This window comes from Alligator mississippiensis, chromosome 4, assembly GCF_030867095.1.
Source record: "Alligator mississippiensis isolate rAllMis1 chromosome 4, rAllMis1, whole genome shotgun sequence".
Classification (NCBI taxonomy): domain Eukaryota; kingdom Metazoa; phylum Chordata; order Crocodylia; family Alligatoridae; genus Alligator; species Alligator mississippiensis.
In genome coordinates, this window is record NC_081827.1 from 42,425,149 (window position 1) to 42,497,237 (window position 72,089).

Here is a 72,089-nt window from a genome sequence, read left to right on the forward strand (position 1 = left end):
TGTCTTCATGGTAAATTCCATAGCAGTATAACTGAATAATATTCAGAAAGAGATTTGCTGTTAAAAGTAGACAAATTAAAATATCAAGCAACCAATGATACTCATACTGTGTGACCATCCTTATATGTATCCATTAGGGCTGTGCGAAGTTTCAGACCCTGATTCGATTCAGCAGAGATTCATCCCAATTCAATGACTGAATCTCCAAATCTGAATTGAATCAGAGGACCCTTGAATCTCTCCGAATCGAATCGGAACCCTCTGAAACAATCTGGAGAGATTCAGAAAGATTTGGCGATTCGGGCATAGACACAGCTTTAAATGTTTTTTCTACCTACATCGAGGTAGCAGGTGGATCATGAATGCTGCAATACTGTGGCACATGGAGTGTCCCACAGAAGCACAGCGGACTCCCCAGCGTGCCTGGCAGCAGACTCGGAAGTGGACCAGAAGCACTTCTGGTCTACTTCTGGGTCCGCTGCAGATTGCGCAGGGGGGCCCCCCCATGTTCCCTCCAGCTCGGCAGCTGGTGCCTCCTGGGTCTGGGGAGGCACCCACGGTTCCCCCATGGTTGACTGCCAAGCTGGGGGGGGGGGGCACACGGGGCCCCTCCAGCGCACTCCCCAGTGGAACCAGAAGTGGACCAGAAGTACTTCTGGTCCACTTCCGGGTTCACTTCTGAGCAAGCCCCACCACACTCCTGTGGGATGCTCCATCCGCCCCACCATTGCAGCATTCACAAGCCGTGCCTGGTACTTAGAGGTATGTAGAAAAAACGTTTAAAGCTGTGCCTATGGCCGAATTGCTGATTCTATGAATCAGCATTGAATCTTCAGATTCGGATTCAGCCAAATCGAATTGGGGACAGTGATCTGAATCAATGAATTGAATCACTGTCTCTGATTCAGGCCAAATCCGAATTGAATAGGGCCCATTTTGTATACCCCTGGTAACCATGGCATTTCTTTTCTAGACAAGCAGAATTTTTGGCTTTAAATTTTATTCTGGGATGTGTGGAATGTGCTCTGATTATTATTAAAATCCTTTTCAGAATTCATCCATTGACAGGAGAGTGGAAGTCATTCCCCTTTCTCTGACAGGTCAGGATCACCTGCCCACTTAACTGAAAGAAATGGAAAGACTCATGCTGACTTACTACTGAACCAAACCCATACAACTCATTCTTTCATTGGGTACTGCCAGATAAGCTCTGGAAAAAAACATCAGAATACTCACAATACTTCTGAAAGACATTTTTGTTATTTGAAGGTATTAAATTGTTCCAAATTATAAAGGTTTTGTTTGTTTTTATCAAAGAAAATGTATAGATTCCCCACTTCTACACTCATCCTTTTGGGGGGAAAAAAACCTCAGCTCCATGGCACTTCTCATAAGCTAACTGGGGAAATCTTTTGAGCTGTGCCCATATTATACTATTGGCATCACATCAATGAATGATTAAATTGATGTGACATCTTATAAAGAAAGCTGAGAACTAGTCATGGGATAAGGATCTGTCATCTCTTTCATTAGCAGATGATATTCTAGATAGAAAATCTATAAGATTTGGGTGGTGATACTTCTAAATCATCCTGTTCTACCATCTGCTCCTTATCCTAAGTCACTATTTCAAATCTGGATGAGCTTTAAAGAAAACAAAAGCTGTCACCTTCTGATACCAGTCTAGTTGAAATTCAGTGATATCTTTAGTTCAGTAGACTCATGCACAGATCACAAAAACTGTCATAATTCACACATACAAATTGTCTCAGCACAAAGGCCAAGGATTGAATGGACAGGAGACTCACCTACTCTCTCTCACCCAGAGCTCTTGTCAGCTGAAAGATGAGGAACATTGGCAAAGTCTGTAGGACAGCTTACACTGCTGCTGCCTCTCTTGTATTGTATTTTCTGTATAGCATAATTCAATTCCCAGTACTGTTCAATCTGATACATTCCGTAAGTGTCCTATTCAATATCTTTAAAAAATAGCAAATAAAAATTTATTTAAGACATGAAAAATACACAAAGTCTTCCCATTCAAAAACAAAACAAGGCTTTATTGGCAAAACAATCTGTAATGGAAAAGACAGACTTTTCAGGTATCTATCAGGACCAGGAAGTGCAGGGGCATCTAAGAATCTCTCTGTAAAGCATGATATTGCTCTCCAGTGGGTAGGTGAAATCTCAGCATGCCAGAAAAGCCCCTCTGGGGATGTCTGCTACCTTTTCAGGGGCACTTTCTGGCCCTTCCATGCTGCCCAAAAGATGCCCAAGAAACAAGCTAACTGTGGTGGTGGTGTTGTCAATTTTCCTTTGTAAAGTGCCATGCCCTTTTCATGGTGCTTTAGTAATATTCAGTTGTAATAAAAAATATATTCATCTTTAGAATAGCTTTTGAGGAAGAAAGGTATAAATCTCCTCACCTGACACATGTAATTTTAATTTCAGATAGGACAAAAATCGTGAAACGATGCTTACTACAGGAAAAAATCCTGAGTATACAAAATGATTTTTCTTAAATCTCTGGCATCTGCTATCATATGCTTCTGTGCTCCTTTCCTTTACTAGGAAAGTCACCATCCTATCCTCCCACTGCGAAGTCAAGAGAGATAGAGCCTGCTTGGCCAAACAGAAGAAGAATTATTCTGTGTTACTGAGATACAAAGGCTACACAGATCATTTTGAAATATGAATACACTATGTAAATCTCCATCAAACTGTGAAGAAGAGAGATAAATATATCTCAGCAAACCATACTACTCACTGCTTTTGCTAGGGAATTTTACAGGGGTACAGAAGACTATGAATATTATTATGTATCAGAGACTGTATCTATGGTCTTCTATCATGTATTGATTGTCATTGTCAATGTATGTTTGTATTTAGTTGAAACTATCTACTGTCTGCACTTCAAACATAAGACAGGGGAGACCTCCCGTGGACAGCACAGACCCTCAAGGTATGTAAGTACCAAAAGTTTGGCACCAATTTTTTTCAGGACTTGGACTGATACTTTGCTGAACTGATATTCAGATCCAGTAATGGCATCGTGCTTTAATGACATGTTACTGCTTGCAAGTAACGTTCTAGTTACATGTTCAACTGTTAAATCACTAGCTAACTTGTTGAACGCTTTCGTATTTTAAGCACTGTGCCCACATTGAAGACTTTCTATACAGCATCAGAAACAGCTACTGAGCACTGGAGGCTTCTGGGTCCTCCTACCTAAGCTATCTTGCCATGCATTCTGTCTAAATACAGAAAATGTGTTCCAACTAATTTCCATGTTTCCTGTCTACTGCTTCTTTCCGCTTCTTAAGGCCAACAAGTTCAAATGCTGCAGGATAAAACATATGGGTTATGCTACTGCCAACAGCACCAGAATCTCTTCATGGGAGAATTAATCAATGGTTTCTTTCTCCCATGCTGGCAACATTCTGCAGTGCTGCATCTGAGGAAGACAGATTAAGAAAAAAGACTTGTTCAGTGCCCAGGACTTCTGAAGGTAACTTGCCCATGTGAGGCACAAAGCCTCCATGAATTCAGCAGTACATGTAAGGGACAGAGGCACAATTCTGTCAGTTCAGCACTAGAGCTGGGTAAACATTTCCTGAAGGGAACTATATGCATCAAAAGATGCTATTTTGTCAGAATCAGAACAGTATATTTTGGCTGACCCCAAATGATTACTTTCCTGAAATAAAAACAAATTTCAAAATGTGATCATGTTCCACACTTTCGACAATTCTGAATGTTGACCAACTCATCCCTCATTCTCCCTGCTCCATTTCAGAGTCAAAGAGCATCCTGATGTCTGCTCCTGCACCTAGTTCTTGCCATTTCTATGAAGGCTGCACAGGGCATAAAGAAAGAAGTCTTGATATGCAGTCTTACATTTCTCAGCTATAGAGAAGTTGATTGCAGTCTAGTTCATACAGTTCTAGTCCAGGGTTGGGCAAAATATGGCCCGCAGGCTGGATCCGGTCTGCTAGGCCATTCTATCTGGCCCGCAGGGCCACTAAAATTTTTTTTTTTAATTAATATTTCTCTGTCCTTGGTTCCTGTCAAAAATGACAGGAACCAGGGGCAGTAGGACCCAGCAGGGCCCATCCAGCCCTGCCCAGCCAGAAGCCTCAGCAGGGGATCATGTGGCTCCTTCAGCATGGGAAACTCAGGTAAGAAGGGCGTGGGGGTGGGAGGGCAGGGGACAAGCTGGTGCTGAGTGAGGGGGGGAAAAGTGGTCCCTCCCCTGCCCCACACTCCCTGCTGCAGCCACTTGCAGCCTGCACAGGGCTGTCCTGAGGAGGCACAGGCAGCCCCACATGGATAGCAAGGAGCTGCAGTACAAGGTGCCGGCCACCAGGCAGGGGAGGGGCTGCTTTTCTCCGCACTCAGCACCAGTTCATTCTCTGCTGGTGAGCGGGGGGGGGGCTGTGCACAGCCTCCCGCCTGTACTGTGCGGCTGGGGGGGGCGGTACGGGGAGTGAGTGGGAGCCAGGAGGAGCATGGGGCCCACACCGGTGTCCTGAGGCCTATGGTGTGGGGGCCCAGTGTTGCCCTGTGGGGTCTGGCCAACGCTCAGGATTTCAACATCATGCTGTTAGACAGGAGGGCGTGGTATACAGTTGCACATGCACGCGCACACACACACACAAAAATCAGTTAAGCACACAAACACACACACTCCAGGTGCATACACCCCCACCAGGCACACGCATGCACACACTATCAACTCAGGCACATATACATCCAAAATTACCAGCCTAGGCAAATGAACACCTATCACCAATTCAAGCACCTACACACTATACACACCAAAAGTTAGACAAAAATCAACTGTCCATACCCAATACACATACACAGAACACTAATTCATATATCACGCACACAATGTCATATCTATATCTAGAGAGAGAAAGTGTAAGGAGTGAAAGTTGCCAGAACCAGGATTAGAACCAGTAGACTACAGAGAAGCTGGCTGAAAAACTGAGGCTTGGGGTTACTTAAAGGTCAAGTGGCCCCAGGGTTACTTAGGGTTACTGGTGCAAGGGGAAAAAGCCTGGTGGCAAGGAGGAGACAGCTGGGAGCTAGGGATTGGAAAAACTGAGGCAGAAAGCTGGGAGCTTGGGGCTGATAAGTGGTGGCAATGAGGAAACAGTCAGGAAACAGACAAAAACCCAACTCAGGGTTTCAAAATAACAGGTTTATTAAACAGACAACACACTACACAGCCCCATGAAGTTATTGGTTCACACATGCACAAGCACTCACAATGGCAGCAGGAGAAAGAGACTCAGTGGAAGGGTTGGAGTCCAGGTAGGGAAGAGAAACAGAGTCCAAGTCCTTGGTTGAAGAGGGGTTGGGGGTGATAGCTACCTATTCAGGCTGGAAGCAGGTCCTTGATGGCCAGTCAGGGTCTTTCTCCAGAGGAGGGTCGCTGGTAGGGCCTCTGGGTGGATAGGTAGTGTGGCATGGTGCTGGTCCAGATGGAGAGGATGTCCCACTGAGTCTCTCTTCATTGCCGTCTTTTATACACACAGACTACCCATGAGCCTAGTGGCAGGGGCGTGCCCAGGCAAGAGAGTCAGCCTCTGGTGTACTGAGCATGTGCACTCCTAGGTAAGTACATGCAGTTTCAGGTGTCTGTGATGGTGAGTTGACTGATTTCTACAGCAGTCTTGGTCTTTCAAATCCTGAGCCAGAGAGGGTAAATGCAGGGTGATGGTTGGGTCTTGAAGTTGATGGTTCGGTCATTCAGAGGGAGCTATTTTTAGACCTAATGCCATTGTCTCTCAAGCACCTTTGTTCATCCCCATTCATTGAGGAACCAATTTACATAAGAGGGGTAGGTATGAGTCACACAGTTACAACAGAGTTACAATAGGGTATGCCCAGGCAAGGGACACAAGATGGAGACTTGACAAACAAAATGGAAACTTGACATGACTTATTCTAACTTACATATGTAGGCCTAAATCATATAGTATCAGTAAAACTGTAATATAGAACAGTAAAAGTCAATATAAACATAATAATTATACAATATAAAACAGTGGATAATAGCTATAACAGGACACTTATTTGAAAAGAAGGAGAAAAAAATTAACAAAACAAAAAACAACTTGCTACCAAAATAAAATGCTGAAGCTTATCCTATGTCTTAGCTCACTTATACTTATCTATAGGAAATAGAGAGGGAGAGAAAAAAAAGTAAGAAATTGTTAGGGGAAGGGGAGGAAATGTTTTTTTTTTAAAAAAAAAAAACAACAACAGGGGGTTTTGCTACACTGGAGCAGGGCAGCAAGGCTAGAGGGTCCCGGCTGGCATAGACTCTATGGAGCTGGGCCAGCTCTCCCCTCTCCCTGCTGGTGTAGCCCGGCCCAGCTCCACAGACCCCTGCCAGCCTGTGCCCCACTCTGGGCCCCACCAGCACTGGTCCTGGGACATTGGTCCCAAGATTGTAACCAGGGGTGGGGCACCTGTCAAGGGGCAGGGCTACCCATGCGGCCCTTGACAGCTTGCCAAAACTGGCTAAGTGGCCCTCCACCCAAAATAATTGCCCGCCCCTATTCTAGTCCCTGTATTATGATTTAATAGACATTAGGGCTGGAAGGGACTGAGTCCAGCAGCATACCTACAGGCTGGGGAACTCCCTTCTTGTCAGTGCAGAGACAGAAAAGGAGAGGCTATGGGACCTGAACCTGTTCAGTCTCCACAAGAGAAGGCTGAGGGGGGATCTAGTGGCCTGTTACAAACTAGTCAGGGAGGACCAGCAGGCATTGGGAGAGTCCCTGTTCCCTCAAGCACTACCAGGAGTGACTAGTAATAACAGTCACAAGCTGGCAGAGGGTAGATTCAGACTAGACATCAAGAGGCGCTACTTCACAGTCAGGGCAGCTAGGATCTGGAACCATCTTCCAAGAGAAGTGGTGCTGGCTCCTACCCTGGGGGTCTTTAAGAGGAGGCTGGATGAACACCTTGCTGGGGTCATTTGACCCCAGTACTTTTTCCTGCCTTGGCAGGGGGTCAGACTTGATGATATGCTCAGGTCCCTTCTGACCCTACCAATTATGAGGCCAGCCCCCTGCCCCAGGGGCAAGAAGTCAGCTAGGGTCATAGGATCGCAACAAGATAAACATCCAAATTTTTCTCGAAGGTGTTCAAAGTAGGTGCTTGAACCACCCCCGATGGCAGGCTATTGCAGTCCTTGGGGACTCAGACTGTAAAGAAGTTCTTCCTTATGTTCAGCCTGAATCAGTCGCAGCAGAGTTTGTGACCATTCAATCTTGTCATCCCTTGGGGCACTCTGGTGAACAGACATTCCCCCAGATCCTGATGAATACCCCTGATAAACTTATAGGTGGCCACTAGATCGTCCCCGAGCCTGCATTTTTCCAGGCTGAAGAGTCCCATAGCTCTCAGCCTCTCATCACAAGGTCTGTTTTCCTGACTTCTGATCATGCATGTGACTCTTCTCTGAACTCTCTCAAGCTTTTCCACATCCTTCCTGAATTCTGGAGCCCAAAACTGGATGCAGTACTCCAGCTGCAGCCTCACCAAGGCCAAGTACAACAGGAGAATGATGTCCTGTGATTTGCTTGAGAAGCATGTATGGATGCAAGCCAGCGTTTTGCTCACTCTACTAGCTGCAGCATCACACTGAAGGCTCATGTTCATCTTGTGGTCAATCATGACCCCCCACCTCAGTCCCTTTCATCCATAGTGCTAGCCAGCATAGCACTGCCGAGCCTATAAGGATGCTGCAGGTTTTTCTTCCCAAACTGGGAAGAAATCTTTCACTCCTTACTCTTCCTCTCTCCCCTTAACCTTCCCCCAGGTATCCCAAGTACCCCAAACACACACATACATACTGTTCCATCCAAGTTAGGAACTCACCTGTGTGTGTGTGTAGGTGGGTGGTTTGTGTGTGAACTGGTGACTAGATATCTATGTCTAGGACACAGATTAACATTTCAGTGTTAAAACACTATCAGGTTCTCATCCGCCCATTTCCTAAGCCTGTCAAGGTCAGCCTGGATCACCCTCCTGTCCTCACGTGTGGATGATACCAAACTTTGGGGTAAAGCATCAGCAAATTTGGCCAGTCTGCTTCTGATCTGATACCAATGTCCACATCATTAATGAAGATATTGAACAATATAGGCCCAAGGACAGAGCCTTGAGGGACCCCACTGGTCACAAGGCACCATGACAATTGACTTCCATCAACCACCACCCTCTGGGTCCAACTACAGAGCCAATTCCCCACCCAGCGGATCATGGTGAACCCAAGGCCACAGTTAGCCAGTTTTGCCAAGAGGTGATTATGGGATACCAGATCAAAGACTCTTTTGAAGTCAAGGTATACAACATTCCAAAATCCTGTGTTTAGGCTCCACTGGCTATATCTACCACAGTCCCCTGCTAATGTTTTTTCTTATAGTTCTAAAGCTGATTCTGTATGCTACCTAGAAACCTGAGCTTACTGAAGTCAATGTGAATAAAGCAACATTTCTATTTCACGAAAGTAACCTGGATCCTAGCTGAGCATAATATATCCAGTGCTTCTGTTCTTCTTGTAAAATATATTGTTTACTCCTCTGTGCTGACATCTAAAAGCAGAAAGAATTTTCTTTCTTCGATAGGAAAATACTTGGTTTCAGCTAGGGGAAGAAATTTTTAACAATACCTATTATTCCTGTCTGAAAATACATTTTATATTGTTCCTTCCATGTACTCTTTGGGTAATTCAGTCTCACCGTGAACATCCCTTCCTTGACCTCTTTGTTGAAAGTGCCAAAAAAAATACCAGTTGTGTCAGTGTTTTTTTTTTTATAATTTGGGCATATGTCCAATTGGAACTGGAATGAGAAAGCCATTTTCTTTTTTATGTACACTATCAATCACCTAGATCATGATAGCTTCCAGTATTGACCAGACTTCTGCAAGACGCAGTAGTTTCAGTTAACATAGTTTAATTTCAAGTGTTTTACTTGGTTTTGGTTTGCTCAGATCTTGTCTCATAAGTTTACTCTGTCTTTTGGTTCATGCAAATCCAAGTACTCAAAGCTCTGATCAACTCACCAAATACTAATTACTTTTGACTTAAAAGGCATGTAGAACTCCCAAGTAGTTCTCCATGAGTATATCACTTAAATGTACCTGAGAACTTCAAACCTGTGACTTAAAGCCTGGGGTTGGTTTTGTATCTAATAAACATATTGAATTCAGGCCAGATCATTCTTTATTCTGTCACTTTTCCATTTACTCAAATGTCACTCTACTTTAAAACAATATAATGAGTATTAGATTTTTTATATAAGGTTGAAATCATGTGGGATCTGACATAGGTCAAATTATCTGACTATTATATTACCCATATAGCCAATTCCCTACAACTCTCCCATTTCCACACAAAGACAGGAGTTTGTCATTTATATCACCTAGGTCTCTTCTACTACAGACCCCTTTTAGCCTCCTCATTGGGGGTGGGTGAGAATCTATAGGGCTCCTGAAGCTAAATTGGAGGAACAGGGAGTCCCTTCAGTATTGCTGTGGCTCCCTGGACTCTTTGGCTTAGAGCTTATGATTCTCCTCACCCTGATGAAGTGATTTACTGATTGCAGTACTATCATGGTATGCCTAAGTAAATTAATTAAAAAAGTAAATCTAAAATGATTTCAATGGATTTATTGCCTACAGAGCTCCTTCCATTCATAATACTGTAGGTGGTGGTAATCCAGGCCTCAGTCCTTAAGGCTGACCCATGGAAGGTTATATCAGATAAACTAAAGTCCATTTTTGCCCATTGTTCTGGCCATTGTGAAAGAGTAGTTTAACCGTTACAATATTTAATTCACAGCTTGACTCAAGAAAAGCTTTCATTCAGATATCTAATACATAGCTCACTTCAATTTATTTTTAATTACACTAGAATTCCCCTAACAACTGATCTATACCATTTGAACCAAACTTTTTGCTTTTTCAAAGCATTAATATTAGATGCCAATGCAGCCAGTAGTATGAAAACCTGAACTAAAAAAACAGAACAAAAAACTCACTTCTTTCGCATGTTGCCTACAGTGATCACCAAACCAATATTCTTTGTTATGCTTCATTCATTTTGCCTGTATTGAGATTGGGAAGAGGCTTCTACCTTTTTAGTTTCTACCTTGAAATCAATAGCTGAGGGTTTTTCTCGTCTTTAAGATTCTGAACATCCAGATATTTCTTCTCAGGTATTGTAATGATTATGTGCTTAAATTAAAAAACTGTGGTGTTACAAGGACAGATTACAAGGCACCTTGTGAAAAGAGAGACTAGAGCCAATAGCACTGGAATTAATTACACAGATTCATTATTCATTTTTATTGTTTCTAATTTTAGTGAATAATGTTAAATATATTTAATGATACAGATTATATTCAAGAACATATTTTCAAAAAGATGGAATAAAGTAGATATTCTAGAATTTCTATAACAAATCTTGTCAACATCAGTTATGCATGAGATGTGTAAAAGGTTTAGTATTCTTGATATTAATACTCTGACAGTAAAACTGGATACTGCCTCAGTATGCAAGCTTTATCTGAAACCAAAATGTAATATTAAAAATAATAAATACTTTAAAACTAAAGATTTTTGTAGTGAACTAGTTATGAACTGTAGATATATAGTAAAGTACTTTGTTAGGGCATTAAATAAGAATTAAACGTTGCATTATTACTAGGCTAGAGCTCCACTGATTTCAGCTGGGACTATGTCAGTTTCCAATAGCTGGAAATCTGAACCTTTAGACTCTCCTACAGTTTCACAGAGTTTACTGTGATAAAGGACAATTAGATAGTTTAATCTGACATCTGTCTATCATAGGTGTTTAAATTTCCCTGTATAATCTGTATGCTGAGGCCAATGACTTGCATGTTAACTGAAACATAAACATAATTTACCTTTATCTAAAGCATATCTTCCTGATAAACATCTCATCTCGATCTGAAGATGTCAAGAGATAGAGAATCTACTACCTCTTAATAATTCATTCCATGCCTTTTATCATCTTTGGGTGTGTTTTTTTGTTGTTGTGGTGGTTTATTTTTAAGTTGTGCCTAATTCTCATTTAAGTTTGCTTGGCTTCAGCTTTCAACCACTAGTTCCTACTAGGCCTCTCTCATCTTACTTATATACTTACTTACTTATATGCTTAAAAAGTCACAACTCAAATCTCTCTCTTTTTTTTCCATTTGATAACATACACGGACTGAGCTCTCAGTATCCCCTGCTCTCAGTATCCCTTAGCAGTATCTCTTGCTAAGGCATTTTCTGTAGCTGGCTGATAATTTTTGTGGGTCTTTTGCAAAACCTCTCCAATTTTTCAACATCCTTTTTAAAATACGAGTAGCAGAAGTGTACATGATATTCTAGTATAAACCTAACCAATGCCATGGATATATTATACATACTTGTACACATATATTCATTCTGGCTGCTTGCAGATGTTTAAAAAAAATACCAATGCACTTTACCAGAAAAAGCAGTGCATTACTTCAACCTGGCTCTGCAATGTCTTTAAAGATCACTCAGCTATTAAAGTGCTAAAGAAGCTCCACTAAAGCACCCTATCTTTCCAGGTGTTGAGTGAGCTGGGTAACACACTGCCTCTTCTGGGCATGTGTGGGGCATGGTGTGGGAATGCACAGAGTTTAAAGCAAAGCACCATTTTAATTTTTTTTTTTTTTTACATCTGCAAGCACCATTATAATTATGCATAAAATGAACATATGTATACAAATATATATAGAATATATCCATGGAATTTGTTATACATTATACTTGGACATAAAATGTAAAATTCCCTCTCTCCTACTTCACAGTTTGTAAAACTTGGATATATATTGGCCCTTTTGGTCACATTACTGCACTGGGTGCTCATGTTGAACTACTATTCCAGTAAATCCTTTTCAGAGTTACTGCTTTCAAGGATTCAGTTCTTGATTCTATATTGTGGCTCACATTCCTTCTTCCTAGTTGTATAACTGCATTGAGTTACATTTAAAAAATGTTTGTTTTTTTTAAATGCAGTTTATCAAACAAGTAAATTACTCTGGATTACTTCCCTACACTCATTCATGATTGTTATCATTACCATCACCTTGACAAAGGTTGCTACCCTAACATTTTATCAGAAACTATTATTTGATTTATTTCCAGATAATTTCTGAATATGTTGAATTGCACTGGGCTTTGCATTGGAATCCTTGCTGAAAGCAACTGGAGTTCTGATAGAATCCCTTTCTGTTGGATGAATAGGGCATATTTTCTCTAGATTGGCAGCGCAAACAGGCGTGCTCTGTAAGGGCGCGCTGGTGTTTTTGTAAGGCGGGCATGAGGTAGCAGCCCAGAGGGGCACATCCAGCAAGCGAGAACAGTAGACGCAGCTCTGCAGACATTGTGCAGATGCAAAGCGCCACTGCCAGGGACCTCGCCCTGGTGCTGCTGCCTGCCATACTCTTCTGAGGCCTCCACCCAGACGGAGCTCATGGCAGGGTCGGCGGCCTCTTGTCCCCTTATCGGGGGGGGGGGGGCCCTCGGTGGTCTCCCTGCCTGTCCCTCCTGTGCCTGGCTTGGGGCCCTGGAGGAGCAGGTAAGGGAGATCCAGGCTGAGGTGAGCAGGCTGAGGGGAATCAGGGATGCAGAGGATGAAATTGATGCCCATCTCTGTTCTCTGCAGGCCCGGTTGCCCACTGTACAGCCCCCACAGTAGATGCATCCAACGCAGGAGTGGCAGAAGGTGTCCAGATCCAGAGCTGCTCAGCCTAGAGTGGTGCAAGCTCCCCAGGTACACCTGGGGAACAGGTTTGAGGCCCTGGCAGTTGTGACAGAGGAAGACAGAGCAAATGCCTCTGGCGGGGACAATGCCACTCCCCACGCGACATGGAATGGGCAGAGATCGAACACCAGCAGGAAGAAACGCCAGGTCCTCGTCATCGGAGACTTCATCCTATGAGGGCTGGAAGGTCCCATCTGCCGGCCTGACCCCACAATGCAGGAGGTCTGCTTCATGCCTGGGGCTCGGGTTCGGGACATCACGGAGAGGATCCCAGCCTACATCCGACCTGCAGACCAGTACCCCATGGTTGTCATCCACGTGGGAACAAATAACGTGGCCAGGGTAAACCCTAACCACATTATGAAGAACTTCAAGGCCCTGGGGGCTAAGCTTAAGGAGACGGGGGTGCAGGTGGTATTCTCCTCACTTCTTCCGGTGAATAGGCGGGGACGGCGACACGAGGCCTGCATTGGCAAGGCCAACTGGTGCTTATGGAGTTGGTGCTGCCAGGCGGGCCTTGGGTTCCTAGATAATGACTCATGCTTTCAGGCGGGTGACTTGCTGGGGCGGGATGGGCTTCACCTCTCTCCTAAAGGCAAGCGTGTCTTCTCTTCCAGGTTGGCTGATCTCATACAGAGTTTTAAACTAGCCTTGCTGGGGGAGGGGGCCACAGGAAGACGTGGAGACACCACCCAAGCAAGACAGGTGACACATGCAAGGAGTGCCCAAGTAAGAAACAGGGGTCCAGATAGTCTTCCTAATTGCGCAGCTATGCAAGGCCTTAAATGCCTGTATACCAATGCTTGGAGTATGGGGAACAGACAGGAAGAACTCTCTCTCAGAATAGCCAGTTCAAACCCAGACATAGTACAGCTTACAGAAATGTGGTGGGATTCATCCCATGACTGGGCAGTTAGCATCAGGGGCTATAGGCTCTACAGGCGGGATAGGGAAGGAAGGAAGGAAGGGAGGGGGTGTGGCGCTCTATGTCAAAGAGCAATACACATCTTCTGCCAGCAAAATGGGGTCGGAGGAGGGGCAAGCTGAAGTGCTCTGGGTCAAGATACAAGGGGGTCATGGGGAGAGGGATTTAATGGCGGGGGTCTACTACAGACCCCCCCCAACCAAGGGGAGGGGCTGAACTGGGAATTTTTGAGGCAGCTTGAAGAGGCACTTAAGGCAAGGGATGTAGTTGTCATGGGTGATCTAAATTACCCAGACATCTGATGGGAGGAGCAGTCAGCCAGGTCAGAACATTCCAGGAGGTTCCTGGCCGAGATACAGGACCTCCACTTAACCCAGGAGGTGCACAGTCCCACCAGAGAAAATGCCCTGTTGGACCTAGTCCTGGCCACAGGCGATGATCTAGTAAGGGGGCTCCAGGTCCTTGACCACCTGGTGATAGTAATCATTGCTTGCTGGAATTCATCATCCAGCACAGGGTGACAAGGGCCTGCGGCAAGGTGGTAGCCCTAGACTTCAAGAGGGCCAACTTCAACGAGTTGAGGAGATGGGTGGGAGAGGCACTGGGGCTCGAGGGCAGGGGAACTCAGTGCCCAAGATGAGTCATCGTTCCTTAAAGAGACGATACTCAGAGCCCAAGGTGCAATGATCCCAACAAGAAGCAAGGGGGGGCAAGAGTGCCCAAAAGCCTCCCTGGCTCACCAAGGATATCCAGGAATGCCTGGTTGCCAAAAAGGTGGCATAGCCTCCTCCCCCACTTCCAGTGGGTGTATCTCCAAAGAAGGGTATACCTCCACTGCTCGGGCCTGTAGGGGGGCTGTTAGGAAAGCTAAGGTGGACATGGACGCTAATCCTAGCTCTAAGATCAAAGATAATAAGAAGTCCTTTTTCAAATATATAGGGAGGATGAAGAAGGCACTGGGAAACGTGGGGCCCCTGCAAGATGCACTGGGCAATCTGGTAGTTGTGCCAGAGGAGAAGGCAGACCTCTTTAACAAATTCTTCACCTCCGTTTTCTTGTGCAGGGACTGGGACTCCCCCAATGTGTTTCAAGATGGACTCAAGGGGAACGCCTCAAGGCCTAAGGTTGAGGAGGACTGGGTTAGAGTGCTTCTGGAGGGGCTGGACGTGTTCAAGTCAGCAGGTCCAGATGCTCTCCACCCCAGGGTGTTGAGGGAGCTAGCAGGGGTTATTGCTGGGCCCTTGGCACAGCTTTACGAGGACTCGTGGTGCTTGGGCCAGGTGCCAGATGATTGGAAGATAGCCAATGTGGTCCCCATCTTTAAAAAAGGAAGAGGGAGGACCCAGGCAACTATAGGCCCATCAGTCTTACCTCAGTCCTGGGGAAACTCTTTGAGAAGATCATCAAGGAGCACATCTGTGATGGGCTGGCATCGGGGATGATGCTCAAGGGCAACCAGCATGGTTTCATTAGGGGCAGGTCATGTCAGACCAACCTGATTGCGTTTTACGATCAGGTCACAAAAGCACTGGATGCAGGTGTCGCCGTGGATGTAGTCTTTCTGGACTTCAGCAAGGCCTTTGACACTGTCTCCCACCCCACCCTCATTAAAAAAACTAGGCGACTGTGGCATTGATGCCTACACAGTCAGATGGATTGCTAATTGGCTGAAGGGCTGTACTCAGAGGATGGTGGTGGATGGGTCATATTCAACCTGGGGGGAAGTGGGCAGCGGAGTCCCCCAGGGCTCAGTCCTTGGGCCCGCACTGTTCAATTTCTTTATCAGCGATTTGGACGATGGGGTGAAAAGCAACCTGTTCAAATTTGCTGATGATACAAAAATTCGGGGTGAGGTGGGCACGCTAGTAGGGAGGGAAAGACTGCAGAAAGACCTGGATAGGTTGCAAGGGTGGGCTAACAAAAACAGGATGCATTTCAATATGGACAAGTGCAGGATGCTGCACTTGGGCAGCAGTAACCAGCAGCACACTTATAAGATGGGAAACTCCCTTCTTGAGAGCACGGAGGCAGAAAGGGATCTTGGAGTCATCATTGACTCCAAGATGAACATGGGCCGACAACGCGAGGTCACGGTCAGCAGGGCTAACCGGACCCTATCGTGCATCCACAGGTGCATCTCAAGTAGGTCCAAGGAGGTGATCCTCCCCCTCTACGCGACGCTGGTCAGGCCAGAGCTGGGAGTACTGTGTCCAGTTTTGGACACCCCACTTCAAGAGGGATGTGAACAACATTGAGAGGGTCCAGAGGAGGGCCACCCGCATGATCTGGGGACAGTAGGGCAGACCCTACAATGAGAGGCTACGGGACCTGAACCTGTTCAGCCTTCACAGGAGAAGGCTGAGGGGGGACCTGGTGACCATCTATAAACTCACTAGGCGGGACCAGAAGGGTTTGGGGGAGACCCCAGGGATGACAAGGAATAAACGGCCACAAGTTGTTGGAGAGTAGGTTTAGATTAGACATCCATAAGAACTACTTCACAAGGGCGGCTAGGCTCTGGAACCAACTTCCAAGGGAAGTGGTGCTGGCTCCTACCCTGGGGGTCTTTAAGAAATGGCTCGATGCCTACCTAGCTGGGGTCACTTGAGCCCAGTTTTCCTCCTGCCCAGGCAGGGGGTCAGACTTGAAGATCTACAAGGTCCCTTCTGACCCTACTTCTATGATTCTCTGAAGTTCATTTCCCACAACTTGAAGATAAATTAAGCACATTTTTTAAATGATTCTTTAAAATAGCATGTACAATATCACAACACAGTTACCATACTGTATACATGTACTGCAATGCAGAGTATAGTAACAGAGATAACTTTATTTCCATAAAGGGATACACAGAGTTCTAATGATTAATCCATTACGCTGTTTATGCATGATTTCCTTTTACATTACAGCTAGCCCTACATTCCAATAACTTTAGAAGAGCCATTAAAAAGATGTTTGTATGCATTACAACATTCACACAGAATGACACCGTTTGTTACATAATATTGTTCATGCCATTGAAAGTAAATTAGTATAAACTGCTATATGCTATTTCCTGCATTAATAAATACTTTTGGAGAATGTCTTCAGAATTTTTCTTCCATGTAAATTATGGTAGGGCCACCAATTCATATTTAGACATTAATTTGTGAAGGGCTAGCTTGGCTCAGATGACCAAAAGATACAAGATTCACCTTGCTGGTCATCACAGACCTCATTTAGAGGGAGATGCTTGGAGCTTTGTCAAATGTATCTGGTAGTTTACTGCAACTGATACAAGGTCCTAGAAAAACCTTGAAGATACCAGTCTCTAAAATTTCCAATAACAGATAGTTGCTTATTTTCTTTCTAGACCTGGAAGACTTAATTTGTCTTCTTTTTATACATTCAGTACTTAGGTAACGTCATCGGCACATAATTTACCACTGCCTTGCAATTTTCATCATTATTTAAACACACACAAATTGAGTCAAAAGTAGTACCATTTTGTCTTTGATAGCAGTTTGAATTTACTCTGTAGTGGCATACAAGGTAGTCGTTCAGGCTTTGGGACTTTTGGCTGGTAAGAAAATTGTAGGTCTGGATCCTAAATCATCAGAAGCCAAGTTTATGAATGAGGTGAAAGAATTGTAACTACATTAATAATTATTTGACATACCTATTTATGTTAACTAATATTAATTTTAAAAAGTAGGGGTCAACAACTTGCAGACTATGGACCAGAACCAGCCTACAAAGATATTTTATCCAGCCTGCCAAGCATACTTCTACCATTGCACTTGTATTGGTTGCAGGACTGTGAACCTTTTGCAGTATGGATCTGTACAGCCCTGGGGACCCTGTACTAGGAGGTACCACCTACAGCTCTTGTGCTGAGCATAGATTTGCATGAAGCCTGTTATTTCAGGGCAGGGGGCAGCCTCTTGGCAAGAGATTTTATCCAGACTGTTTTAGAACTCATTTGCCTTAATTTGGCCTGTTGTTATTGAAAAGTTTTCAAGTTCTGTCCTAGTCCATTATGGTTGTTTTAAATGAATGGAAAGAAGAAACGAAGGCTGCTACAACAGACAGAAAAGCAGACATTTGAAAAATGATGCTGAAGTGGGTAACTGTAACACTTTGAGAGGTGTAAGAGGTGCCTTAAGAATCCATGGCTTTTAGAAATCAGCATTAAATGAAATAGATGAACAGGTGATCAAAATCTTGTGACAGTGATTGTGCCTGGAATATTGCCTTTGCAACCAACTAATAAATGCTTAATTTGCTGCTTAGTACTATTACCCTTTAGAAGGCCCAAGGTGATATGGTCAGAGTGATATGAAAAAAGAATTGCTTTTTAATAGCTGCATAATGAGGCTTATATAATATTTTAGTGTTGAGATAAACTTCCATTTCTATATCTAAAAGGTACATGAACATCTCTACTTTATTTTTTTTACAGTGTTTCTCTTGAAGAACAATGTAACATTATTACTCACTCACCTGTGCATTTTGGCAGATTATGGTGATTCATTATGATGTATATTTAATACAGTTTAATGTACCTAAACTTGGGGGTAAATTTTACTAAATTAGTGATTCATTAACATTTGCATTAGGTTAAAGCTCTTAATATCTCTCTGGGCCTAAATTAATTCTCCACTTCATTTATCACCCATGTACCATCCAGTCTCTAATTAATGCCTGTACTCCATGGTTTCAAAAGGCTTAAAGGGCCATACTTTTTATGTGTAAATTTGAACGCAACTGGCTGTGAAAGTTTAACCTCGAAGGCCTGATTAATATTGGCAAGAAGGTTCATCCTTGTATGATAGCTGCCATTCTTTGGCTAGCTACACATATTACATCTGTTGCTCTATAAGCACACAGAAAGCGTTCCATAGCTATAGCAGAACAGATGTTTGTGGCTCATAGAGCACTTTAAAAAGGTTGGATCTAAGTTAACTCTCAATGAATGTCCTTTCAGACTAAGGCAGATAAGATTCTTTGGGTGAATATGATATCTTTTACTAGACCAAATTAAGCAGTAGGAAAAAAAATAGCTTTCGGGTTTAAAAACCCTTCATCAGTCTGAGGAAGTCTCTGCAGTTGCTGTGTGCACTCTTCCTCAGCCTGACAAAGGGTTTTAAACCCAAAAGCTTGCTATACCATTTTTTCCAACTATTTAAGTTGGTCTAATAAAATATATCATATTCACCCAAAGAACCTTGTCTGCCTATGTCCTGAAACCAACACGGCTACAACCTACACCCCTATCAGACTAATGCACTTTAAGTTAAAGTGCTTTTTGGAATGTCTATGCTACATCCCATCGGGCATTAAGCTAGGTCTCATTTTTTGGTATCCCAGTAGTCCCTAGCAGGGCAGCATGCTCATCTCAGGCAGAGCTCATCCTGAGTGCTAGGCTGGCCCCACCCCCACGGCTGTCAGTGACCTGAGTCAGTGACTGCCTCTGATCCCAGCTTCCATGTCCTCCCTTCAACTAGCTGTGAGCCACAACCTGGCTGTGGGAGGGGAGTGGGGAAGAGGGGTTTCTGTCCCCACAGCCACCCAGGCCCCATGGTGTGCCACACAGCTGACTGGGTGGGAGGTGCTCCTTTTCTGCAGCTGCAGTCAGTAGCTGCAGTGCAGTGATGCTTTTTGTCATGCCAGGAACTCTGGTAGGGGGTGAAAAAGGAGCTGCCCTGTTGAGCAAGCCTGTCCTGGCCACCACCAGGACCTGAGCCAGGAATCTGAGGCACGCACACCTGGCCAGGTGCTCCTTTTCCATCCCCTCTACCCAGAGCTCCTGGTGCAGCAAGGAGTGGCACAGCCCCATGCTGCTGCTCTAGCTGGCTGTCTGCAGGGAGCAGGTCTTGGAGGAGGTGGGAGGGTGTACACTACGGTTGCGTGAAGCTTTGGTCCCTGATTTGATTCAATGGAGATTCAGCCTGATTTGGTGGCTGAATCCAAATCAAATTCAGGAGAGATTTGGAAGGATCCAGGGATTTGGACATAGACACAGCTTTAAATGTTTTTTTCTACAGACCACAAGATACCAGGTGATTCATAAATACTGAGATGCTGGGGCAGATGGAGCATCCTACAGAAGCACAGGGGGCTCCCTAGCGCTCTTGACAGCAGACCCAGAAGTGGACAAGAAGCACTCTGGTCCACTTCTGGGTCCACCGGGGAGTGCACAGGGGGGCCCCCTGGCTCAGAGACTGGCATCTCCTGTGTCTGGAGGGGCACCTGGGCTCCCCCCACAGTGAATTGCCAGGCCAGGGGGAAGGGAGTGGGAGGTCCACAGCGCACTCCCTGGTGGACTTGGAAGTGCACTGGAAATACTTTTGAACCACTTCCAGGTTCACCACCGAGCATGCAGGGCACGTCTACCCCGTGGGACACTTCATTTGCCCCAGCATTGCAGCATTCATGAGCCACCTGGCACCTTGAAGTATGTAGAAAAAACATTTAAAATTGTGTCTATGTTCGAACCGCTGATTCTCTGAATAGGCATCAAATCTTCAGGTTCGGATTCGGCCGAATCAAATTGGGGACAGTGATTTAAATCAACTAATCAAATCGCTGTCCCCAATTTGGGCCAAATTCAATATGGACCATTTCACACACCCCTAGCATGCACATCTGTACGCGTGTGTGGGTCTCCAGTCTGGCCCTGAGTGGAGCCATAGCGTGGCAGGGTGGGTAGTGCAGCTGCTGCTACTGCCTCTGCCACTAGCATTCAGTGGGTCATGGGGCTTGCACATGCACGTGCATGTGTGTGTGCACTTGTGAATGGGTCTTCAACCTGGCTCTGAGCAGGCCCATGGCACAGAAAGGCAGGTAGCGGTCACTACTGCTTCTACTGGCATTCAGCAGGGTGCAGGGCGTGTGTGTGTGTGTGTGTCCATGTCTAGCTTGGCCCCAAGTGATCCTGCCCTCCCTTCCCCTCCCTTGATTAATGCGACATCCAGGTGGGACAGGTGCCCCCAATCCCCTTCATCATAGGTGATATGTAGCAGGGGCACATGCCCCCCCACAAAAGAGGCCCTTGCCAGCTGAGTAGTGGGCAGCGCCAGCCTGTGCCCCCCAAAATTGGCCTTCGCCAGTCAGGGAGTGGGGAGTGCTGGCTGTTGCCCCCCCCCCCCCCCCAAGAAGCACCAGTGGCACTTCCAGTTTGCCGCTGGTGCTTCTGGGGTCAGTGATTGGCTGCTGGTGCCCCCCCCCCCCCCCCGAGAGCCAGGTGGCACCAGTCACCTATGCCCTTCATGGGTCTGGGGAAATACTAGTGCTTAGTCTGCCCTTGCTAGCACTCAGCAGATGGGCTCCCCCAACTGGATCCTGTCCCCAACCTGATCTGGAGGTCCTTTCCAGCCCTGCTTCTTTGTGACTCTGATTCCTGTTGTTGATAGAGGAGCAAGGGGGGGGGAGGGGGAAGGAAGGACTGCTGCCCCAGGTAGACAGTCAGGGATGGCTTGTCTGTTTGGTTGCACTCCAGTTTCCAGCAGCTTGTGGAGTCCATAGGGCATGCTGAGAGGCATGCGAGGGCTGCCCCTACCTGCTGGTCTTGGGCAGTGCAAACCCCCACACTAAATGGTGAACAACTGTTTGATTTGAACATACTCTAACTTATACCACTTTAAATAATGCACAATAGTTAGAGCACTTTCACTGTGGGCTTTTTGAACATCTATATTTAGCCTTTGTTACCACCAGTAACTTAACTGAGGTTCTTTAGAGCTGAAAGCATTGGTATCTGCTGATCAGACTGAAGAGACCAGGCTTTCTAGCTGTAAGTTGTAACTGATTTGAAGCTTCTTGGGTGAAGAAGGGGGTGCACAACATACAGATATGGCTCTGACATGTTGGAATTCCAGAATGTTGGAGCAGACTCAATTAATCGAGTCCACTGGAGTGTGGCAAGTACCCTGCTCCAGCAGCCTCTTGTATATCAATGTCCCTGCACTTAAAAATGGCAGTGAGGGCACCTGAACTAGAGCTCATTGAATGAGCTTTAGTTCAAGCACCTGCACTGATACACGAGATGCAGCAGCACATTAGTGTGGCTCTCGAAACCTAATTGAAGCACCACTCCCAACCCTGAAGCACGTGTAGAAGTGCCCAAAATGACTTGTGGACTGAACCCAGATTAATGAGGAATACCTGCAGCAGTAGCAATGATCCAACATGTCATGCGCTCCTTTAGAACCACATGCCAGCAGGTACACCACCAGATGAGGTCCCAGAAATTTTCTAGACAACCAGACTATTTTCTTCTGTTTTCTTCTATGTTCTACCAAGCCATCCAGCTGGTTGAAACTGGCAGCTCTGCAAATGCAGTCTTCCTGAACCTTCACACACCTGTGCAATGGCAACAAAATTGGCCTTTTGCTACTATTAAAATGCTACATATATTGAGAAGTACAGAGAGTACAGCAGACTGCTTTACTAATTAATGCCTGCTTCACTAATCAGCTGTGATACCTGTGTGGATCCTGAAATTATCCTTTGAGGATATAAGATTTGAAAAGCATTTAGACAACTCTAGACCATTAGCTTGCTAAAAAGCATATTCTTGAAAGTGGCGACATCACTTTTCTCCCAAATGGAAATCTTTAGAGAGTTTTCAGCTTCCACTGCATAGCTCCTCAGCTACACAAAAGCATAAACAAGCTAAAAGCAACTAAGATTCTGAAAGGTTGGTGGGTAAGAGTGAATTACTAGCAGTAACCTGGTTTAAAAATTTGGGATCAGATCTTCACTGGGGATACACTCAGAGCTATCCTTGGAGTAAGCTGGCATATTGCCTATAGAATTCCTTAAAATACAGTACAAACACACCTTCTCAGGTATTTATAACAAACACCTGCTCCCCAGAAGGAACCTTCCTCCTCCCCCCCATGATTATGATGCCACAAATTGTTTACCTATTATGGGTAATACATGCTTTAATGAATTTTAGAGGCCCAGGGAGTTCATGAATAGCCTATACATAACCTCATATTAAAGAAAGAGGATATTAAAAATGAAGCATTGCAAGTACAAAATTATTGAACAGAATACTCTTGTTTATGTTTTGTAAGCTGAAACTGCTGTTGCAAAGTTATTTAGAAACTGGGAGGTGGTTTTGCATCTCATTTACCTAACTGATGGGCTATAAGTCAGCTGAGTACTGGGATCACATCCTTAAAGGGTTTTTGTCACACAAAACAAAGTTTGAGCTTTTTTAAGTTCAAGCAAATCATTAGGTACAATACTTTCTGCTATTGCAGAGCCAATTCTAGTCACAACAAATTCCTATATTACTTCCAGGGAGAGTAAAGGAAACATTACAAAAGAGAAATGTATAATAAATTTCAAACCCTGATTGCTTTGTAATGGGATATCTATCACTACATTTTGTGAAAAATTACAGCAGAAATCCTGCGAATGACAGTGATTATTACCCACTAGGAGATGGCTTTGTTTTGGGGACAGCTTTTTATTTTTTATAAAGAATACCTTTAGTCTACCAAGTAGTATAGTGGAAACAAGTTGTACTGCCTCATAGAAAGCTTGTATTGTAAACTGAATAACAGGAATCAGGGGATAGAAGGAAAAATACACAGTAGCCCTCCTTGGACAACCTGGGAAATTGACCAGGTCAGCAGTCAAGATAAAAGCTGCCTACCAAAAATCTCAGAATTTTCAAGGAAGATCAACTTTGATGTCCAGTAAGTAATGAAGAGAGACATCCCTTTTATACCTGGACATCTGGGAGTCATTAATTTTACTTGCAAACATGTAAGAGAACAACCCTTTAACCCATTTTAGAAATTGTACCCTTATGATCGCTTTACAAAGTGACTATGGTGGAATTAGCTTGGCTTGAAAGTGGAAAACCTGCACGCACCAATGCTCAAGGTTCTGCCTTTGGAAGATGTTATCCACTGCCAAGAGAGTCAGGTAATTTATGCACTCACATTTTATTTTTATCTGTATATCAAGTATTTATAGTTAATTTGCTGAAGCATGTAAGAGAGCTGCAGCAAAGGGTGGGTTTTATCAGTGACATGCCAAATGGTTCAGATATAAATTAAAATGTTGTTCTCTTGCTATCCAAAAAAAAAAAATCCCTTCTAAAGGAATGCACAGTTGGATTTTTGATGCATAAGAAATACATCAATACTAATACTAATATTAATATTACTAGACCATACTAATACAGACAGTGTTTCAGATAGCTATAAAATTTGTCCCATGTCACTTGCAAATTACAATGAAAAAAACAAACCCATCTCTTCTCAACAGAATTCAGCTGCACTCATTATAGAATATTGGGGGGGGAGGGGGAAGGAGGAGGATAAAATATTTTTTTAAGAAGCATTTATGTTCTAAACGCCTAGCAGCTCTCTCAAAAAATCAAATCACTTCTTTCAGTCTGTACTTCAACACCTAAAAAGTGGCCTGATTTTCAAGAGAACTCCTGGAGGGTCAGCAGTTTTGAACATCAGACGACTTCTACTAAATAGATTTGGATTTATTCACCTAATATGAGCCACCTTTCATTTTTAAATCTCAGGCATAATAAATTTCTGGTACATTTAATTTTCAAGAGTGCATTTATTTTTGTGAATGAAACAGAATTTTATCATTTTTAAATATATACATATACACATTATTAAAATGCATTAAGAACACAACACTCAAGTTTCATGGGACATCTTCATTGCCCTTTTGGCATTCATTTGTGTTTACCTCTATATGTTCAAATGGGGTATGGAAATGTATTATGGCTACTGAATCCATTTAGGACCAATAATTTTACTGTCTTTTGAAAGGGTACAGTACGTTAACTCCAGTAGCTTTTGCAAATCTAGGCTGAAAGAAAAGTGGTCCTTTCTACCCTGCTACGCTGATTTTCCTTAAAGACAACTAGGACCCATGATTCTTGGGCAGGAACTAGACTCACCTACATGATGCCAGCTAGGCTTTGCACAGGGATTTGAGAACATCTTTGTATACTTCTCCCATCCTTAAACAAAGCCTCCAGTATCTGATCAACAGTGGCAACCTACCAGACTATTGGTTCTTATAAATATTTCTCTCTGTCACTGTTTTAATCACATAGGGCTATGACAAACTGCTGGAACATTAACTTAGTTACCTTAGTAAGTGCTTTCTCTGATGATTGTCATTGTAATTTGCCCATCTCATTTAGTATTTGTCTAGATAGAAATTTTTAAATGTAAAAGACTCAAGGTTTCATTTTCCCCCTCCTTTCTTACAGCTAGTAAAAGCTGTTGAAAACAGCAGTGAAAAAGAAATGTACGCCATGACTCACATATTCTTTGTTAGCCTGTGAGTATGTTTTTCTATTATCCTTTCTGCTGAATAGCTTCAATATTATTATAGCAATCACAGAAGGTGGACTTCTTTTAAAGACAAACTAACACCGTGTAGTCCTGAGGGATAGTTTAGTCTCCCATAACTCTTTATAATGATCTACCCTAGGACTGAAATTCCCTTTGCTAAACACTGATACATATAGTATTAGAGCAAAACACATACTAAAAGACAACCTCTGATTTGAAACCTCCAGTCTTAGAAGATCACTCTAAAGTTTCCCCAAGGCTTACCGTACAGTTTTGTTTGCACCTGTACTTAAAACCAAACTCTACCAGTCAACCAAGTTTTGAAGGTTATTGCATAAAACAGCTTTCACCATATTAGGAATGAATGGAGCATGAAATAACCATAATGGTCAGCTTTTTAAGTTATATTGGTAAAAGTCTAAGGCCTAATCTGATTTAGAAATTTAAGCTTAGCTGTGAAACGTTGTAAAACACCTAGAATTTGTTGAACTATAAGGGAAACAAGTTGTTAAACTATAGTCTACTATAGAAATAGCATCAGTCTATTGACTAAAATCAGTCAAAAACTGAAAGAGTTTTTTCAGTTAAAATATTACTTTGTATCTTTCTGCCCCAGGAACCATGATGGAGCCCCCTGGAAGCTGCATAGCTCCAGCTGTGCTCAGGATCCCTTGTCTCCCCTTTGTCCTCTCCCCTGCCATGCCTTGCTGCAATTACAGTGGACAATAAGCTGAATATGAGCCAGCAGCGTGCCCTTCTTGGAAAAAGGCTAATGGCATACTGGGCTGTACCGGTAGGTGTGTTGCCAGTAGGTCAAGAGAAGTAATTACTCTCCTCTATTCAGCACTGGTGAGGCCACATCTGGAGTACTGTGTTCAGTTTTGGGCTGCCCACTATAAAAAAGGATGTGGACAAATTGGAGAGAGACCAGCAGAGGGCAACAAAAATGGTGAGGGATCTGGGGCACATGACTTGCAAGGAAAGACTAAGGGAACTGAGTTAATTTAGTTTAGAGAAGAGGAGACTAAATAGAAGTCTTCAATTACCTGAAGGAGGGGGTCGAAAGAGGATGGAGCTAAGCAATTCTCAATGGTGGCGGATGACAGAAAAAGGAGCAATGGTTTCAAGTTGCAGCAAGGGAGGTTTAGGTTGGATACAAGGAAGAATTCTCTCACTAGGAGGGTAGTAGAACAGGTTACCCAAGCAGGTGGTAGAAGCTCCATCCTTGGGGGTTTTCAAAATCCAGCTAGACAAAGCTTTGGCTGATCTAGTTGGGACTGGTCCTGCTTTGAGCAGGAGTGACCTCCTGAGGTCCCTTCCAACTCTAACTTTCTATGATTCTAATTGATTCACTTGAAAAATGGGAGGCTGCCCAGGACCCCCAAATGGCTGCTGGTCCACTGCTGATTAGTGCACTAGCAACACTGGACCCCTTTGGGTTCTTTTCATATCTCCAACATCCCTGCTAACAACACCCATGCCTCATAGGTCTTGCCAATTAATATCCAATTGGGCCCATGGCCCCAGTCAGTCTGCTAGCTTGGTTTACTGGGCACCCAACCCCAACCCAGTAGCTCAGTTGGGTGGGCCCTCAGCCCCAATCCAATATCTCCTGAGGCATGCACTTGGCCCCAGTCCACTCTCTCTGTGTGGTGGGCACTCAGCCCCAGTCCAGTTCTCCCTACCCCCCAGCCACTTTTCAGTTCCTACGCCTTTAAAAGCCTTAACCAGCTTCCCTGACTACTTGTCTTTAAGAACCTCTGCCAGTCTTTGGGACCCAAATCAAGAGGCAGCCCCTCCAGGCCTCTGTGCTCTTAAGGGTTTCATCTGACTCTTTCCAGGAGATGTCTCCCCTCAAACCCCTGGGCCCCTAAACCCCTGGTGGACCTTCATCCCCAGTTTACCTTTCTAGGGTTCTGGTTTCCCCAGCACTGACCCTAGATACATTCCTTGCCAGTTTCTAAGAGTGTGCCCACAGGCTCCAGATCTGCCCACAAGGTTACCAAATTCATGTCCTCACAGACACCCAAAACAGAACCCTCTCCACCCCTTCACCTGTTGAGCTCATCTGATCCCAATAATTTCCTGCCATGGCAAGGGAGCGGACTTGAAGATCTTACAGATCCCTTCCAGTCCTTTGATTCCGATTCAGTCCCAACCCTGGTCCTCTGGAATTAACTCCAGACAAAAGGCAACCCCCGCCTCCAGCTATAACAGAAAGTATCAGCCCTCTGGTATCAGCATAACAAAACCAAGCTCCTCACAAGTCCCAGCTCCTTACTTGAAGGTCTCCTGACCTGCTATTTTCATTCAGTCACTCAGTCCTGTTTCCCCTCCCTACAAAGAACCTTCTCCAGTGGCTAGCCACCCCTTGCTGCTCTCAGCCTGATTATACCTCCACAAAGTCCTGCACCTGGGAGTCAGGTGTCTTCCTTGTGCCCTCTGCAGGTGCTCCCCATTAGAGTCATAGGCTAGCCCTGCTGGAGCAGCAATTCCTCTCTCCTCTACTCTGAGCCCAGTCCCAGAGGCTATCACTGCACCCTCAGCACTGCAGCAAGTGCTCTGCCACACCGGCTGCTTGCCTGCCAACTCTGCATGTCTGCAATGAGCAGGTCTTTTGCTGCTCAGCTTCTCCAGTTTCCTGGTAAGCAGTTCTCAGCCTCTGGGATTCCCTGGCTCTGTTACCACCTTGTAGGTAAGAGGGCATTCTTGAGCCCCTGTTACAATCTTGCTTAATGAAAAGAATGAAGCTAAAATTATTAATAACTCTCTCTGATGCAATACCCATTGGAACTGTGAAAATTTCTAGCATCTGGCTGACTGTAATGCTTATAGTCCTACAATTGCAGACTCCTGTCATCATTGATTATTTCTGCAGAATGGTATCTTGGTGTCAAAGCAAAAATTTGAGAGCAGACTTTATAAAATGCCACAGGTTACCCCCAAATATATAATTTTGGATGTCTACAAAATTGACTTAGGACAGGGCTAGCGGTCTATAAATGCCCACTGTGATTATAAAAGGAGGCATATATGATATGCAGTTCATTTGAAATAGAAGCTAGTTTGCTATGGTTTACCTTAAATTGTTGTGCTTGTGCTTTTTAAGGTATGTCAAGTTTCTAGAACAGTGATTCTCAACTGATTGTCATGTAAACACCTACATGATTCACAAGATGAATCCAGAGATTTCAAATAGGAATCCACAGTGTCAAAAGTGTTCTGACCTCTTCTAGCCTCTTTGAGTTCTTTGCAATAGAAGAATCACTCCATTATTTTTCTACATTCAAAAAACCAACAAAAGCTAAGAGCTGGCATTTTCTGATGGTTGCCTTTAGTCTAATGAGCATTGCCTTGAGTCTAAAAATATTTAGAACCACTATTCTAGTGTAGTTCTTCTCTAGAATAGGTACTATAGAGGAGCTATAAATTCTATAGGTTAAACTAGAGCTGTAGTTTCTAAACAGAATTATAGGTTCCAATCAGGTTCAAAATGGGATTAGATAAATTAATGGAGGACAGGTCCATCAATAGATATTAAACAGAACAGTCAGGGAAATATGCTCTGACATCCCTAAATCAATGATGGTGAATGCCATCCCCTGGGTCACTCTTGACATGCCTTATTTATAGACTCTCCCCTCTAAATTATCTACTACTGCCACTATCAGACAAGATACTGGGCTAGATGGCACTTATGTTCTTAATGAAATTATAGTTAATGATAACATTTTTCATGAGTTTTTAAATGCAAACTGTACTGTGCTTGAAAATAAATAGCAAGACCAGATGACCAAAAATAAATAAATAAATAGGATGCTTATGTGCATGTGTCCATGATTATATATTTCACATTGTTCTCCCAATCAGTTAAGAGGAGTTCACATTGGTGCATGGAAGACTGCAGAAGAAAATGATGGCATGAAGTCAGAGTAATCCATTAATTTATATAACTACACAAAAAAATTAGGTGCGTCTACATGTACAGTTAGTGCACTGTAATAAACTGTGATGCAATTTGTGTCAGTCAGCTGCTCCTGGGTGCAGCATCTTAACGTTTGCCTAGGACCACAGCTGTTAAAGCCAGGGCAGAGCAGCCATGAGATGGCAGGAGCCTCATAGTATCAGCCCTGGGCTATAAGTGGTGGCATTGGGCAGCAGAGGTGATGGCTGGGACCTAAAGGTGCTAAAGTATGGGGCTGGGCTGCAGGCAGCCCCTGCACTTCTGCACCCTTCTGCCCCAGCAAGCCTTGGTAATTGTCTACATGAGCATTTTGGTGGAGATGATTATTCCGCCATAAGATAGTACTGTCCCTGACAGTGGAGTTAATTAATCTACTGTTGATTAATCTATTACAGTATGTAGGCAGTGATGTTAATACCAGCGCTTGTGTAGACAGTGATACTTTACTGTGAAGCTAATTAGTCAGCTCCACAATAAAGCACAAATGTAGATGCACACACTGTTTCCTAAACAGCAGTAGGAACACACAGCACATAAGTTTTTGCACACCACTGAGACATACCACCCTGCCTAGATGCAAGAAGCTTTTGTCTCTCCATCTCTGCTTCCTCAGGTCCTACTGCAGCTGGTACTAGCCCCTGTATTATCAAACTAAAAATACCAGTTTGCTTTGGCTACACAACTTGTCAAGGTGCTTGGGTTTTAGCTCTTCTCTTTCACATGCAGCTGATTTTAATACATCAAGAAGTTTGACTGAACTTCCATTAAGCCCAAATGAGAGAATTTAACATGTCCACTACTTTTAATGAGGTATATATTTGTCTTGCCTACAAGACCCCTTACATTGGGCCATTGACACTTTTCAGCATAGGAATATAGCTAAACTCTCAAAGAGCTCTTCAAGAATCCAAATTCTGTAGTTTCATGCCCCAAGGGAAATGCCAATATTTCAATCTTTTTTTTTTTTAATTAGAATAAAAAATGAGCAGGTGAAAAATTCTGAAACATCAAAGTAGTTTGAGTTTCTGCAAACATTTCGTTTTAGGCTGGTTTGGCATGGAATGTGTCATAGGTGCTGTTTATGTTCTAACTCTTCTACAGCCAGCCAGACTACATGTCCTGCAAAGAACCACAGTCAGGTGGCTTCCATAGTGTATTATGGCCATTCAGTCAGAGGGAAACTCAAGCTATCATGGACTATATGGTTCCTTTGTGAGTCAAACCATATAAGAGAATTATCTGAACCACATAGCTCTCAAAAAGAGAGTTGTAAGCATTTTAGTACTATGAAGGTTTCCTATTAAAGTGCTTAACTTGGGTTCATTGGACAAGAATAGGATGCAGGGACCAGGTGGGTGCTACAGCTGTAGCTGTTGCTAGTTCTTATTTAACCATAGCTGCAGCAACAGAGAACTAGAGCTGTCGAGAAGGGAACTGCATATTTAATTTTCTTGCTACAGAATTAAAAACAAAACCACTGTTGTAACCAGCTAGGAAGAGCTATCCTTAAAGAATACTTATTTTTCCTAAAAATGAAATCCTTGTTATTTATGCAGCATTGTTACTCTCAGCTAAACATACACACGCATACAGACCCTCTCAGAAGGGTTAATAACCCATGCCACAGAGGGTATGGCAATAACTCCATTCCAATCATATGCTTTATAGAATTAAAACCTAAGAAATTACACACAACTCAGAAATATAATAGTGCTTGAAGACTCAAGTCAGTTTTCACCTCTAAATTATACCTCTGATAATCACAGACGGCTCACCAATAAGATATAATTGCAGACTTGCAAATGATACAAAAAAAAGGGGGGGGGAGGGGAAATCTGGAATTCAAAGTAGTGTAAAAATAAGTAGCACTCACCATCTGTGGTCCCTGACAACAAGCAGACGATCAACAGAACCAGACAGTAAAAACATAACTGCTTCTGCAGGATTAAACCATCTGTAAAAACAGAGAATTCATTAAATGGCAAGTCTAAAAGGCACTACAAAGAGCACAAAACAAAGTACATTACAATTAAGCTATGTTAATGTAACATTAAGGTTCCAACATAAATCCAGCAAAGCAAGGCAATCCAGCTTTAATAGCAGCAGAAATTCAATATGACATTGCATCTTTATCTTAACTGACCTTACTGTGTGCACTAATGGGTATTCAAAGGTATCAAACAACTTGGTTACTTTACTATGAGATTCTGTTCTAGCAGTCCTTCAGTACTGGGTCACTGCAGGCTGAACTTTGGAAATAAGATTTGACTGCCCTCAAGTCCTGAAGAATTCATACTTCAAAATCTGATAAGGAGGCTTACTAAAAAACCATAACAACTCAGCTCTAATAAACAGATATTTTCTTAGACAAATGAATGTTTGCAATTAGAAGTTGTGGTCAATTCACAGAAGTGATATTTTTAAAAAAGCAGTGGAGAGGCAAACACAGGCCCTTTTTTGTCAACGCTGATCCTCGTACCCACAGTTGACAAGTAGGCAAGTTGGGGAAAGAAAATAAATCTTGAATAAAGACATTAGTTCTTGTGGATGCATGCCCATGCAGTTTGAGAAAGCAAGGCTGGTTTGTTTGAAAAGGATATTGTAGAATGAGAACACAGGAATTCTCCACATGTCCTGCTTTTGAGTTCTCTCTCTATATTTTTTTTTAGGAACCAAACCCTAATCCTCACCCTAGAATAGGCTGCATGCATGTTATTTCTGATACCTTGTGAAAAGTTTGTAAATATATAATGCAGATGCATGGGAACAAATACTTTCATTTTGATTAATTATAGAATCAAATGTTGCAAAATAAACAACACAGTAGGTAGGATGACAGTTAAGCTTTTAGGCTGATTATGGTATCTTAGGGCACTTATACACATGCTTTTCTGTCCCAAGATGCGCCAGAGGTCCACTGCTTCAGAGTAGACTCACTTAATTGAGTCTGCTTGACACACAAGCTAAGGTGAACTGTACTGCGCCATGTGCAGTTGTGTAATTGGCAAAATGTGCATCACCGTGCAGAAAATGGTGGGGGTGAGCTTTTGAACTAAAGCACCTCCAATGTGTTTTAGTTCAAAAGCATGCCACCACCATTTTCTTAGGACTGACATACATTTTGCTGCTTATATAACTGCAAGCGTCGCAGCGCCAGGCACTTTTGAAACTGCCTGGCGCTGCAGTGCTTGCATATATAAAAATGCCCTTTAAGAAAACACTCCCCTCTTCTGAATTTTATGATCCTTTGCGGGTCCAAAAAATTATTTTCTCTAAACTTGTATAGACTTGTATCTTAGTAACATTGAAATTTCAGAGTAATAAGTAGTCTGCTACTTCAGCTTATGCTGCTGATCTAAAGAACTAAAAAGGATTCTCAGTCATGTAAGTGGAAAACAACAAAATCAAGTATATAAGACAGTTTAATTAAGTTTGTATTCATTTGGAATATCTGTTAAAGTGAACGGGATCTTAATTTTGAAATAAGTCAGCACTAATCTCCTTATTTAGTAATTTATTTGAATGTTACTCTTTTCACCTTTGTGACACACCTGAGATGATGCCTATTACTAAAAAGGAGAAGACTTACCCGCACCCAAGCCACAACAGGAAAAGTGGGATGATACAGAAAGCTGGGAGTCCAGGTGCTCCCAATGAAGCCCCACCTGGGCCCTAGCAGGGAAACATGTGGGGGTCAGGCTGGGCAGATTAGCTCCCAGGGGAGGAGTTGGGGGGCAAGAGAGGGAAGGGGGCTGAAAGGAAGCCCCCGGACAGTGTTCTGTCAGCACAACAGGAGTGACGTAGGTTGGTGGAGCAGATCCCTGTGAAGACTGACATCTGGAGCCCCACTGCAACAGAGCGATCGCAGGTACTTACCGGGGGCTGGGAGGCAATAGAGACATCCACACCAGAGAGGGATGCAGCAGCCAGGGTAAGGGAAGACCTGGTGCAGGGCCTCCATCTGCAGAGAGAGAAGCTGGGAGGAGTCAGTTTACAAGACAGCTAGAGTGAGGTTGATTCCCCCCCCACACACACACACACTACAAAGGTGGCCCAAAAAGGCTAAGCGCTTAAAGGGGGTTAAAGGGACCTGGGGGGGGGGGTCCCCACTGAGAGGGACAGGTGAGTGCTGGGACCCTGAAGAAGCAAGGGCCAGTCAGAAATATTGCCGCTGGCTGGAGGGCTGCTTATCGGGGACACAGGAGAGGCCCCGAAGATAACAGCCTGAAGGGGAGAGTTGCAGGAGGAGTGCCAGTCAATTGCAGGCAGCCATGGTTGGATGCTTAAAGGAACCATTGGAGAAGAACCGTGCTGAGACCAAGCCTGGGAGAGGAGGAGGGAGAGTCTGACAGGGGGCATGTGTGCCCAGAATATCACAGGTGTGGTGAGGACAGGGTGTAGGGGTTGGTGAAGCCCTGTGAAGAGACCCATGGTCATGACCCAGATGTGAAGCATGAAGTTCACCTCCTGACTAGTTTTCCTTTAATTTTATTTACTTTTCATCAAGGCATGTCAGGACAGTGAAGAAGGAACCAGAGAGCAACCGCAACATCAAGGGTAGCCGCATGACACCTTACAACCTTGTATTCTCCTTGTAGCAGATTTTTAGAGGTTAGCATGTTCTCCAATGAGCTGTTACAAAACCAATAAGGTTGCATATTTACAACCTCAAAAATCAGGCATCTGTTCATTTTGGTAATTTGCTGAGTCTGTTATTTACATCATATAAATGCTATTTGACCATGTAAGATCCAATAAAAACTGATGCCAGTTTTGCAGAACATTCCTCTAATGCATCTGTCCATGGGTAATTACACACCTTCACCAGGTCATGTACACTGGAAATTACAGTCAAACTTGATTAATCTACCACAGTTTACAAATGACATCTATGAAAGTTTCTAAAAAAGAGAAAAAAAATCTTCAGATGATGTATTAAACTGTATACAGATTAAGGCTAAATTTTAGGTTATCATTCAATTTGACTAACCAAAGATAATATTGAAGTTTTCTTGTTTTGCCTATAAAAGGTTCGGTGATATCTGCAAGTCCCTAAAGCATGCTGCCTCAGTTCTCCCATCTATAAAATGGGGATAACAATACATTTTAATCTCTAAAAGGTATTGTGACATTTAATTAACATTTGTGAGCTCTTTAAGATCTACAGCTGGAAATGCTATAACAAATAAATTATAATCTTTGTTTCTGCTTCTGTCACGTATTCCCAGAGAAGTTCTCCCTAGGACCCCTAGCTTTAATATTTTGTCCTTAAATACTGCATTGAAGTAAACTCAGCCATACCTAAAAGGTCTTCCAGTCCTTGCACCCCTGGGTTTCTGTGCCTGACACCCGCTTCCCAATAAACTACCTTCTGATTTAGCTCCTTACAAGAGACTTTATCTCTTTAAGGGGACAGAAAGAACCAAAGTTGCATGCAATGAATCAGGCAGCGTATCTTAAATAGAACAGCATGTGTTAGTTAACTGTGGTACAGCATGCAGGGTCTTTGCCTAGAAACAGACATCTTCAGTAGAGCACAATCAGCTGTGCTGCAACATTTTCATAGATGTCCCTAGTTGCTGTGCCCCCTGTGTTGAGGAGCAGGAGAATCCCCTGCAAGGGATTTCCTCATGCGCACACACATCTGCAAGTGCAGAGGAGGAATCTCCCACAGGGGAGTCTCATCTCTGTGTTTTCAAGTAGGCTACAGTCCTTGAGTCCTTCAACACTGACTTTCCATCAGCATTGCATCTGCTGCAGCCATCATTTGGGAGCAAGTCTGAGTGACAGAACTGAGTGAGATTCCTTCCTTGCCAATGGTTCTGCTCCAGAAGCTAGAATTTTGACACAGAGTGTCATGAAGCATTCATTAATTCCAGTAAGGAACTTGTTGAGTTGGTTTATGAGTTCAATCTTAATGGCAGAACCAACTCCAGGAAGTTAGTGTCCTCTTTCCTGTTTACCCTTCCAAAAGAAGGTACAGCTACCTCCTTGTTCTTTGAGCTGCCCATCTCCCATTTGCCAGGTCTTGCTCACTGCAGTGTTGTCAGTGTTGAGTCACTTGAGCTCTTGAGCCATGAGTGCAGTGTGGCATTCTGGGTGTTCACTATCAAGACTGACCTGATGTTCCGGGTCCCAAAATTGATTGCGTATCTTCATTGATTTTATCCGCAGCCAGTGAGCCCGCTGGATGTAGTTATCCAGTCAGAAAAAAGGTAGGCAGACCTTTAGAGCATCTTTTGTAGCCCCCTACCCATGTGGAGTGATCAGAGTAGATCCTAAAGAGGGCTGCTCAGTTGCATTCAGAGTTGCAAAATCACATTCCTGCCCCATCCAAGTGCTACACAATCATCTTGTAACTTCTGCCTTCATGCCCTGTTCATGACTACGAGCTTCCAGACCTAAGAGTCTTGTTCCCATGGTCACTAGCTGTTCACTGGAAAATGTGCTAAAGCTGTTTTCATGGAAGACGCCTCCATGTGATTTCTTTTATCATGGAGAAGCTGCTGCACATCAGCTTCCACACGGTTCTTGACAGAGCAGGACCTTGCTCCAATGGCAAGGAGGCCAAGTGGAGCTCTCATTCCGATACAGCCTGCATCCACCTTTGCAGCCATTGAGATTCTAACATCTTCTTCCGCTTGCTCCTTCACTGAGGACTTGTAGACCCATGGCTGAGGGCTGGACAGACTTACTATAGTGGCAACCTGTACTCATCATGCTACAGCACTGTCAGAGGACATACATGACTTTTCAGGAGGAACAGCATCGCCATCTGCTATCCCCACCACATCCTGGTGCTGCTGCCACTGCTTGGTTCACAACTGCTTACTTGTCAGAGTTACTACTTGCTTATTTCACAGCTAACCTTCCCTGAAGGTCATTCTACTATCCACCATCTGTGGATGTACTGGATAGCAGCACAGCTCTGCCACATCTCTCTGTTACACATATACACACATTTGCTTTTAACAAGTCTGATTTTATTGGCTTCAGGCATTTCGTTTCACACATTGCTAGGTATGAAAATAGTTTACAATCAGTGAAATTCAATGCCAGCTTGTGTTCCTTGTATGATTGAAAGTGATTGATGATGAGATGAACAATTTGAAAGTGAATGTGCAGAATGGCAGACTATAGAATTGTCACTGTCATTATCATCATGAAGTTTATTTTTCAGTGAGGCCTACTTCTTGATAGTGACTGATAACAATAAAAGTAGGTCACCACGCAAAGTCAGTTTTCGTGAATCATGGTATTCTTGAATCCGCATGATCCAATTTTAGCTGAGTATATAAGCACATGTAGCAGTCTTCCATGCTCCCATAAACCAGGTAGGAAACATAGGTAGACGAATATCTTCATTGGCTATAATCCAGGTATTTCTCTAAATACATCCAAGGCTAATTGGTGATCATATAAAAGTAAAATATGCTTTTCCAGTCTGCCTTAAGAGACAAGTATACAACCACTTCCGCACATAAAACAAATTTATAATAATCCCAATTTGCCATAATTCAAAGTGGCTTCAGCCTACTTTCCAAATTTCTGTGCACAATTTTAGCTCACATAAAATCATAGATTTATTCATATAAATGAAGTAATGAATGTGACATTATACATACAACATTGCGTGTGTGCAAAAAGGGGTCTGTACAAGATAATTCATTATAAGGGAAAATTTATAACATTAAAGGAATTAACCTCAGAGCACCAAGGTTAGTTATATATTATGATTTCCATTTCATAGAAGAGGAATCTGAAACATGAAGAGATTATGGATACAATATTCAGAATGCCACCACTTGGGGATTTATAATTTGGCTAAGTATAGACAATCAAAAAGTCCAAGACAGAATAGATTCAATCTTTGCAGGTTAGTCTAAACTGCGTAGATTGAACTGATAAGCAAGTAAATGGACATTCACTTCTGATTCTGGAAATGCAGCCACATGCCTTCAGCACTTCATAAGCAACACAACACCCTATCCACCCAGGTACAAGGTTCCCCACAATTTATGGACTAAACTAGACAGGATTCATGCTGGAGCTGGATGCTTTAGTGCCACACTGAATAAGATTGGCTTAAAGGACAAGCTACTATGTGAATGTAGTGAAAAACCACAGACACCTGACCACTTCCTCACATGTGCAGCACACCTGCATACCCAGGATGAGGACCTGGCAAATGTCAACAATAAAGAAGTTCTGTGGCTCCTCCACATTAATGATGTAGAGAGGGGGGTAATGAAGAATATGAGAGAAGAAGTCACATGATTTGCAGTGGCCCAAGCAGGAAGCTGGGGAGTGCTAGACCATGCTTCCTTGCTCAGCTGGAGCAGACAGCTTGGGCCAAGGCTAGGCAACTCACCCTACAAGGTGGGGAAGGTTGGGGGAGGGGGTATTGTGAGTGAGATGCAAAGCATCCTGGGATTCTGGGAGACTGTGAGTCAACTTTAATGTAGAGGGGATCTGGGACAGAAGTTCAATAAACCAATTTAACCTAAATCAGTTAAGTCTGATACTACATACATCCAGGTTTATCTTAAACTGGTTTCAGCCATTTTGAACACAGTTTATGTGCACTGAGCTTTTGTTGTGTTCAGATTTGAACTGGTTTCCAATCACTTAGACTGGTTTATATGTAATTTATGTCCCTAGCCTTTGAGACTGAAAGTGTTCATTTTGTACAATTTCAAATTAAATCAATGAATGCACCTTTAAAAAAATAAGGATTTAGTAGTTGCAGTTTGGGCTCTTGAGCATTTAGGCACTCAAAACAAATGGATAAGCACAGCCATGGTGTATGTGGCACTGCAAACACGTCTGCAGCACCACATATAGCTCAGTCAGGTGTTCTCCATGCTGCAAAGGTGCACTGCCCATATGTGCACTGCTTAGTTTTTTTTTTCTCCATGGGGATACCCAGGGGTCAAAAATACCCACAGAAAAAAAAGCCAGAGCAGCACACTCATGGGCAGCGTGTGCTGCTGAAGAGTGGAGCCGGGCTGCCTGGAGCTGCGCTGCAGCTGCTAGCCAGGCTCTGCCAGCCAGGTTCTACTGCAGCCCCAGGACAACCCAGGGACCCAGATAAGGCTGCTCAGCTGCATCTACTGCCCCCAGGGTAACTTGCTGTGTGCTAAATTGTGCATGGCACAGGCATTCCCCAGGGATGAGTAGCTGTGGCACAAGGTGCATCACTTCTTCTTGTCCCCAGGGAACTAAACATCCACACTCATCTGGACACGGCCAAGGAAGTCATATCAGAACTTGCTTTAGCATCCAGACTTCTTGATTCCTAGTTGCATGCCTTACTAAGAAGGCTGACTTGTAGAGATCACTATTGAAAATTTGGTATGATATTCATGAAGTCAAGCTTTTGGCAAGACAGGCACCTGCTTCAAGTGTTATCTGCTACTCTGAAGCCAGTTGCTTTGTTTTTCTATGATTTGCAACTATATTAGGCCAGATTCTTCACCGTACCATTAACTTTAATGGATCCACAACTGGGACAATTGGATCTGTTATAGTTCGTTTACTCATTGATAGGTGGAGATTATATTCAAGCTCAAAAACAGCATATAAAGAGCGCACAATGCAGTATAGGGAAATTCTGCCACTATCAGAGTTAATCTTAGTCAAATATAATAAAATAAAAAGTGCTCCTTAAAAAAGTTTGGCTGATGTTACATGTCAAAATTCTGATACTTCAAGGTAAGTCTATCATGCTAAAAAGAGGATGTGCTAGAGACAACCTTCATGGTTGGTGCATTTTTGGAATAACATTTTATAGTAGCTTAGTACAACAAAAATAAATCCTCAGGAATTACACCAAGAACCACAGCCTAAATTCAAGATGCTCAACCCCGTAATAGCCTGCTTTAAAAGTGCTCCATGAAGTGTTTCACAACGCTTCCGAGCCAACGCCACAGTAACTCAAACTTGCAATGAACATTGACCTTAAAAGATGATGCAGCACTTGCTGATTCAAGACAGAATAATCCCACTCTACCAGGTTCAATCAGATTTTGCATCAAAGTGTCCAGCATTGTCATTGACAAACTTGTCACTGAATAATAACCTTGCCAGGAAGTTTATTCAAGTCCAGTTACTTTGAATTTCAAACAGATCTCAGTTGCTTAATAAATATCAACAGCATGCAACTACTTTGGTTGCCAATCCACTGTCCAAATACACAAGAGCCTTGCAGCCAGAATTAACTCATGAAATCAGTTTAGTTTCATGACTCTTGTCACAGATTATAAAGAAATATCTTTTTCTGTATTAGCACTAATAATAGTGCTTAATCATAGGGGAGAGAAGAAAATAGGTAGGTGAAAATGCATTGCTTCAGAAGCAGTTTTTCCTAGACACTGCCATAGATTCTGCAGTTTCAGAAAGCTGTGAACACCTGGGAAACATTTTTTACTTTAAAAAGCAGCCTACAGTTGCTTTCTAAAAACACCGTCAAATTAAACCTATACTTACAATTATCTCATTCTCTATCAAACTAGGAACATGGGGCCTCAGTCACAAGTAATCAGCCACTCTGTTCATTCTGTTCTGTGTAGCATTAAATATGCAAACTCAGAACAAAATATATGGTACAAGTTACCACCTTCCAGGTGGACTGAACCCAAACTAGTGAAGCTAAAGCTTCTGTTTATCTCTAAATTTTTTTTTTGCTTTCAACTTTAGTGTTCGTGTCAATAAAACCTCACCCCCACAAAGCTAAACTAAGAGATCATTATTCTTTATGTCATTATTCTTTGCTATAGGAAGGGAAAGACACTTCATGTCCCAATCCTACCGAGAGGAAAGGAAGCTTAGGGTCAGGTTTGATCACCCCTCCCCCGCTGTCCCTCTTAAATAGGATTCAGGCTGACAGAGCATTTTCTGCCTCAGAGAAATGCTTTATACACTCTGTGTCAAGCTTTTCCTAGGTTAGTTATGCAATTTTTTTGCCACTTTTTCTGGTCTCTGATTTTATATATATATATATATATATATATATATATATATATATATATATGGTGTGTTGTTGCCCTCTGATTGATCACGAGTCATTTGTGACTTGATGTCATGATTTCATAGGCCAATTAGCAAACAGCACCACAGGAAACTCCTCAAACTTGTTGCAGAATCAAAGGAAATTAAGTATGTTGTGAGAAAGCTAAGAAATGTTTAAAAATATCTGGCTACCAGAGAAAAGGGTCTGTAAACTAGTTAATCTAGTCAACACACAGACAGGTACCATCACAAAACGCTAGCTTGGCAAAGATCCTAATCTCTTCTGTCCTGGGCCCCAGAGAAGCTTAACTTGCCATTGATTACAGTGTTATATTAGGATCTATTCCTGAGTGAAGATATCCCAGTTTCATAGAGCTCATATCTTCTCATCATCAAGTCAAGAAAGGTGGGATGAAGTGCTCCTTTTACTGCATGGAATGAAGGAGATTTCATTTTCAGAAACTCACTGATGGTCAAGGCAGTAAATTTAGGTAAGTACTAATCTGGGGGTGTTTGTCAAATAGACTTAGATTGAGGCCCCATTTTATCAATGGACAAGAAAACTTGACAAAATGTACTTCTAGGCTAATAGCGATCTCCCTGCTTGCCTGTCCTCTGCCTCCCTCTAAAGGCTGCTACTTGTTGAATACAGAATTTCTAAACTACTGCAAGCTACATGTTAGAAAGGGGGGGAAGAAAAAACCCTTTTGTCCTGGACTGTCTTTCCATGATGTTTCCATATAAAAATCCTCTGTACAGTCTATAGTCACTTAATACAGAGCTGGATTTTGCCTCTCTCTTTAACTTTTTTTTTTAATGCCATTGAATTTGATGAATTTTTATGAGGAACAGATAGCACAAGCTAAAGTCAGGAATAATGAGAGAGGCACTGTGCAAACTTCCTTGCACAGCTCAACCAACTCTTATCAGTCCTGACCTACTTGCCAGCTTAAAAGATAAAACCCCCACAATAAAAATGCTTATTGTAACAACTGGGGTGTTTTGAACTGACCCCATATAAGCCAATTTGCTTGCTGCATGCACCTAGAATAGATCCAAACACTAAAAAACCTGTGTCTCTAACCCTAGCCAAGGAGCTGGTTTTTTTAAAGAGCATTTTAATGACAAGTAAAGAGCATCACATAAATAAATGCTGGACCTCAGGAGATCTGATTCAATTCAAGTTTAAATCAATAGTGTTAGGGTTTTTAACTACTTTTAAGGATCTGGGCCCAAGTAATTCTGTTTTGCAGTTGGCGATACAAAACCATGAAGAAATTCTGTGACCTTGTGATGAGGAGACTCCCCCAGGAGTGGCAAGACCAGGGTTCCAGTCCCTGCTTCAGTAAACATTTACACACAGTGTACAGAGTGGATCAGCTTCAACAAGACTGGGTGCATCAAAATGAACAATTAAGGCTCATGAATAAACTCCAGAGCTCCTGAGAAGCTTTCGGCTGCACCATGTACATGTGTGCCTTTACTGCAGCACACTGAGCCAGCTGGAGTAGCTCTAGCTGAAAAGCAGTGCAGGGTGTCAGCCTGCTAGCCTGTGGCTGCTCCTCCTTGCTCAGTGTGCTGCAGAGAGGCTGGCTGGGGTACAAGGGTACTTCAGTGTGAGCCTAGCCAGCAGGCAGCCCCTGCACTGAAGCACCCTTATGCCCCAGCCAGCGAGGGCAGTGTCTACACATGCACTGCGGCAGAGTTTTTTACTTCATCGCAGGGTAGTACTTGTATTTACAAGTACCATCTGACTGCAGAGTGTCATGGCACCTTGCAGTATGGCCACAGCCCACACCTACCTGACATCTTACCCACATACGCTATTGGGGCATTGTAAAGCACTGCCACCCCCACTGTCTGTTACTCCTCTGTCATCCATCACACCTTGATGGTCTTTAACTTTCTGGAGTTGAATGGGTAGGATAGCGGCGATCCTAGCAGGTCCTTTCTGAGGGATTTCTTCATGGGGCTCCACCTTCTCTCACACCCCATCCTTACCATGTCCTGGATGATATCCATCAGTGTCTGGATCTTGTATCACCCTGCTGTCACAGGCAGGTAAGCACTAGCTTGTCAAATGACTGTCTGAACCCATTTATTTGGTCTCACTAAGATCAGTTTTTTTTAACATCAGTCCTTCCTGGGTTCATTGATTCATCAACTAAAGTCAGCCCACCTAAAGTCCATAAGGCATATGGCCTTAAATCAATTCCTTGCAGGCTCCTGGGATACTCAGTCTGGGTCAACCCTTTAAGGACCCTATCAAATACTCAAGTGAAAAAAAAAGAAATGAACTTAAAGCATTCCCTATTCCTGAGTTAATTGGCTCTTCTAAGTCTCTTAAAGATCCAAAATCAAATAGTTAGATAGTAAATCAAAGTAAATGAAATCCATGCCTCCCAGGCTCCAGAGTCAATCAACAATCAACTCATCAAAACCACATGAAAAGCCCTTCCTCTGCGTTCCTACCCTGCCCTGGGCTCCTCTGAGCTGCTGAGCACCTTCCAAGAGGGGAACTCTCCTATTGGCTGTTTTCCCTAGCACTGTGGAAGGGGAACATTGTCCGAAAACCACCTCAGAAGGAACAAAAAAAGAAAGCAACAAGTCAGTGTCCCTAAACTCACAAACCAGCTCTCATTGACTGCCACTTTAATCTTCATCTGGCTGTCCTCTGGTGATTCTTTGTCTCAGCGCAACCTAAGGCTCACCAGTGATCCACTGACCACTCAAACCAGTGGATCTGCTGCCTTTACCAGCTGCTGGCCATAGGATGCTGCCAGCAGAGGAGCCCTCCAGTGTTGCCTTAGTACACTGGACACAGTTCCTCTCTGGCTGCCCCTCTCTAAGACTGGAAATACCCTCCCAGATCTTCTGCCCTCTTATCTGCAGGGAGCACACAGTTTGGAGATGTGGCAATGTGTTCCCTGCTCCAGATGGGCCTTCTGCCATACCTCAGGTGAGTGTTCTCTGTGTGGGTCTTTCAGGGATTGCTTCTTGCCCCTATTCTGACCTCAAACAGAGTAAATTAGCTTACTCCAACCTAATAGGGGTGTATGTGTAGATATGCAATGTTTACTATACGGCTAATTAGTCAACTGCACAGTAAAAGACCCATGTAGACTCTCCCACTGAGAAGGTGCCACTTGAGAATGCCCTGTAGCCCAGAAGAGGCAGGAATCTCAGGTTCGTGTTCCACCTCCAAATCGGGGAATTGAGTCTGGGTCCCCCTTACTCTCAGGGTGTCTTTACACTTGCTCCAGGTTGAGGGGGTGGAGGGGGGGACTTTAATTAGAGCAGCTGTCAGATCCCTCTCTAATTAAAGCACTCACAGCATCTCATGTATTCAGCATCCTGCTCTTCAAAATGGTAGTGGGGGTGTTTTAACTAAAGCTTGTTCAAGCTTTAATTAAAGTGCTTCTGCCACCATTTTGAAGTGCAGTGATGACGAGTACATGCGACACTGTGTGTCAAGTCTGCTCAAATGCAGTGTTATTTAGCACATGAAGCAGGCATTGGGCATGTGTATAGGTGCCCATAGGGAATGCTCAAATCACTATACCACTGGATATGCTACCACTGTAGCATATCAACAACTCCTGTTGGCTCCCTTTTGTGAAGGTTAAGTATGTTCTGAAAATAACTACTTGAATCACACTTTGCAAGTGAGGGAAAGCCTTATTTATGGACCCAAATTGAGCTTAGTCATAAACTATTTGTTATCGCCAGAACTTAAGAATCTTTCACGGGGCAAAGGCAGAAATGTAGGCAACTGGAGTACATCACGGGTATAAATACTTCCAGGGTTAATCAGCAGATGAGAAGGTATTTGGAGTATCTAAGTAGCATCTAGGAGTGGCATTTTGCACTTAGCTCTCTGTGAATTTAGCCCTTGGGGCCAAATATGGATTGTTCTTATAGGTACTTAAACAGGATTTGCATGGAATTTAAATCAATTCAACTATAGTACTATAAAACCACTTCAATTTCTCCTTTTTTGGCCTGGAAAGTCTGGTACATGACTAGTCCTCAGATTCTGAGCATTCTTAGCCCTTGCTGCCAGATCATTTCTACCTTTTATCAAGGACTGTCTAATGTAAAATGGAGAAGTAGCCATGGGAGGAGAAGCTGGAAGCCAGAAATCCCTTCTCCTTGAGTATTGTTCTCCCATGCCAACATGTTCCAGGAATCATGCTACCTGTTGCATCTCTTTCTGGCCCCATTGCATTCTTGCCCATGTGAAGCTAGAGGAGTAGAGAGTGTTGCATTCAATGTGTGTTGTATACACTGGTGATTAGGGAAGGCTCCTGGGGAAGTGAGAGATCTGTATTTGAACGTCTGCAGGCTAAAAAGAGACAAAAATCCTAATATCCCACTTCCAGGACAAATGCTTCAACCACTCAGTATTGTAAAGTAGGGTAAGAACCCATGCCTACCATAGTTGTTGTGATTTATACCAAACTAAACATTATTACTGATTTGATTATGTAGACTAGCTAACATTTCCTGTTGGCTAACTCTGGCAAGTAGATGAGTACCTGTGCACTGTGGATGATGCTTTGGGGGTGCCTAACTCTCTCAGTGAACTCTAAGGAAAGTTTAAGCATATAGCCATCTCAGCTAGGTTTACCCTTATGGAGGAAGTGTATAATTTTTAAGCACTGCAACACAGAAAAGAAGGTCAATATGGATGTGGCTGTAAACAATTTGCCCAAAGTTACCCAAGAACTCCATGGTTAAGCCAGGAGTTGAATTAAGGGACTCAAGCCCGAGGGTCCCATTCTTAGCCAAATAGCCTGTTGTTTATATGGCCATATATGTAAAAAGGAATCCTAATCCCACTGAAGTTCATGAATCTTTTGCTATTGGCTAGTAAGGCTCAGATTTCACTACAGGACAGACTGTAACTTACCTTTGAACTCCATGAGGAAGAGGCAAGGATCCACTGGCTAACCACTTGACAACACCATGGAGAAATATGCTCCATCCATCATTGCCTGGTCCACTTAAGCCAAACCATGTAATGAGGCAGTCAAGATGCTCTAGGAATGCTGTTCTCAGTACTTGGTCTCCAGTGTCCATTTAGACACACTCAAAATGCAGTCACGATCAGTAGATGGTTTGGTTGGTTGCTCTAACTTGTATTAAATTAATTTTTTTAATGTAGAAATTAGTGTACATAGAAGATCATACTACCTACAGTAGCTATTATTCATCTCCTTTCCTTGATGTTTGGCTATATGGCTTCCCCCTTTTTTCCTTTGTGGTCAGTAAGCCATAAGGTGTTTTTGTACAATGGACAGTGGTATGTAAACATTCTGGAAAAGATCATCCAGAGGTTCAACTTTGCTCTGTCTAATCCTTTTTCCTTTTCCCCTGTTGCATGAGTTCAATGTGATTTTTAACCCTTCTATACTAAGCAGGGAACAAAAATATAAGAAGACCATTAATATTGCTGAACTAGACTATTACAGGCTATTATGTTAGGAGGAGTGGGTGCAGTAATCTTGTATTACCTGTACTCCCAGAAATGTACATCTGTTTTAGGAATGACAGACAAAGGAGGAAAAAAAAAATCAAAGTCCATTTCCATTAATGCTTGGGCACTGCCTTTCTAGATGACCCTGTATTTGGGGGAAGTGTGAAGAAACAGGTACTTGGGCTGTCTTTTAGCGGGAAAAAAATCCTCCCATTGTAATACTACCTATCAAGAGTATCTCTTGTCCTCTAGAGCTTTTTCTCAGAACATCTTAAAACACCAATTACTCTTAAAGAAGGAACTCCTTAGACTCCATTACCTTGATTTCCCAGTGGTCAATTACAAAACTAAAATGGGAGTATCTAGTGATCTATTAGAAAGAAAGAGACAAAAGGTAAATGTATCAAAATTCAAAAGGAAAAGGAATCTATCAACAAAAGAATGGGGATTATAAAATTGATCTTGAATTAACTGGTGTATTAAGAAAATACTTTCTATCCACGAAGTTCAAGTTTTCGCTGACCTTATGTGTATAGTGTAGATTAAATAATTTCACAGTTACATTCTAGTCATATACAACCTACAAATCCAATCATCAATCTGTGGGGAGTTGCCTTTGACAGAAATAAATGAGTTCTTTCCTGTTTCAAACTGGAGCTGAAACACAACCTTGCTGTTACACGCCTCCTCCTCCCCAAATATGTGACATTGCTCTATTATCCTCCTTCAGATACAAATAGAGTGTACATTTCTTGAATGCAGAAGACACCAGGAAAATAAAGTGTGGAGAATGGCATAAGAAAGAAGGATGAATCCTCTTCTTCTTCCCTCCCCCCACAAAAGTTCATTACTTTCCACTTTTTCAAATGCTATTTTTATTTTGTACATTTTATCCCAGTTTTTTACATTTTATTCCAGTTGTCCCATTTTACCAGGTGGAGTAAGGGAGCATGGGGTTGTTATGTTGTGGCCAGTCCACACAATTCACGGAAAAGACATTTAAGTAGCTTGATTATATTTTACAGGCTATAGTTAGCTTGCTCCCTGTCTTCTCACAACTGTCTGCCAACTTTCTACTGTTTCCCATTTCTGTTCATTCAGCCATTAAAAACCAAATTTATTCCTGGACTCTGGTTTCCCATAAGGAACCACATCTTCCAATACCAACTCAGCTGGGACATTACTTTTACAGAGGTATTAGTCAGTCTTCTCTTATATTAGATCCGATAAAACATGCTCAGAGTAATTGCTTTAATCTTTCATTTTGGATCATGGACTAAGTGCTCAGGATAAAAGATAGGTTTCAAATTACACTTATTCATTCAATTGTGTAACCTCTTCCAAGCTTCCATATGTCACTGCAGCTTATTTGAAGCAAGGCACAAAATATAGGTAAAATTAAAATTCTTGGGATGTTTTGGAATATGGATGGAGGAAAGCAGGTTTTCACTACCTGTATATAGAATTGTTCCTGGGGTGCTGATAGAGGTAAGGAAAGAACTTTTTAGATTGGCTCTTCAAATTAGCTCTTCAAATTAACTTTCTGCAGAACTCCATCTCAGCACTTTTGAAGATAATTGCTGCTATAAAACTACATTAGCTGTAAACTTTAAATAAATTTGAAATTTGTAATGTTATTCAAGGCCAGAATAAAAAAAAATGTAAATATAACTTTATAGTTTCTGAGAAGAAAACCTGAGAAATTTGGTCTTAGATTTTGTAAGTGTAACATTACTGAGGTGAAAGGCATTGCATCAAAGCTGAATGTAGCCAATTTTAAAACTACTGACCGTAATGCTGGAGGGGCTGAACTTTTCCTTCTATCTGCCTGGGATTTTCTTTTTATATGTATTTTTCTGTCACATTGTTCACAATAGCAATGTGTGCCACATAGAGAGGATAGGTAGACATTCAGAAATTTACTATTCAGAATATAAAAGAAATTATCCTTCTATATAGTGAAAAAGCTTCCATATTGTACCTTACCAGAATTCTTGTATTGTACCCTAGTCTGCTTTCAGTGAATGGAAAAAAAAAACCCTTATTAGTCTTAAAAGAAGTTATATATTGGCCTAAAATTGTCCCCTATTTTTTCTATTTACACTGCAATTTGCAAGAATCCCGTATCTTATATATACTACATTCTATTTCAGTGCTTATACCATGCATTCAGCTGCCATGGTGATGTGTACTACATAAAGACACAGCTAGCTAGCTTAATATGTTCAGTGTAATTATGTGCATCGATTTCTTCCTCATTTTAAGTAACTCTTTTCTGTTATCTTTCCTAATGTTAATACTAGTGTCATCCATTAAAAAAAAAAAAAAAGAAAAGAAAAATCAGGAGTTATACTGCATAACTGATTGAGCAACCATGTACTAATGCATTGTCCCTCTCCCCTTGTTCTTCCCTCCCCGGAAACCCATCTTATCACCACTGCAGGGCCTGCTGGCTACGCACAACACAGCTGGGACCCCAGTCTCCACACTGCCTAGTACCGAGCAGAAGCGCAGCTTGTGGACTCTGGGTGGGGGAAGGGTCCAGACAGAGGATTTACCATAGCTAGATTGCTGTCTCCATGTGAGCGCCCAGGTAAGCAGTGGAAGGGTCCCAGGTGCCTGTTCTTGTACTTCATTGTATCAGCAAAAGTTGCAACTTTGCACAAAGGCTCTGTCTCTCCCCTAGCTAAGTGCAGACACCACTTGTTTGAGGGAAGACAGCACCGGAAGGACATGATGCCACACCCCAAGGCCAGGGAGCTGCAGAGTGCATGAGGCATGTCTGCAGGAGGCATCAAAGCAGCAAGGAGACACTGCAGGCCCTGCTTGTCACCTCCAAGCTCCAAGTGAACACAGCTGACTCCTGGAAGCAAGAGCTGTGGGACCAGCAGGAGGAGAGACTCCAGATGTGAAGGGGAAAATTGGTCAGGCTTGTGGATGCCTACACCTGAGCTGCTGAGGCACAAAAATAGCGGGTTATGATATCTACCTGCTCTTCTGAGGAAACAACCCATGCGTCTGCACAGCTAACAGAGACCAAGCTCCAGGAGACAGAATACTTGGACGGGGTCCTAGACCACTTTATATCCACCCACAACAACCTGACTGGCACCAGCACTGCCTCCTGTGGAGAGCCCACAACCCTCCCAACCTCTCCTCCAAGGACTCTTTAATGGGGTGACAGGAATGGCAGTCCCATAGGAAGGACTCCTGGATGCTAGCTCAGGGGGAGAACACCCCACCACCACACCCTGACTGGGAGCTACTGGAGTTGAGGGCCTACTGGCATGAGGGAGCCTGCAACCTGTAGTCTGGGGAAGCAGAAAGGCTACCAGCAGGGCCCACTCCAGTAGGCAGTGATGGATGAGGGTAGAAGGGCTGGGGTGCCTGGACTGTAAGGGACACTGGCCCCTTTGCAGAAGCAATCTGCTTCCCCCAGCTCTGGTGGTTTCCTTTCATATGCAGGCCCCCAAGTGGTTCCAGGACAGTCCCAATGGGACACAGGTACACTCAGAACCAGGGGACTAGCTCAAACTAGCTCACCAGACCATGTTGTTCCTAGAACTGTGTCTGGCAAGAGAGCCCACTGGCCTCAGCACATCCCCGCACCAGCTCAGGGTCCCAAGGGGTAGAACTCTTCCGCTCTCTAAGGCACCCCTCCCGGGCTGGATGTTACTGCTAGAGAAGCAGCATAACCTTTGTGAGGATAGGCAGGCCCTGTGATTGTTCCTGCTAGATAACACAAGTCCCAGGCATGGCTGAGGGCCGTGGGGCTAGGGTTCCTGAAGGGGGAGACTGGGCCCTTGGGGGTGGGGGATGAGGGGCTGGAGGTCATATGAGGGAGAGCCAGGAGTCCACAGCCCTCGCTTTGGTGGTATCTTCTAACCCCTGACCCAGCAGCTGCCTCCCACTCCTGCCCCACAGCTCTCTTAAAGTGGGTCCAGGTTCACCCACCTGCCCAGGTCATACATGGAGAAGTCCCTAGTCTTCACTCCCAAGTCTGGAAATTAGTGTGCCAGGTCAAAAGTTCCCTATCCCATGCCTCTTCTCCAAGGTTTTGTGTTGGTTGCATTCAACCCTGCAGCATTCTCCCTGATCCCAACCCCTCCCCTGTCCTAACCACTCCTTCCAGGTTATTTTGACCCTTTCACAAACCTCTCCCATCCCCTCCATAAGTTTGATAATTTGTGTCAACAGGAAGAGGAACCAAGCTGAGATACTGACAATGTTTGATGGATTGTCTTTTATTAAAAATGAGAAAAGTTTGTCAACTGAAACCTTATAAACTGAGGCACATGTCTCCCTCATGCTGCCTTCCCCTACATCCCAGTTTGTGCCCCTGGTGGGAGTGGGGAAGGGAAACAGTGTCCAGGTAGCATGGGTTGTGGGAAGCACTGCCTAGGAAGCAGGGCCAATGGAGCCCAGGGCAGGAGATCCATATGGTTCCAGGGCATGGGCACTCGATGTCCTCTGGCCCTACTCATCCAGGAAGGACTCCCAATCCTTATGGGTGAGGAGGTAGTCACCAGGACTTCACAGATCCAAACTGCCTTCTAGCTGGCAATGTAACAATATCTGCTAGGGGTAGTTGGCTTCATGATGGTGATGGCCACCCACTTCTCTTTAGTGAGGGGTGGCAACAAGCTGATGTCCTGGTGTGCAATGTTGCAGGGACAGCTGGGCAACAATGGTGTTGGTGGCACAGGCTCAGAACTGGCACTCAATGTTCTGGAGGTGGTGCCAGAGCACCCAAGTGTTCATGGAGTCTTGGGTTGCCTCATTCTCATTGGCCACATCAAAGTCAGTGGCCCAGTCCAGGATGTTTGGAGGGTTCAGAGTGTGGTGGGTGGCTCTGCACAGGACTTCTGGCTGCTGGTGTGGAGGCATGAAGCTACCTACCATGGTGATCAGCTGCCCCATCATGTCCAGGTGGGTGCAAATGATGTCCTGCAGCCTCCAAGAATGACACAGGGCAACAAGCAGGACATGCCACAGCTCCTGGGTCTCCCTGCTTGGGTGCAGGTGGTAGGATGCCATGGCAGGATATGGGCTGGCCATGACAAAGGGCACATACAACTCACAACAGAAGGCTCTTGCTCTGAGGCTCTTCTGGAAGCCCATGGCTGAATACAAGAGAGAGTCCACAGAGATATGTCAGATTGTAGGAGATGTGCTTGCCCATGCCTGGCAGCCCACAGAGGTCTCCAGCAGAAGAAGGAGCCCACAGTGCATGCTGGGAGGCATGCAGGAGTGCCGCCAAGCTGCTGCCAGCTGCAGCCTCTCACTGGGGATGCTGGAGCCCAGCAGGGAGCCTCTCCTGCCAGCCACACACCGTGCTGCTGAGAGTTCTACCACTGCCTGCAGGTCCTGCTCCTTCAGGCTCTTCTGGTGCAGCTGCTCCTGTCCCGCTGACCCAGCTCTTGCCAGCTCCTAGAAACTCCTTCCTCATCATCCCTTGCTGGTCTCCCTGAGTCAGCTGCTCTGCCCCTTTTATCCCCCTCCAGGTGACCCAAGCAGCGAATCAGGGGACAAGGAGGGTGAGTCTCCAGGCCTGATTGGTGAAGAAAGGGAATCCCAAGCCCTCAAATAATTTTTTACTCTTTCAAAATCCCTGGGCCAAATCACTACCAACTAGCCTGTCACATCCTGGGCCAAATCACTACCAGCTAGTCCATCACAAAATAATCTACACTTTTCAATAGTTACAGAAATCTGCTGATCTTTTGGGATTTGTTTAATAATATTCAAAGAATTGGATCCATTCTGATCATCAGTGCTGCCTTGGTTTAACTATAGTGCTTATTTCATGCTTGGCTTTATCTTCTCTGCTATACTAAATATCTAGGAGTGGAGCTGAGCGTTCAACTCTTGGTATACAACATATTAAATGAATATTTCCTTTTTTCACAGTCTGCGATCCTTACAAATTTTTCACTACTTGAAATTATTCAGTGAATAATTATGGAATAATGTGCAGGTTATTGATTGGAAACTATTCACCGTAAAATTTCCTTTGCGCATTTAATTTTTCAGCTTTGTGACTGGTCATCCAAGTCAGATGGTTTTCCACGACTAGAATACTTAAACTTTATATACTGCTACCTCTTCCAGCTGAAACAAAATTTGCTTTACTCTTAAATGAATTTTCACTATTAGCTCTGAAATATTTTCTGCGGTTTTTTTAACATACAAAACTTGGCATGCACAAGTAGCAATAACAATCAAATTACAATGAGTCTTAAACATAAGTAAAAGTGAAATTCTGTTGAAAAATAATAGAATAATGTGTTTCTTGTTTGTACCTATTCTGCCTAACATTTATACTTTCCAACTCAGATCCCATAGAGTTTTATCTACTTCCCTAACTCTATGAATAGTGAATGGTGAAACACATCCATAAGTGTACGTATTCACTGCATGATCTATTATAAGACTACAAAAAAACAGCTATTACCCTTATTAAGCATCTTTTCCTTATCAAGAATTGTGATATACATATTTTCCTTGAATATGACAAAGATAGCATTTGGAAAACTGAATGTCTGTGGCAACATTTTGGACTAAAACATTTATTTACCATGGAAAGATAGTTAGCCATGTTAGTCTGAAGTCAGGCAGAAGGCAAGGCAAGGTGGTGCTATAGAGACTAACTTGTTTAGAAAGGCATAAGCTGCCATAGGCTACAGTCTATTTTGCCAGATGCTATGAACGGACTTACAGAGAGCAGGGATGCTACATAGAAATGAATAAAGTAAATTGAATGCAAAGGCTACAGAAAAGGGAAGGAAAGGAGTAGGGGGAGGGGGCACAGCTGTGAGAGGCAAAGGCAGGCTGAAGAGATCAAAAGGGATGCACAAAACAGTTAACCCACTGGGGGACATAAGAGTTTTAAAAAGCTAGTCCAGGTAAGAATCCAGAATCTCTATTAAGAGATAACAATCCAGAATCTCTGTTCAGCTGATACTTAACATAATGATTTCTTAAGAAACATCATCAGTCTGTGGATTTCTTGTTCTACAATTTCACATTTAAACTAATTTTTAAAGTGTTATTCTTTACAAACAGTGACTCTGAGGTCAGTGATGTGCAGGAAAATTAAAGTTTATGAAAGCTTATACCTTTCTGAATCAGTTAGTCTCTAAGGGCTCATGTACATGCCATGATTACTGCCCTTTCATACACTGCAACTGTGTGTCTGTTTGCACAGGTGGGATTTCCCAGCACTTCTTTCCCAATCTTTCTTGTGCATTAAACTAAAACTCCTCAACGTAGTTTAGTTTGGCTTGCTGGGATTTAAAGTGTCACATCCATGGATTCCTTGCATGCAAACTCGAAGACATGTAATGAGCCTCTTCGTCTACCAGATGGATCTGCGACTTTTTGTGGTTCCCCCCTTCAAACTGCTTTCACTTTCAAATTGCTTCCACTTTTTTTTTCTTGTGTGGCTTTTTCTTTCTTTCTTTTTTTTTTTTTTTCTTGTTTGCCAGCTCCCTGCTTCCTCGGCTGTGTGGCAGGACACAGGCACATGATGGGTGCGGGGCCCCAGGTTAGGGGGCAGTGCTGGACTGTCCCGCTCTCCTGTGGTGCCAGCTAGGGACCCGGCTTAATTCATTTGAAAACCTAGTGTGTGTAAACAGAAATGTGAAGCTCCAAAATAAACAATTTTAAATTTTATAAACCTATTTAATTTAATGAGGATTCAAACCCATGGTGTGTACAAGTGCCCTAAGGTTCTACCCTGCCCTGCCTTCTGCTATTTACTTAGTGAAATTCATAAAACATCGTAGGCTTTGCAGATTTTTCTGTAAATTTGTGGTAGTGCACAACCAGAACTTTAGCAGTACTGAAACAATAATTTAGTGTCAGCTAAATAGCTCTATCAATGACCCAATATACTATTCAGACATACTCTGAAATATATTGGCGTTCAGGTAAAAGTCTGATTCAAAATTCACAACTCAGTGAGAACACTTCTGTGGACTTTGATTGGATTTAAGGAGAGCAGAGAATCAATATGCTGAGGTTTCCTTTTTGATTAATCTAGATAGCTGTATGTATAGAGAAAAATCTACATTTTTTACTGTCATGTCATGATTTCTGAGTTATGCATTTTATTGGCTATTACTGAAATTTCTAAATTATGAAAATAATATATATTCTAGATTTAATACCTAACCTTGAGCAACTAATGGAGCTGTCAGCTAAGTACTGCGAGATGTGAAAGAAAAGCATAAAACACTTGGAAAAAAAGATTAAATATCTTTTTTCTAGAAGACTTATCAAACATCATTTGTCTTAAGCGGAAGCAGATTTAACCATGAAAAATCTCTCATAATGTAAACTGCTGTCACACAATAAATTATATGAAGCTTACATAAGGGTCTGGGTTTAACAATTATATATTTCTTTTCTATAGAGCAATTTGTTATACTACTGACTCACTTCGGAAAATAAGAAATTGTACATTCTGATAAGAAGGAAACACAAATGTGAAGATGAATTTGCTGCATAAACAACAGAAACTAAAAGAAAAGCACAGAAAGTTCAATTTCTTATTACTTGTGCACACACTCATATACAACAATGAAATGAGTTAACCTCTGAGTCAGCTAATGTCATGCACACCAACTCTATTGAAAAGAATGGAGTTACTGCCTGACATATTGAGATAGAGTAGAATGTGATATATCACATAAAATGCTAGGCTTTAGCCTTTACAAAAGTCTATTAAAAATATTTAAAAGTCTATTAAAACTGTTTCTAAACATTATAAATGCAAAAAAATATTAAACACCATATGGCCAAAATCATTCTGCCTTGAGAACTAATGAAAGACAGCTATGTTGCATTGTTGTAATGCCCTCAGAAACTTGATGCATGTTTTACTATAATGAAGGCTTCTATGGGAAAAAAATCTTTTGACTTGAATAACTTAACATGAAGATTTTTTCCCCAACAAATAACAGTTGGAGTACTGTCTCCCTTACTAGCCAACAGTTCCTGGTCCCAAAATTATCATGACAGTTATTGTGGTTTAAAATGCTTGTTTCCCTGGAAATTTCACATCTGCAATAATTTATAGTAATGTTCAGTTTGTTTACTGCAACACTGTCTATATAGGGCTGCCCTTGAAGACTTTCCAGAAGTTGCAACTGTTACAGAATGCAGCAACCCATCTTCTGGCATATAACTGGGGCGCATAACTCCAGTGCTGCAGTCTGCACTATTCCCAGCAACTTTCTGAGTGCATTCAAAGGATCTGGTTTTGACCTATAAGGCCCTAAACTGTCTGGGTTCTGTGTGCCTAAGGGGCCGCCTTCTCCCTTATCCCTTATAACAATCCTTAATGTTAACCAAGATCAACTTCCTACAAGTACCATCAAAATTCCAAGTCCGCCTGGCAAACATACATGAGAGGTCCATTCTCCATAACTGGTCCTTAACTCTGCCACTCCCTCACTCTTCAGGCTTGTTAGAGCCTGAGTCTGGACATGTTTCAAAAGCACTATAAGAATTAACTATTTGGTCAGGCATTCACGAAACAAAGCGAGGGTGAGATGTTTTTCAGGGGGTCTGCACTTTATCATCATGGCCTACTTCCTTTAAAGCTGCTTCAGTCCTCTTGTCACTCTCCTCTTCTTAGTTTATTCTGTTTTTTAATTGTAAAGTACCCTGATCCTTTGTTGGGAAGGACAAGAGAGCATTGGAAACCTGAAAGCCATGGGGAGACCAGCACTGCAGCACAGGTAAGAAACAAGAAGGTAAGAAACAATGGGCCCCTTGGGACTCAGAGCAGGCGGGCGGCAAAGGCACCAGTCGCAGGGCTCAAGTGCCTATATACTAATGCTAGGAGCATGGGGAACAAGCAGGATGAACTAGTGCTCCTGCTTGCACTAAACACCTATGACTTAGTGGAGCTAACAGAAACCTGGTGGGATTCATCCCATGACTGGGCGATACATATTGAGGGCTATAGATTGTACAGAAAGGACAGGTCGGGGAAGAAAGGGGGGGGGTTGCACTTTATGTCAGTGAGCAATATACATCAACCCTCATCAAGACAGAATCCAAGGTTGAGGAAGTAGAAGGATTGTGGGTTAGGCTACATGGGGGGCAAGGAGAAAGGGATTTGGTGGTAGGGGTCTGCTACAGACCCCCACATCAAGGGGAGGAAATAGATGCGGGGCTTCTGAGGCAACTCTCAGAGACCATAAAAGCTAAAGAGGCAGTAGTCATGGGGGACCTAAACTACCCAGACATCTGCTGGGAGACGCAGACAGCAAAGTCCCACCACTCACGCAGGTTTCTAACCTGTGTACAGGACCTCCACCTGACACAGGAGGTGCATGGTCCCACTAGGGGGAATGCCATACTGGATCTGGTATTGGCAACAGGGGATGACATGGTAGGGGACCTACAGATCAGTAGCCATTTGGGGGACAGTGATCACCTAATAATAGAATTCAACATAAGACGTTGAGTGGGTAAGGTAACTAGTAGGTTGAAAGTGCTAGACTTTAGGAAAGCTGATCTCAATGAACTCAGGCGATTAGTCAAGGACGCACTGCAAAGTAGGAGTTTTGAAGGGATGGGAGCCCAAGAAGGGTGGCTGTACCTTAAGGAAACGATCCTTTGGGCACAAAGCAAGACGATCCCCGAGCGAGGCAAAAGAGGGAAAGGGGCCAGGAGGCTTCCATGGCTGACCAGAGAAATCCAGGGCAGCCTAAGGGCCAAAAGGGGAGCACATAAAAAGTGGAAACATGGTGAGATCACCAAAGACGAATATACCTCCTCTGCTCGTGCTTCTAGGGAGGCAGTTAGGCGGGCCAAAGCTACCATGGAGCTAAGGATGGCAACCCAAGTAAAAGACAATAAGAAATTGTTTTTTAGAGATATAGGGAGTAAAAGGAAGGCCCAGGGAGGAATAGGACCCCTGCTAAATGGGCAGAAACAATTGGTGACAGACAGGGGGGACAAGGCTGAACTCCTCAACGAGTTCTTTGCCTCAGTGTTCCTAAGTGAGGGACACAACAAGTCTCTCACTGGGGTTGTAGAGAGGCAGCAGCAAGGCGCCAGACTTCCATGCATAGATCCTGAGATGGTGCAGAGTCACTTGGAAGAACTGGATGCCTTTAAGTCGGCAGGCCCGGATGAGCTCCATCCGAGGGTGCTGAAGGCACTGGCCAACATCATTGCAGAGCCACTGGCGGGAATATTAGAACGCTCGTGGCACACGGGCCAAGTCCCGGAGGACTGGAAAAGGGCCAACGTGGTCCCCATTTTCAAAAAGGGGAGGAAGGAGGACCCAGGCAACTATAGGCCAGTCAGTCTCACCTCCATCCTTGGTAAAGTCTTTGAAAAAATTATCAAGGCTCACATTTGTGAGAGCCCAGCAGGGCAAATTATGCTGAGGGGAAACCAGCACGGGTTTGTGGCGGGCAGATCGTGCCTGACCAATCTAGTCTCTTTCTATGACCAGGTTACGAAACGCCTGGACACAGGAGGAGGGGTGGATGTCGTATACGTAGACTTCAGGAAGGCCTTCGATACGGTATCCCACCCCATACTGGTGAACAAGTTAAGAGGCTGTAACATGGATGACTACACAGTCCGGTGGGTGGCGAATTGGCTGGAGGGTTGCACCCAGAGAGTCGTGGTGGATGGGTCGGTCTCGACCTGGAAGGGTGTGGGCAGTGGGGTCCCGCAGGGCTCGGTCCTTGGACTGATACTCTTTAATGTCTTCGTCAGTGACTTGGACGAGGGAGTGAAATGTACTCTGTCCAAGTTTGCAGATGACACAAAGCTATGGGGAGATGTGGACACACCGGAGGGCAAGTAACAGCTGCAGGCAGACCTGGATAGGTTGGACAAGTGGGCAGAAAACAACAGGATGCAGTTCAACAAGGAGAAATGAAAAGTGCTGCACCTAGGGAGGAGTAATGTCCAGCACACCTACAGCCTAGGGAATGACCTGCTGGGTGGCACAGAGGTGGAAAGGGATCTTGGAGTCCTAGTGGACTCCAAGATGAACATGAGTCGGCAGTGTGACGAAGCCAACAGAAAAGCCAATGGCACTTTATCGTGCATCAGCAGATGCATGACGAATAGGTCCAAGGAGGTGATACTTCCCCTCTATCGGGCGCTGGTCAGACCGCAGTTGGAGTACTGCGTGCAATTCTGGGCGCCACACTTCAAGAAGGATGCGGATAACCTGGAGAGGGTCCAGAGAAGGGCCACTCGTATGGTTAAGGGCCTGCAGACCAAGCCCTATGAGGAGAGACTAGAGAAACTGGACCTTTTCAGCCTCTGCAAGAGAAGGTTGAGAGATGACCTTGTGGCTGCCTATAAGTTCATCACGGGGGCACAGAAGGGAATTGGTGAGGATTTATTCACCAAGGCGCCCCTGGGGGTTACAAGAAACAATGGCCGCAAGCTAGCAGAGAGCAGATTTAGACTGGACATTAGGAAGAACTTCTTCACAGTTCAAGTGGCCAAGGTCTGGAATGGGCTCCCAAGGGAGGTGGTGCTCTCCCCTACCCTGGGGGTCTTCAAGAGGAGGTTAGATGAGTATCTAGCTGGGGTCATCTAGGCCCAGCACTCTTTCCTGCTTATGCAGGGGGTCGGACTCGATGATCTATTGAGGTCCCTTCTGACCCTAACATCTATGAATCTCTGAATCTATGACAGCATACAAACTAAATAAATGAATAAATTGATATTTTTTTCTCTCAGTAATTGCCAAAGGTTAAAACCATTCACTTTCTTTGCCTATAGTGATACTTTACTAACAGAAAACTGACTATGTAAGCATGACGATGCAATTTTAGTGTGGTAGTGACTGCTAAACCTCTAGTCCAATGAGTGACTAATTTTAGACTCAGACAATAAGTTAAGTTTTTGAAAAAAATGGATCTTTATCAATTTAGATATGACCAGTATGAACAAAAGATTTCCAGAAGCCTGATCAGCTTCCGAATGCACCTGTTAGTATAAATGGAACATCTTACCTTCTGACAAAACCTAACTTTTGAGTGCTAATTACCTATTACAGAGTTTAGAGTCTGTCTTCATTTGTAACATGAGATCTGAACATTTCATAGTTGTTCTGGAAGCTTTAAATGCTTGGATTTGATTATCAAATACTTGCATAACAAGAAAGGAATGAAGTGTACGCTCGTACCTAGGAGTATATTATACAAGACAAGGAATGCTGTACTGTTTCTGTGGCACCCCATGGCAGCACCTCCACAAAACACACTGCCACCGATCCATGACACGAGATCCCTCCTGAGCATGTGTACACAGATTGGAGGTGGGAAGGTTCTAGAATAGCTAAACTTTCTACCTTGATGATGTCAGTAACCCACTTCCATGTGGGGAACCTGCGCAGTAGGTTATGTGGTGCAGTAGAGTGCTGTGTGCTACACCGGAGTGCCGAAAGCACAATAGTAGGGTGCCGTGTGCACATGCATATGATTGGTGAGAAGAATGACTGACGCATGGTGTGATTTTGGTGGGTATTTACGGAATCCTGAGGCACGATTCGGCGCGCAAATGAAATATGGATACTTGAGGGTACTTGAGGTTTGAATGGTGTGCGAGTTTACTTGGTTGATGATCAATACCTGCGTGTCTGAGGCATATGAGCAGTGACTGTGACAGTGAGAGAGAGAGGGCTGACCTATTGGATCGGATCATAATTGGATACTTACCTGTAAAAGCAGTATTAGATCAGGACCAGGATCATTCACTGGATTGGTAATTATCACCCTTTCCTTCCTCTCGGTCTGAGACCCTCTGAGGGAAAAGCCTGAGGGCCTGTCACTGCAGCTCAGGGAGTCTATGAAGGCCCCGATGCTGCCCTTCACTGCTCCCTGGCAGGTCTGGTTATTGGGCATTGCAGTTAACCAGTGAATATAGTTAATGCTTGGTGTTATGTACGTTTCCTACTGTGAATCTTGTTTTTGTTGTGATCATGAGTTTATAAAATACTTTTGAACTTTATTGGAGCCTTGGTGTATTTATAGAGTATATGAGGGCAGGCTGTAGCTCTGTGTATATCCCTGACCCCAAAATCCATCCCTAACAGAGATAACACATGAAAGGCTCTGACCCTCCGCCCCTTAGATCTATCATAGGTGGCCAGTGTCCAGGACACCCGGAAGTGTCTGCTTTTCACACCTACTCTATACAACTTGCACATGGTAATCCCTAGAATGAGGCAGAGAATCTGCCCCCACACTTTCCTATCCCCCATGCCATTGCTGGGTGATTGGAGCTTCGCTTGCCTCAGCCCTGAGTTTTTTATGTACAGAGTGAGAGGGCGGCTAGGTGTGTGCTTCTCAAGTGTTCCTAGGAACACTATGGAAGAGGTATAAATTTGACATTAGAATCCCAGTCCAGGAAACATTTAATCATGTGTCAGTTTAAGCATGCGAGTAGTTCCACTGAAGTCAACAGACCAATGCTGAACACAATGTAGTATAACAGGATCAAGATTTACAAGTGTGTTTCTTTCTTACCTGTTAAACAACCAAAAAGGAAACACTCACATATGACTTTCAAACAGGGTGTATGATATCACCAAATCCTATATCAGACAAATTGGTGATAGCCTACTTTTCTTTTTTATTTACTCCTGTGTAGTATCTTATTGCATTTCCATTCTCCTGATTAATGAGGGATTTCATCTGTATTGTATTATAGTTGTCAGTTTTAAAATTTCAGGACAAAGTAAAGACTAGTTTAATGTTATTAAAAAAATAGTATCAAATAAAACTGAACTAATTGTTTAAGTTAAAAAATATGTAAAACACAGCAATAGATTAGGTTTTAGCAAAAAAAAAAATAAATGGAGTAATCAGTTTTGTTAAAATGGGATGCAAATAGGAACTAGATGGTTCAGGAGATTAGTGCAGGTCACCAATTCCAATTTAGCTCAGGTTTTGAGAGACCAAGATAAGTTACTATCTGATACCTGCTTTACTCCTGTCTGTAAAATATATTACCAGAGATCAAGAGGGATGTGGATAACCTGGAGAGGGTCCAGAGAAGGGCCACTCGTATGGTTAAGGGCTTGCAGGCCAAGCCCTATGAGGAGAAACTAGGGCACCTGGACCTCTTCAGCCTCCGCAAGAGAAGGTTGAGAGGCGACCTTGTGGCTGCCTATAAGTTCATCATAGGGGCACAGAAGGGAATTGGTGGCTTTACTCAGCAAGGCGCCCCTAGGGGTTACAAGAAATAATGGCCATAAGCTAGCAGAGAGCAGATTTAGACCAGACATTAGGAAGAACTTCTTCACAGTTAGAGTAGCCAAGATCTGGACTGAGCTCCCAAGGGAGGTGGTGCTCTCCCCTACCCTGGGGGTCTTCAAGAGGGGGTTAGATAGGCATCTAGCTGGGGTCATCTAAACCCAGCACTCTTTCCTGCCTATGCAGGGGGTCGGACTCGATGATCTATTGAGGTCCCTTCCGACCCTAACATCTGTGAATCTATGAATCTTCTAGTCTAGTTAGTTGTGGACAGACACCTACATCACAACTGACATGACTATTGCATCTACTGACACTCAACACAGAAGTCAAGGATTTGATGGACACCAACTGATGTAACCTTTTAGAGGTTTGTCATAAGGCCTAACCCCTGTTACTTGTAGAGAGAATGAGGGCAGCATTAGGTAGCTGCCAGACACTGCTACTACTGAGCTGCCAAGAGAGGCAACAGAAGGGGGTTAGGAGCCATAGCTGCAACCCATTGACATGGTTCAAGCAGGAGTAGGATAAAGTACTGCATCACAGACGACCATCTAAGTAATGGCTATGGCACAGGTGCAGCTGTCTGGACCCAGTTAAGAGAACTAGAGAACATGTGACTAAAAGGCCATGGAGCCAAGGCTCTATAACCCTGGCATCTGGGCTGTACAGGGCAGCCAGACTCAGGACACAGAAGAGAGACAGGAGCTCCCTGCAAATGCTACAGAGGAGTCCTTGCAGCCCTGGAGAAGGAGTTCCCAGGAGTGAGGCATGTCAGTAACCCAGAGGGGACTGGGGCTGCAGGGCTAGTACCCACCAACAAGTAAGAAACCCAGAAGGGTAGAAACTGGGACCAGGTAGAAGTGGGGAGAGCCTCAGCCAAAGGCAAATCCCAAGCTATAGTTGAAGTGGGAGGGAAAGAGCCTTAAGGAAAAGTAAACCCTAGGCTAGACAGACTATATAGACTTACCTTTCAGTCCTCCAAGCCCCTACTGGCCTGAAGTGTGACTGTCCAAACTTGAGCTAGCACTAACACCCTTGAACATTTGTGCATCTCACAGTGTAAGGTATAATACGAAAGTGTAGGAAACAGATGTCTAAGTTAATTTGGTAGGAGCTTATTTTATCTGCTGTGGCTCAGAGTAAGAGTGCAACTTAATACACGTTTCTCAATAGGTTGCAGCAGCAAAAGGGGTTAAGAAAGAATGTTTTGTACATGCAAACACCTTTCAGAAAGGACCAACTCAAACCCCACATGGATTCTTGGATTCATTTGGGTAAGTGAAATTGCAGCATTGGTAGAGGAATTAAGCATGCTAATACGATGCATAATGTAAAACCATACCAAACATTTACTGTGTTTAACATGTGTACTGTTAAAGTTAAAGAGAGAACAGTTTGTTATACAACAACAACAACAGTTACAAGTCAGTAAAATAAAGTCCCCATATGGACAATTGAGGGTTGAACAACTGGGGTTCAGCTAACTGAGAGTGTACTGCAGTTTACAGGACTGAACTCTGGCAATGTAAAAGATATTGTAAAACAGCATGAGAGGATATAAGTAGCCCTTTCCACAGAACAGAAATAAAATGGGAAAGGAGTGAAATATGTTGAGAGTCAACAACATCTGATGCCTTGCAGCCAGCCTCAAGGCTAGTGCTCACAGTGGGAGTCTTTGATTTTGGAGGGAATAGCTGAGATGTCTCCGTTATATCACAAAGAAGGGTAACTCTTATCATCAAAGCTAAGTGGACCCTCAAGGATAGGGCTTCCCTTGCATGTGGATTTCACTTGAATGCCTCCTTACATAAAACTAAGAAGAGGCCTTATACAGAATTAAGAAAATGCTGGAGGCTGGAAGTGGAAGAGGAACCATGGAAAAAACCCTGGTCCTGCCCTGTTCACTCTCCCTTTTAGCATCTATTCCCCACCACTGAATGACACTATCCTTATAGTGAACAATATGGATTTATGGCAGGGACAGGCAATGTCTGGCCTACTGCCTGGATTGGGTCCATAGTGGACTCCATTTCCTAGCAGCTCCTGCTCGCATTGCTATTCCCAGGGGAACCAGCCCTAGCAGCACTGGCATGGCACACAAGTGGGCGGGGAGCTGCTCCGGGGCCCTGGATCTTGCAGCAGTGACAGTGTGGTTCAGAGCCAGGGCAGAGCAGCAGTCCACTGCCAAGGCTGTGCAGGCAGCAGATTGCAGCTCTGCCCCAGCTCCAGACCACACTGTCACTGCTGCATGATCCCAGCCCCAAAGCAGCTCTCCACCCTACCAGTGCTTCTGGGGCCATTTTCCATGTAAACCCTGGCCCCATGCTGTCATATTGCCACCACTACTGGGGTCTCCATGGAAACTGGCCACAACATGAGCAGGGGCTGCTGGAAAATGGAATTTAGCTGACAGCCGGATCTGCCATTTTGCCCACCCCTGATCTATGGCCTGACCCAGTAACTGGGGGTTCTTATGTCAAAATGTTATTCGCTGTTTAAAGTAGCTCCCATGGGTTTCTAAAAGGGTGGGGGCGTGATGCGTGTATATGTCCCAATGAGCTAGTGCTCCCAGATTGGCCTTCTCCATAGTCATGCCAGAATCTACACTGGGATTACATTTTACTTGGAAACAAAAAGAAGAAAGAGAAAAATTCTACATAAAAGGTATATGGAACATACACCATTGATATTGTTCCAGCTTGTGCCAACCATTTGAATGCTATTTGGTGATGCCAAATTATTGGCCAGGAGAAGAACTAGATCCAGTACAGGACTCATTTGAGGATTCATGCATTCATTCTTGAAAGAACAGAATTAAATTCATGCTGTTCTTTTGAAGTGTGGCCATTGGCAGATACAGGGGATGCTCAGGAATGGGGTATACATGGAAATTGCCCAGCTAGGACTTGGTGCCACCGTGTCATACACATGCCCTCAACTAAAAGAAGGAAGGCCCGTGTTCCAGGCTTGCAAGGACTCTGACTATTTCACGCTAAACAGATTCAATTCTGCTTCATCTTGCTTTATTTTATCTAGTCCCAAAACTTCAAAAGTTTCACCGATCCCTAATAGGAATTGTTATGCAAACATGTTTTGTGACATTTAAATAACTATATCCTATAATGCAAGTGTAGTTTTCACTAAAATTTGAAAATACTTAGCAGTTGTTGCTGTTACTAACTATACTAACTATTTCTACATTGTTCATTACAGTGCCATACTGAGATACCTGAAGTAGCTCTAAATGAGCTAGTGCAGGTATCTGAACCAGTATAGATACATTAGCATGGCATTGTGCACAGGATAGTTAACCCAACAGCTATGTTGCTTTAGTACCTAAAGTAGCTGGAGTGTTTCTACAAAGCACTGTATTGCACAGTGTAGAAATAGCTTTTTGATAATCATAGGATGGCAAGTTTTACATTTGTCATTGTTATCATACAGATTCCAAAACTATCATGTCCATATCCTTCATATTTTCGTGCTTAATTCCCTTTGAAAATCATTTATCTTTTACAGTCTGGGCCTTCATATAAGGAAAGATGTTGCTAGTGTCAAATCAAAACAACATGATGTTCCCAAGACTTCTGTATAAAGTGTGTTAAGCACTTTTTTTCTCTCTCTTGGAATAATTCAGGGATTGTTGTCTGTCATAGGAATTTTTAGTCCCAGAGGAAAAACACTGAAAATAATTTGGTTCAACTTTGTGTGTTTAATAAGACTGTCAACCTTGAAAAAGCAGACAAAACACTAGGTTTCCATCTAAATAAAAGAAGTGTTTAGATATGTTTGGCAACTGCAGAAATTAAAGTAAAATTTAACCAATGAAATGTAATATCTTGTGGCACTCACTGGAATTGCCAGTTAAGCTGAAATCAAACATTAATTTAGTCACCAGGATAAACATTTGAAGATGTCAGAATCAATATGTTTTCTTGCCTTATGAACTGTTACTGCTATTTCTCAAATGTGTCTATACAGTACAGTAAGATTGTCAGTTCTGTTATGATCATAGGAAATAAAGCTTTATTCGGTGGGAAGAAAAAGCGATTCTATGGGCCATGAGAGACGGAGGAAAAAAAAATTAAGCCTGCTGAAGCTATAAGTAGACATAGGCTAGCTTAACGTTTAAACTAGTTATGTTCCTAACTCCATATACCATATTTTCTTCTATTTTACATGCCTCCAAAGAAGAGATTCACCTTGTTTTGGGAAGGCTGAATAAACCAAAAATTATCCTTCCAGACATACCTGCACAGACAGCAACAGAGTCTATCTACAGCTCCCTTGCCCTCCCTTATTTATGCAGCCAAAAGCTACTTCCAACTCAGGAGTGGCTATGAAAATGTTAAAAATATAACAGCTGCTGAAGATTGGAACTCTTTCCATGTAGCCAGCAGAGAGAAGTGGGGTATGGGAACTAGGGAGGAGGCACCAGACAAGTTACAGACTTCCCATGCTTCTATTCCATGCAGAAAATCAACTTCCCTACTTAAGACATGTACCTCACTTTTGGAAGGCTAATTTTTGGGAAAAGGGTGTGTGTGTGTGTGATATCCTAGTAAATCTGATACAACAAAGGTTTCCAACCTTTTTTAACAAGTGTACTCCTTCTGTCTCAAAGTTTCAGCTCATGTACCCCTTTATATTTTTTTTCTTGTTTTTAATGTGCCACCTGTGACCCTTCAGCAGGAGAACATGGAGGCCCTTCAGTGCAGGGCAGCCACATGGGCCCTTCATGGCACAAGAGGAACCAGCCGCAGCCATTGCCTGCTGGGGTAATAACACTGCTGCACCCCTAGCTTCTCCCAGGCATGGCCAACCTCACACATCAAACGGGGCTGAATGGTGCCCTGTGTCATGTCTGCCAGGGGCATAGGTGGTGGAAGGCCAGGGCTAATGGGGCTTAGCCTCCCCTCCCCTCCCCCCCCCAATGCAGGCAGCCCAGACACGGGCTCTGGGTGGCTGCAGCAGGGGAGGGCGGAGGGATGCACGCAGACATGGAGAACAGCCACAGCCTGCAGGCAGCTGGGAACTCAGCCCGGCCTCACCCTGTGTGGAGCAGCACCCAGTAGATAAATGTGCTGATGAAAAGAGGTGTGTGGGGGACAGAAAGAGGCCCCTGGAGGTAGTAACTAGGGCCCCAGGGCAGGTCATGGGATGCTTGGAGCCTGGGCAGCTCATCCAGGGGTGCGGGGGAGGGAGGGCTCTCACTGCCATGCACACCCCCGGGGTAGGCACAGGGGGCACATGCCCCCTGGATCTGTATGCAGGGTGGAGGGACCTTCCACTGTAGGCTGTGCTCTGCACCTCGCTGCTTGTGCCCCGGGAGCAGCGTGATGCCACATGCCTCCTGCGCGCTGGCTGTGCCACCTGCCCAGAGGTGGCAAGCACATGGCATCGTGTGGCTGCTGGGACACCAGCAGTGGGAGCCACCTCCACCCCGTACACACATCTGGGGGCACATATCCCCTGTGCTTGCCCCGGGGCTGTGCATGGAGTCAGGAGGAGCCCCCTCCCCACACCTCTGGATGAGCTGCCTGGGCTCCAAGTGTCCCATGACCTGTCCTGGCCCCAGGGCACCATTCACTCCAGCCCCTACCCCACTCCCAGCCTCACCACAGGGGCCTCAATTTGCCCCCCTTGCCCTTCCCCATTACAGATCTTCCTACTGTGGGGAGTGTGCATGCATGCACACTCAGCCCCCACAAATCATATTTTCTTCCTTTGCCTATAGTCAAGGGTGTGTGGCCACCGACTTGCCTACCACAGCACTCCCAGGAGCAGGGTCTGGAGAGGGTGAAGCAGCAGCACCGCCTATCTGCGGGTCACACAGGTGCTGCCCAGATGGCCAGAGGCCAGGGGCTCACATGTGGCAGGCACCACCACCCACCACCCCGTGCCACTCTTGCTCCCCTTGGCTGTGCACCATGCCACTTTCCCATGGCTGGCCATGTGTGAAGGTCTGCAGGCTGCTAACAGGTCTTATGCCTGGCCACTTACGCACCACCAGGGGCAGGCACAAAATTCACTCCCCTGCTCCACCTTTTAGACCCTCTTAGCTCCATGGGAAGGGGGTGGCTGTGGCATCTTCTCGCAATTGGCTATTGGCTGAGGGTGGCTGCCTGGCAACCAATCAGGACAGTGAGCTGGGGTGGGGCTCAGGGAGGCTGCGTGGAACGAGCAGGCCTGGCACAACCCTCCCGCTGCCCCAGGTAGGAGGAGAAGTGAAGGAACATGCTGGGGGAGATACCGTTGCCATGCCCTGGGGCACCCTCAGTCCCCACCCACCCACTCATGCAGCCCCAGATCCTGGTGGCATGAAGTGGCCTATATACCCCCTACAACCTTTTTAAGTACCCCTAGGGGTATGCGTACCCCCCGGTTGACAACCACTGTGATATAAGCATTTTAAAAAGTTAACCATTTTCAGTGGTTCTGAGGATTTTTATGTTTCTCTTGGTGCTGTTGGTGCTACACACATCTGAAAATCTGACCTATGTATAAGCACTTAAATATAGGTTTAAAGCACTACATTTAAGCAATCAAGTTCAGGAAGGTTGTCTGTAATGCCTCTGAGAGTATTTTTATATATGCCCGGGGGGGGGGGGGGGAGGCACCACTTCAATTAGAACAGCTCTGAGAGCCATTCGAATTAAGGCACCACAGCGTTTAGTGTATCAGCGTCCCTGAACTTCAAAATGGTGGCAGGAGTGCTTGAACTAAAGTTTGTTTGACTAGCTTTAGTTTAAGTGCTCCTGCTGCCATTTTGAAGCATGGGGATGCTGATGCACAAGACACGGGAGGCTGCTGGAGTGAGGTAATTACCATGCTGCAGCAGACTCGATTAGTCTAGTCTGCTCCAACATGCTGTAATTACAGTGCATCGCTCTCAATTACAGTGCATCCACACTCATATACAGGCACTAGCAGTAATTACTTATTTAGTGTGAATTGTACTCACTTCATCTAAAAGTAGGATGGTGCCAAGGCTACACTATTGTTGCAGAGATGGTGGTAGAAATGACAACTAATAAGAAGCCTAAGCATGGAACAAAACCTGTTGTGTAGGTGTGGTTCCCTTTAGCATGACACAGAGGACTACTTCCCCAGACAGCCTACAATTTAAAGATAAGATGAGGTGGACTGACAGGTAGGAAGCACAAGCAAAACAGTGAAACTATACTGCTGCTTTCATGCTAGCCAGTCTCATTCTCCCAGTAGTACCTCTCCCATGGCTGCCCCCTTTAAGGCCATATCCCTCTATATGTGCTGTTCAGATAGAATTCCCACTGAGCAGATGGTCAACATAAGGTCTAAGTATCACTTACGTCCTACTCTAACCCTTGTTCATTACGAGGTGAACAGGCTATTTGAAGAATTCTACTCTGGAAGCACAACCATTGAAAATACAACTGCCACCTCAGCATGTACTCTGAACGGGAAGGGACTTTGCAAGCTTCTCCTCTCCTATCGGCCAACATAAACTGAAAAATCCTCTACCCAGTTAATATGAAATAATAATAGCTAGTAGCTGCTAACTGCATTTTCTTTTGATTTTTTTCTTACATTATACTCTTAAATATCAGCTTCTTATATTGATTATAGATCTATTTACTTATTCTGTCTGTATAGCATTCTGTATTTATAATAGGGTCATAATCTGATTTAAGAATTGATTAATATGTTAGACTAAAATAAAAAAAAATGTGGCTATTATGATCCTGCAAAATGCAGAATGCCATCACTGGCTTTGATTTCAATGAGAGCCAAAGACACAAGTATCCTGAAGGACTAGTCTTTATTTTTTCCAAGCAATGACATGCGTGATGAGTTTTTGTGAGGTAAAACAAAGTTACATGACCACAGCATGAATCTTCTTTTATATAAACCAGTTTGAAATGTTATAAGCATTTGATTTATTAGTTAACCAATGTGTCTATTAACACTTGATATTTAACTAGCCAAAATAATTACTGTTAATTAAAATCCTTGTATACTGGGAGGTAAGAAAGGACATAGATTATCAAAATGTGCAGGCAGAGGGCATGCTCATTAGTTGCCTCTGAGGCAATAGTCAAAGATTTTATTATTCTGTAACTGAACTTAATGAAGACAAACTAGCAACTAATTTAACAGCCCTAATGTATAATACAGTAGCTTACCATGGCAGAAGTTTATAAGTCATGAGAAAATCAGAGCTGGGCATTTCATCCAAAATTATTAACTTATGAAGTGCAGGATCCTAGTTGGACTCCTCTACCTGGTTATCCAATTAAGCAGTGGTGTAACTAGGGGAATGATTGGGGGGGGGGGGGGGCAACCAAGGCACCAGCCCCAAGCACCAAATTGGGGAGGAAGTGGTCACAGAATGAGCAGCTTTGTCACCTCCCTGGTGCTGCTGGCCCAGGTGCTGCCTCCATGCACCGCTGCTTCCCAGGGCACAGAACTGCTCTGCTCACTTTTCTGCAATTAGGAGCCAGTTTTTATAGACAGTGGGCTTGTCTACACAAGAAACTTTACTGTGCAGTATATTAGTCTACTGCACGGTACCATGCTAATAAACTACTGCACAGTAAGTTAATCTAGTACCTATAAATACAGGTACTAAACTAACTGTGCAGTAGACATCACCCAGTAGAGCTCATGTAGACACTGACCAGGAACAAATATACTCCCAGTCAGCCACACCAGCAGGGGCCCAGTTCTGGAACTGCTCTGCTCCTAGCTCCCCTAGGGGAAAGTCAGGAGCTGTCCCACTAGTGGGGCAGCTAGCAGTGAGCCCCTGGCTGAGCAGAGATTCCCCACCCATCCAAAAGCTCGGTGCTAGTAGTCCCACTGGTGGATTGTGGCAGGGGGCTGAGATCTGCCCCCCCTCAGATCTTTCTCAGCCCAGTGCCTTGATCACCCAGTCAAGGCACAGGGCTGGGAAAGAACTCCAGGCAGGGCCAGTCTGTACTATACTGCAAAACCTGTGGCCTCAGGGGGCCCCGCAGCTAAGGGGGTCCTTGTGCATAGGCAGTGAAAGTGGGGGGCTAGTGGGGCTCAGCCTCCCACAAACACAGGGCAACAGCAGACATCGCCTTAGAGCAGCCCAGCCGCAGGGTCCTACAGCGGGGGAGGGATGGGAATGCTGAGCTATACTGTACACTTGCAGCCAAGATTGCAACCAGCCCAGCTGCAGGCAGGTATGTTTCTTTTAATCTGTTTTATTTATTTCCATGGGCTTGTGGGGAAAGCAGATTGAGACCACCACAGTGCAGGAGAGAGTGGGGTAGGAGAAGGGCAAATCATTCACCCCTGTCCCTGACCTGCTCCCTCCTGCACTGTGGGGATGTTCCATGACCCAGCCTGGTCCCCATTCACTGTGACTGGGGCCCTGGCCCAGCCAAGGTGTGGGACAGTCAGAGCCCGGTGACTCCTCCAAAGGCACAGCACTAGGCAGTCAAGGTGGTGGGTAGGGCATATGGGCCCCCCCAATATTTGCACGGGCAAGGGCAGGCCACAGTCATGAGCTGGGCTCAGTCTCTGCTCCATTTCTCTGCACCTCACCACCACCACTTTGAAAATGGTGGGCGCTGCAACGTGCTTCGCTGCCCAGCCCACCCAGTAGCAGGACACACATGGTGGGGCCCTCCACTTTCAAAGTGGCACCCATGCAAAGATCAGGGGGCCACATGCCCTCCCTCCCACCTTGGCTTCCCAGTGCCATGCCTCTGGAGGAGCCACCGGGCTCTTCCTGGGGACAACACGGGGGGGGGGAGGGGGTAGAGCAGGTGCATGAGTCCTGGGAGCTCCATCCCCTCCAGCCCAGTGGTACAGCTGAGACTAGCCCCACTCCAGGCCCTGGCTTTGGGGCCCCCCAGCTGGTGCACAGCTGGGGTGAGAAGGCAGCTGGGGCTGGGGCCAGTGCAGCCGGGGCAAGTGCTGCAGCTGGGAGGTGGCCAAGGCTGGTGTAGCCAGTATCGGTGCGGCCAGGAGGCAGCCGGGGCTGGGACTGGTGTGGCTGGAGCTGGGAGGCAGCTGGGGCTGGTGCAGCATCCAGGGCTGGCATAGGCAGGGCTGGGAGGTGGCCAGGGCAGGGCTGAGAGGTGGTCAGGGCCGTGTGGTGCCAGACAATTCTGCTGCCCCCACTTGGCCCTTCCCCTCAGACTTTCCCATGGGAGGGTAGTGTGCATACATGTGCACATGCATACTCAGTCCTCACAAATTTTGTTTTCTTCCTCCACCTATGCCCCTGCATCTGCCCGTTCCCCCCCCCCCCCCACTGCTGCCTCTAGCTTCATCAGGGCAGAGAGGCCCCAAACTATTTCTTCCAGGGGCCCCCAAAAACTGATGAGCCAGCCCTGAGTGCAGGGGAGGAGCAAGTCCCAGCCAACCCTGAGCTGCACAAAGCAGTATCCATGCAGCCCAGAACTGTCTGGGACCTGCCCCAGACTATGACAGGTCCTGGGATGTACAGGGAAGTCCCACTAGGCATAGAGTTTGTCCCCACTTGCATAGGGTGGGAAACCTCTGCAGGAGCAATTATCTCCTGGCCTGTGTATATCAGTACCCCTCCTGATGTACAGGGCCAGAAGACAGCTGCTGCTGCAGCAGGCAGAGCTCTCCTGGACCTGTGAGCATGAGAATTAGCCCCATTCTCCCTGCCAGCCCTCAGGCTAGCACCCAGGGGGAACCTGATGCTTTCCCTAGCTGCTACAGTGGGGCAGAGCAGGGCAGGAACAGCTCTATACTGGACTGCTCCCATTGGGAGCAAAATCTGCACGCAAGAGGCAGCATGTGTAGACATGCTCTGAGGTAGGCTTACTGCACAGTATTTTTACTGCATAGTAAACCTACTGTGAATTAATAGCATGGGTAGATGTGCCCACTGATCACCACCACCAGTTTCTCTTGCAGTGAGATTCAAGGTTTCAGTGCAGTAGGGGGAGCGGGAGGAGGTGGGGGCAAGGGGAAGGGAGAGGCTGCAACCAACAGAGAGCTGTTTGTCAATCCCAATCACTCTCACAGTATGGGAGTTGTTCAAGCCATAAGAATCATATCACCATGTTACTTCCATGGATCAGGTGAACAGTGGCTCCACACTTAATAATAAAGTAATACAACCTGGAGATACTCTTCAACAGAAAAGTCCTAATTTTGCTACACTGGATGGCACTTAGCACATGTTTTACTGCTTGGATGTTGACTTTTAAGTGTAGTTAACACATCCTAAGTGTAATGTGCAACAAAGCCCTCAGCTGATCAGAAATTTATCACCAAAATATTCCACCTCTTCCCATGGAAAAG

At 44.3% G+C, this 72,089-nt stretch overlaps 1 long non-coding RNA gene across 3 annotated transcripts; it reads left to right on the plus strand.

Moving 5' to 3' along the window:
- Positions 1–27,563: 27,563 nt before the first annotated feature.
- On the plus strand, positions 27,564–49,987 carry LOC109284125 (uncharacterized). 3 transcript variants are annotated; one of them, XR_002091461.2, is made up of 3 exons: positions 27,564–27,785; positions 47,987–48,136; positions 48,230–49,987. It is a non-coding gene; the product is annotated as an uncharacterized LOC109284125 (long non-coding RNA). The 3 variants fall into 3 exon arrangements; XR_009461552.1 differs by having other exon boundaries at positions 27,564–27,734; XR_009461553.1 differs by lacking the exon at positions 27,564–27,785 and adding an exon at positions 33,543–33,665.
- Positions 49,988–72,089: the final 22,102 nt, after the last annotated feature.